Genomic DNA, 72,089 nt, shown 5'->3' with positions numbered 1-72,089 from the left:
CTTTTTACAGCTATGGTGTTTTTAATTAGACAGTATAATGATTAATGATATCCAGAAAATTTAACTGTTATAATAATGCTGAGAAAGTTAACAGTGTAACAGTGTAGAATGATGAGTAAGGTAACATTTAACAAAACAGAATGATCACAAAGTTTGACATAATAACAATGATGAGAAAGTTAATAGTAATTAACATAATAACAATGATGACAAAGTTGATGTTAAACATAACAGAATGAGAAAGATAATGTTTAACAATACAATGATGAGAAAGGTAACATCATTTAACATCCCAGAATAACGACAAAGTTAACAAAATTTAACATCATAACAATGATGAGAAAGTTAACAAAAATTAATATAATAGAATGATGAGAATAACTATTTCACATAATAAAACTGATGGCAAAGTTAACAATGTTTAACATAGGAGAATGATGAATAAGGAAATAATGTTAAACATAATAACAATGATGTGAAAGATAATATTTAACATAATAAATAAATAAGGAGAAAGTTAACAATATTTAAAATAACAGAATGATGAGAAAGTTAACAATACTTCACACAATAGAATAAGGAGAAAGTTAATATTTAACACAATATAATGACGAGAAAGTTAACAATATTTAACATAACAGAATGATGAGAAAATTAACAATAAATAACATAGTAGAATGATGTGAATGTCCAAATATATAACATGATAGAATGGTGAGAAAGTTAATAATTAACACAATAGAATGAAAAGAAAGTTAACAATATTTAAGGTAATAGATTAAAATGAAGTTAACAATATTTAACATATCAGAATAAAAAGAAAGCAATAGTTAACATAACACAATGATGAAAAATTAACAATTATTTAATATAACACAATTATAAGAAACTTAAGAATATTTAGCAAAACAATTATGAGAACGTTAACAATATTTCACTTAATAGAATAATGAGAAAGTTAACTATTTAATAAAAAACAGTGATTAGAATATTAACAATATGTAACATAATAGAATGGTAAGAAACTTAATAATATTTAACATAATACAATGATGAGAAAGTTAACAGTACTTGACACAATAGAATATGATGAAAGTTAATATTTAACATAATAAAATGAAAAGAAAGTTCACAATATTCAAGGTAACAGAATAATGAGAAAGTTAACAATATTTCAAATAATAGAATTATGAGAACGTTAACAGCATTTAACATGACAGAATGAAACGAAGGTTAACAGTATTTAATACAATACAATAATGAGACAGTTAACCATATTCAACTTGATAGAATGTTGACAAAGTAAAACGTTTAACATGATAGAATGATTAGAAAGTTATCAGTATTTAACATAATAGAATGATGAGAAAGTTAACAATATTTAACATAGCAGAATGAAGAGAAAGTTAAGAATATTTAACTTAACAGCATAATGAGAATGTTAACAATACTTAACGCAATACAATGAAGAAAAAATTAATAATATTTGACACAAGTGAATAATGAGAAAGTTAACACTATTTAATACTGATGAAAAAGTTCAATATTTAAAATAATAGAATAAAAAGAAAGTTATTAACATAACAGAATGATGAGAAAGTGAACAATATTTGACATAATAGAATGAAAAGAAAGTTAAGAATATAAAATATGATAGATTGATGAGAAAGTTAACAAAATTTAACATAGTACAGTTATCAGAAAGTCAAAAATTTAACATAATAGAACGATGAGAAAGATAAAACATAAAATATCAGAATTATAAGAAAGATGAAACATTTAATATAATAGAATGATCAAAAAGTTAGCAATATTTAAGTTACAAAATAATGAGAAAATAAACATTGTTTAACTTAAAAACAATAATGAGAAAGTTAACAATATTTAACATAATACGAGGGCTGTTCAAAAAATACGCGGACTGACGTCATAAAACAAAATATACTTTACTTAGAAGTTACAGGTCTGGGACCTCTTCAAAGTACTCTCCTCCCCAACGCACATACTTATCCCAACGGTGTTTCCACTTGTTGAAACAGTTCTGGTACGCTTCTTTTCTAATGTCCTTCAGCTCCTTCGTCGCATTTGCCTTAATCTCGGGAATCGTCTCAAATCTTCTTCCTTTTAAAGGTCTTTTGAGTTTGGGAAACAAGAAAAAATTGCAAGGAGCAAGGTCAGGTGAGTAGGGGGGTGGAGAAGAACAGTGATCGAGTGTTTGGCCAAAAACTCACGAGTTCTGAGGCACAAATTTCGCAGCAACGCGGTGCATCTTCAGTTTTTCAGTCAAACTCTCGTAACAAGATCCAACTGATATCCCACACTCTTCAGCAAGCTCCCGGACAGTCAGACGTCGATTTGCTCGCACCAGGGTGTTGATTTTGTCGACGTGTAAGTCGTCAGTTGCGTGGAAGGACGTCCAGGACGCTCATCATCTTCAATGGACTGTCGACCATCCTTAAAACGTTCATGCCACTTGAAATATGCCGTACGATTCATAGCAACATCACCGTAAGCCGTGTTAAGCATAGCAAAAGTTTCAGTCGCAGATTTTTCAAGTTTAACACAAAATTTCACAGCAAGTCGTTGCTCCTTTGGTCATTCATTCTGAAATCCGCCAAACGAAAAATCGCACTTCACTTAAAACCGCGTAGCTAATACACAAATGAAGATATCTGCAATCGGGAAATGGCGTCGTAATCAGCTGATCTGTGCGAACCTAGCGACACCAAGCGGATTCCCCTGGAACCAACTGGAGCCGCACAATTCAAACAGTCCGCGTATTTTTGAACAGACCTCATAGAATAAAAAAAAACTTAACAATATATCATATAACACAATAATGACAAGTATAACTAATAAACATAATGGAATGATGAGTAATTTAGCAATAAATAACATAACACAATGATGAGAAAGTTAACAATAACGTACAAAAAGAAAAAGAAGGTTAAGAATATTTAACGTAACAGAATAATTTAAAAGTTAACAATATTTCACAAAAAAAAATGATGAGAATGTTAAAAATATTTAACACAATAGAACAGTGAGAAAGTTAACAGTATTTAATATAACACTGATAGAATGATTAGAAAGTTAAAATAATCAATATAATAGAGTGATGAGAAAGGTAAGAATGTCACATAATACAATGATAAGAAAATTAACAATATTTAACATGACAGAATGATGAGAAAGTTAACAATATGAAACATAATAGATTGATGAGAAAGTTAACAATATTTAGTATAAAAGAGTGAAAAGAAAGTTAAAATATTTAATACAATAGAATGACGACAAAGTTAACAATATTTAAGATTACAAAATGATGAGAAAGTTAACAATACTTCACCTAAGAGAGTGGTGACAAAGTTAATATTTAACATAACATGATGATGAGAAAGTTAAGAATATTTAACATAACAGCATGATGAAAATGCTAACAATACTTAACGCAATAGAATGAAGAAAAAGTGAATAATATTTGACACAAGAGAATAATGAGAAAGTGAACACTATTTGATACTGATGAAAAATCTCAATATTTAAAATAAAAGAATAAAAAGAAAGTTATTAACATAACATGATGATGAGAAAGTTAAGAATATTTAACATAACAGCATGATGAAAATGCTAACAATACTTAACGCAATAGAATGAAGAAAAAGTGAATAATATTTGACACAAGAGAATAATGAGAAAGTGAACACTATTTAATACTGATGAAAAATCTCAATATTTAAAATAAAAGAATAAAAAGAAAGTTATTAACATAACAGAATGATGAGAAAGTGAACAATATTTGACATACCGTTTTTATTCGTTTATAAGACGATTCGCTTATAAGACGAGTCCCAACTTCACCTGAGAGATTGTCGATATTCTGTTTAGACTCGTTTATAAGACGAAGGAAGGAAAGCAGGTAACGAGAGAAAAGTGAAAAAAATGGAAATTAATAGAAACCTAATTTTGGGTTTCGTATACGATATTTCGATTTCAGATTAGAAGGAGAAAAATAGAAGAGATAGAAAAGTGAAAATAAATGAATAAATCCAAACTCGGTGTTCAAGCGTTTAATGGAATTTCATCAACTATTTTATTTACTGTATGATAAATATTCATATTTAAAACACATAACAAAGAACAATCTAACGCACAAAACTTATCACAACATATTTCAGTATCAAAGTACATTTATGCTAACTTTTAAACCACATTTCTTCAAAGTATTAAAAGAGTTTACGCAAACTGCACTTTAATAGAACACAGCAAATCAGTATGCAAGTTATGAAATTCAAAAGCCTTCAAATTATTCGTTGTCGCTATCTCCAAACAGTTCATAAAACTGCTCCTCGGACAATCCATCATCGTAGAGGTCACATTCCTCCGTGTTCTCCACAATCACAGATCTAATAATAACAAGATAGCTCACTTCCCCATTTTCACTGTCTGAAATATCTGCACAGTTCTGAGTGAACTAAATTTATTTTCTATGTCTGTAGACCTCGCCTATAAGACGGGCCCCCCCAATTTGAGCCCGAAATCTCGAGGAAAAATCCCCGTCTTATAAGCGAGTAAACACGGTAATAGAATGAAAAGAAAGTTAAAAATATAAAACATGATAAATTGATGAGAAAGTTAACAATATGTAATATAACGTAGTGATAGATTGATTAGAAAGTTAGCTATATTTAACATAACAGAATGAAGAAAAAGTCAGTAATATTTAATATAATAAAATAAAAAGAAATTTAACAATATTTAAGGTTACAGAATGATAAGAAAGTTAACAATATTGAAATAATAGAATTATGAGAATGTTAACAACATTTTACATGACAGAATGAAAACAAAGTTAACAGCAGTTAACATAACAGAGTGAAGCGAAAGTCAAAATATATAATATGTTAGAATGGTGAGAAAGTTAATATAGAACATAACATAATGATGAGAAAATTAACAATATTTGACACAAGAGAATAATGAGAAAGTTTCCAATACTTAAAATAGTAGAATAAAAAGAAAGTGCTCAATATTTAACATAATAAAATAAAAAGTAAGTTAACAATATTTAAGGTAATAGAACGAAAATGAAGTTAACAATACTTAACATAATACAATGATGAGAAATTTCACAAAACTTATAACAATAGAATGATAACAAAGTCAAAATATTTAACTGATAGAATGATGAGAAACGTAAAACATTTAATAGAGAATTATGAGTAAGTTAACAATATTTAAGATAACAGAATGATGAGAAAGTAAACAATATTTAACTTAATAATGAGAAAATCAACAATGTTTAACATATTAAAATGATGAGAAAGGTATCAAAGTCTAACGTAATAGAATGATGACAAAGCTAACAATATTTAGCATCATAATAATGATGAGAAAGTTATCAATGTTTAGCATGATAGAATGATGAGAAAGTTTACAATTTAACACAATAGAATGATGAGAAACTTAACAATATACAATACAAAATGATGATTAAGTTAACAATATTTAACATAATAGAAGAAAAAGAAAATAATGTTTAACATAATAGAATGAAAAGAAAGTTAACAATGATAAAGATAATAGAATGATTGATAATTTAATAATAAATAACAAAACACAATGATAATAATAAATAGCATACCAGAATGAAAAGAAAGTTAAGAATATTTAAAATAATAGAATAATTTGAAAGTTAACAATATTTGACAGAATACAACAATGAGAAAGTTAACAGTATTTAATGTAACAGATTGATCAGAGAGCTAACATTTAACATAACGGAATGAAGAGAAAGTCAATAATATTTAATATAATAAAATGATATAAAGTTAACAATATATAACAAACTTGAATGATGAAAAATTAACAATATCATTATGACAATGATAAGAACATAAGCAATGTTTAACATAATAAAATGATGAGAAGATTAACAATATTTTACATAATAACAATGATAAGAATGATAACTATTTAACATAACAGAATGATGAGAAAGTTAATAGAATAAAAAGGAAGTTAATAATGCCAAAATTAACAATATTTTTACATAATAGAATGATGAGAAAGTTAATATTGTTTAACATAATCAGTGATGACGAGAAAATCCACTTGTAGAGAAAAATATATATGTAAAAACGGCTGGTTTGGGCTGATAAAATTTTTACGTAGAGGAGCGAACAATGCCATCAACTTCATCACTGATTATTATTTCATCACAAGAAAAGAAATGGATAATATTTAAGGTAACAGAATGATGAGAAAAATAACAATAATAACAATATGTAAAATAATAGAATTATGGTAAAGTTAACTTTTATCATGACCGAATGAAAAGAAATTAATATTATTTAATACAATACAGTGATGAGAAACTTAGCACTATTTAACATGGTAGAATGATAAGAAATCAAAATATTTATCATGATGGAATGTAAGAACGTTAAAAAATTTAATATGATAGAATGATTAAAAAATTATTTATATTTCACATAATTGAATGATGAGAAAGTCAATAATATTTAACATAATAGATTGGTGACAAAGTCAATAATATGCGAAATTCCAAACAAACAAACCAGAATGATTAAAAATATAATAGAATGAATGATGAGAAAGAAAGTTAACAAATAGATTTGACAAACATAACATAATGATGAGTTAAAAATATTTAACATAACTTAAAAATATTTAACATAATACAAAGATGAGAAAGTTATCACAATTTAACATAACAGAATAATTGGAAAGTTAACAATTTTTTGCATGATATCAATAAAGAGAAAGTTAACAATATTTGACATAATAAAATGATGAGAAAGATAACAACGTTTAACATAATAGAATGATGAGAAAGATAACAATGTTGAACATAATAGAATGATAAGAAAGATAACAACGTTTAACATAATAGAATGATGAAAAAGATAACAATGTTTAACATAATAGAATGATAAGAAAGATAACAACGTTTAACATAATAGAATGATGAGAAAGTTAACGATATTTGCAGATGGAATTATGATGCTGACCATTGACCTAATTTTGACATTTACCACACCACGTCCAACTGCCACCCTCAAAGGACGTTATCTAAATTGCAAGGTATGGCCATAAATTTCGAACCCTCTCAAATGTTTTCAATGTCATCATTGGTTTGCTCACTCCAAGACATCCTGTCGCGGTTCCTTGATGTATGCTTCTTGCAGTGGCAAGGACCACGATGCCTATGAGTGCAAAATGGACCATTATTGTGTTAATTGTAGTTGATCACCTGTTACTTTCGTTCTTGACCTAGGTGGGTAGAGGAGAAAGAGATACAGTGTTTGAAAACGGTTTTCAACACTTATTACCCTAAGCCTTCTAAGTTACTATCCACCATTCACTCCTCTACACAGAATTTTCTCAACCCATACCAGCCGTTTTTACATATATATTTTCTCTACAAGTGGGTTTTCTAGACATCACGGATTATCTACCACTCCATTCCACTGTACATTGGGAGTGCAAACAAATTTCTCAGTGTCTCCAAAAGAGTCATTTTCAAATTACGTGAAGGTTATTTTCCCTCTGGGGTTAAGAAACATGACAAATTAACATCAGTATCTATCTTTATCCTCACCACTTGTTCCAGTGTCTTCCCGGATCCACTTCATTTGGCTCTGGCTTCTGGCATTTTCTCGTGTCCATCTTCTTCTTTGACCCCGAGTTCGAGAACGATTATTCGTTCATGCCCTCAGTCACTGGAATCTTCATCTACCAACAGCGACCTGTCCACTTGACCCAGGGCAGGATCTATGGATGTTGATAGACTTTCTAATAAAGAGAAATGACATGGTTGGAAACAGAAGGGGTCTTAGCCCAATTCTTCTTCACATAAGTAAAAATGGCCACTTTTAAACAGTGGAACTGTCGAGGTTTGCATTCTGATTTGAATAACATCAAAGTGCTGATTGATTCTTACCATCCTGTGTGTCTTCCTTACAGGAAACATTTCCATTACAGTCACATTTTAGTAGTTTTATTTGTAGAGAAACAATAGGTTGCGTGATGAATGAGTGCATGGAGGCGTGGCACTGATGGTTGACCAGCATATGCCTGCCCTGTCTTTGTTACTCAATATACCTTTGGAGCCATCTGTGTTTTCTTGGGTTATACCATCAGTTTTGTGGCCTGGAATGGCCAGGTGTTTAAGGCACTCGACTCGTTATATGAGAGTCTTGGGTTCGAATCCCCGTCACACCAAACATACTCGCCCTTTCAGCCGTGGAGAAATTATAATGTGACAGTCAGTCCCACTATTCATTGATAAAAAAGTAGCCCAAGAGTTGGCGTTGGGTGGTGATGACTAGCTGCCTTTCCTCTAGCTTACACTACTAAATTAAGGACGGCTAATGCAGATAGCCTTTGTTTAGCTATGCGCGAAACTCAAACCACCAGTTTGTTGTCTCTGTTTGTTTCCTGGATAGACCTATAATCAGACAGTTCTTGATGTCTCATTAAACTACTTCTGTCTTCATTTTCAATCCTGGGATACTTTAAAGGACATAATTCTCTTGGGATGGTACTGATACTGATGAGAGGGATCGTTCTGTAGAGCATATGCTCTCGGATCATAACCTTTCTCTCTTCAGTACTGGTACTTATACCTATTTTCATGCACCTAGTCAGTCTTTTACTGCTATTGATCTCTCTATTTGCTCTTCTTCATTTTTATCTTATTTATCTTGGGGGTTTAACAGTGACTCAAGGGGCAGTGATAATTTTCCTATCATATTCAAGGAAACTGGCAGTAGTTGATGCCACCTGAACTGCATGCCACAGTGGAAGCTGGACCAGACAAATTGACCCTCTTTCTCTGCTCTCTCATAACTTGATCCAGCTGTCGTCTGTAAGACGTTGACAGATGACTTTATGACAGCAGTAACTGCCTGTATTATCCAAGCAGTTGCTCAATCTATTCCTAAAACATTGACAGGCTTTATATGGTATCCTCGTTGGTGGTGGAATCCTGCCTACCATATGGCACATAAGGCTTCAAAACGGGCCTGGGATACCTTTTATAGGTATACCACACTTTCAAACTGCATCGATTTCCAGTGGGCCTATGCACATGCTGAGCAGATAAAACGTGAAAGCCAAAAGGAATTTTGGATTAAGTTCACAACTAGCATCTCTTCTACCACCAGTTCCATAGTCATAAAGAAAAGATTTGGAACGTTAGTGAGCATTATACTTCCATCCCATTTAGATCCTGTTCTCCAATGGCCAGGAAGTTGCTGATGCGTAGAGCATTTCTAGTACTCTCGGCAAAAGCTTTTCCCGTTCATCTAGCACTTTTTCCTCATTTCCCACCTTCTTAACCATCAAAATTTGAGCATCACTTCTTTCCTTTTAGGCTGATGGTCTCTATGAGTATAATCACCACTTTTCATTGGTTGAACTCAAGCTTGCTCCTTATCAGTATTGCAATACATCAAACGGACCTGATGATATTTATTATGAGTTATTTTTAACAATATGTGGCAAGAGAATGCTTTTACTAATTCTTGATGCCATGCTATTGTCCTCCTTTTTTTCTAAGCCTGGAAGGGTCGTAAGATTCCTTCCAACTACTGTCTAATTACTTTGATGAGCTGTCTCTGTAAGGTCTTAGATATGGTGGTTAATGCTCGTTTTATTTGGTTCCTCAAAACAACCAACCTCCTGTCACCCACCAAGTATGGGTTCTGACAACAGCGCTTTATCATGGACCACCTGATTCGATTTGAAACATCAATTATGAAAGCCTTTTTCAAGTGATAACATCTTTTTTCTGTATGTTTTACCTTAAAAAGCTTATGATATTATATGAAGGTAAAGCATCCTGCGAGACCGCCACTCATATGGGATGCATAGCCATTTGACAATTTTTATTTAGCATTTTTTTACTGGACCGGCGATTCCAAGTCCATATGGGTTCGACACTTTCCCGTTCTTTACCACAGAACTTGGAGTCTCTTAAGGCTATGTCTTGAGTGTCACACTTCTCATTATAAAGATTAATGTCATCAATGGATGACTTTCCCCTACAGTTGCAAATAGTCGCTATGTTGACGGCTTTCATATTTCGTGTCAATCATCAAGCATGAGGTTTATTGAATGGAAGCTACAAACTGCCTTCAATCCTTGATGACAAAATCCCCACAACAAACGGTTTTACCTTTTCTCGCTCTAAAACGACTTGTATGCACTTCTGCCGCCATCAGAGTATTCACTCCGATCCTGAGCTTCATCTTGGAGTAGTTGTACTTCCTAAGGTCCCTGAGTCAAATTTATTGGGGGTTATTTTTCACCATAAGCTAACTTTCATTACACACATCAAGCAACTGTGCGTCAGGTGTACAAGGACAATGAATATCCTCTGTGTCCTCTCTTCCACCTCTTGAGGAGTAGATCAATGTTGTATGCTAAAATCTATTGTGCCCCATTCGATCAAAACTGGACTATGGGTCTCTGGTCCATGGTTGTGTCAGGACTTCGGCCTTGAAGATGATGGATCCTGTTTTCCATCAGGAACTTCGGCTGTACAGGGACTTTCCACACTTCTCCAGTCCATAGTTTATACACTGTAAAATTTCAGTCCTTACCACAGGATCCTACCTGGGGTTGTGTTTTCCTTTCTCAGTAGGCCACGCTTTTTCAGAATAGATTGTCTGCCATTGATCCTTTTGGCCTTTGTGTCAAGGTGCATTTGGCTGAATTAGGTCTGTCCTTATATGACGTTGTTGTCTCCACTGATCAACCCATCTCACCATTACGGTGGATATTATTACGCTCCCCAAATATGACCTTTCTTTGAATCATCTGAAGAAAGTAGATTCTTCCGATTGCAAATATCGTCTTCTATCTGTCAAACATCTTTTGAACAATTCTTCGATTTCTGTTTATAGAGATAGTTCGGAATTAGGTGACTCTAAAGACTCTGCCATGGTTTGTTGTGGTTTAGTAGTTGCGCACAAGATCCACTGTACAGTTTCTGTGTTCACTACCATACTCTACACCATCTGTCTTGCCCTGGATTACGCAGAAGCTATGCATTACACGAACTGTATTATTTATACTGATTTCCTTAGCACTCTGCTATCACTTCATGTTAGTTCTCACCCTGTTATCGTCGATATTCAAAACTGACTGGCCCGTTTCTCTTTATCATCTATTTCTATCCAGTTCTTTTGGATACCGGGAACAAGCTTGCTGACACTACAGCTGAGTCTGTCTGCCCTTGTGCTATCACGGCTGTGCCTGTCCCAAATATAGTCTACAGATCTGTATTCAAGACTCGCCAGTTGGCAGTCAACTCGGAATGAGTCTGTCTGCCCTTGTGCTATCACGGCTGTGTCTGTCCCAAATATAGTCTACCGATCTGTATTCAAGACTCGCCAGTTGACAGTCAACTAGGAGTGAGTTTGTCTGCCTTTGTGCTATCACGGCTGTGTCTGTCCCAAATATAGTCTACAGATCTGTATTCAAGAAGTTGACAGTCAACTAGGAGTGAGCTGTCTGCCCTTGTGCTATCACGGCTGTGTCTGTATAGACATCTGTCAAGACTCACCAGTTGACAGGAGTGAGTCTGTGCTATCTGTCTGTCCCAAATATAGTCTACGGATCTGTATTCAAGACTCGCCTGACATCTAGGAGTGAGTCTGTCTGCCCTTGTGCTATGATGTGCCTGTCCCAAATATAGTCTACGGATCTGTATTCAAGACTCGCCAGTTGGCAGTCAACTAGGAGTGAGTCTGTCTGCCCTTGTACTATCACGGCTGTGCCTGTCCCAAATATAGTCTACAGATCTGTATTCAAGACTTGCCAGTTGACAGTCAACTAGGAGTGAACAACAAGTCTAGATCAAATTTATTCTACTCTTGCTTCTGTAATAATCGGAGAGGCTACACATTGATCACATGTTTTTAACTCCATGTTTTCTTTTATCTGGGACTGAAATCACAATAGCCCACATTTTACTGTCACGAGCGACAACACATTTTTAGACATATTTTTACCATGGGTTCACTATTGCCAATGACACCGTCAACCTCATTTGTGTTTTTTAAATTTTAAAGGGCCATTGGCCTTCTCAACTCCATTTAAGTTTTTAATTCAAAAATTGGACTTTGTTTTGTTTTAACATAATTCATTTTTATATATTTTAATAATTTTACGTTTATGTTTAATTTTTACCGGTTGTTTCGCTGAGATAGCCTAGTTGCTTTGTGCCAGTAAATTCTAAACAACTAACCACTTAACTCAACACATCCTAGATACTTCTGTTGAAAACATTCCAATAGTTACACTAACTAATAACACACTTACTCAACTGACCAAATCCTGGTTACCTCTGTTGAAGACATTTTATGAGTTACTTGGCTCGCACGTCCTAATGGAATGTGTAGATAGCACGCACACCAAAATTCCTGGCCACTATCACTTCAAATACAGTACTTGTCGGGACTTCCCTGATGGCAGATAATACAGTACTTGTCGGGACTTCCATGATGGCAGAAAATACAGTACTTGTCGGGACTTCCCTGATGGCAGATAATTCAGTACTTGTCGGTACTTCCCTGATGGCAGATAATACAGTACTTGTCGGGACTTCCCTGATGGCAGATAATGCAGTACTTGTCGGGACTTCCATGATGGCAGATAATACAGTACTTGTCGGGACTTCCCTGATGGCAGATAATACAGACAATACTTCATAAAAAATGGTAAGTTCTTAGTTATGAAATATATAATTGATAAATTAATTACTCTTATATTATCGATGACTAGGATGGAAGTTTCGTTTTAGTAACGTGTTTTGTCTCACATAATTAGGGTTTGTTTAGTTCTTTATAAATGTAGTTATTATTAAGTGGCACTATAATATTCAGATTAGTTGAAGACAATGTGAAATTTCTAACACGTTAGGCAACCTTTTGAAAACATTCAACAACAACAAAACAGATCAGTATAACACGTGAGGCAATCTCTTCGAAAAACTTCAGCAACAACAAAACAGATCAGTATGATACGGTTGGTAACCTGTCAAATATCCAATAACCTTCAACAAGAACAAGACACACCAGTATAACACGTTAGGTACCATGTTAAAAAACTTTCAACAACAATAAAACAGATCAGTCTAACATACGAGGTAATCTATTTAAAAACCTTCAACAACAAGAAAACAGGTCAGTATAATATGTCAAGTAATCTGTTTAAAAACCTTCAACAACAACAAAACAAATCAGTATAATACGTAAGTAACTTGTTCAATAACCTTCAACAACAAGAAAAGAGATCAGTAAAACACGTTAGGCAATCTTTTCCAAACACTTCGACAACAAAAAACATCAATATAACATGTAAGGTAATCTCTTCCAAAAACGTCAACAACAACAAAACAGATCAGAATAATACGTTATACAACATGTTCAACGGACAAAAAACAGATCAAAATAACAAGATAGGCTACTTTCCAATAACATTCAACAATAACAAAACAGACAAGTACAACACATATGGTAACCTGTTGAAAAATCTTCAAGAACAAGAAAACAGTTCAGTATAACATGTCAGGTAATCTGTTTTAAAAACTCCAACAACAACAAAACAAATCAGTATACCACGTAAGGCATCCTGTTCAAAAAACTTCCACAAAACAAAACAAATCAGTATAATATGTTAGGTAATCTGTTTAAAACCTTTAACAACAACAAAACAAATCAGTATACCACGTAAGGCATCCTATTCAAAAACTTCCACAAAAAAACAAAACAAATCAGTATAATATGTTAGGTAATCTGTTTAAAACCTTTAACAACAACAAAACAAATCAGTATACCACGTAAGGCATCCTATTCAAAAACTTCCACAAAAAAACAAAACAAATCAGTATAATATGTTAGGTAATCTGTTTAAAAACCTTTAACAACAACAAAACAAATCAGTATACCACGTAAGGCATCCTGTTAAAAAAACTTCCACAAAAACAAAACAAATCAGTATAATATGTTAGGTAAGCTGTTTAAAAACCTTTAACAACAACAAAACAAATCAGTATACCACGTAAGGCATCCTATTCAAAAAACTTCCACAAAAAACAAAACAAATCAGTATAATATGTTAGGTAATCTGTTTAAAAACCTTCAGCAACAACAAAACAAATCAGTATACCACGTAAGGCATTCTGTTCAAAAAATAAAACAAATCGGTATAATATGTTAGACTACATGTCCAAAAAATTTCAGTAATAACAAAACAGATCAGTATAAAATATTAGGTAACCTGTTCAATAACAATGAACAACAAGAAAACTGATCAGCATAAGATGCTAGGTAACCTGTTCGAAAACCTTCAACAACAAGAAAATTGATCAGTATAACACGTTATTCAATCTCTTCCAAACACTTCGACATGAACAAAACAGATCAAAATAATACGTTTGGCAACCTCTTTCAAAAACTTCAAAACAAAAAACAGAAAGTATAAAACGTTAAGCAACCTGTTTAAAAATCTTAAACATCAATAAAACAGATCAGTATAACATGTTCGGTAACCTGTTTAAAAACCTTAAACATCAATAAAACAGATCAGTATAACATGTTCGGTAACCTGTTTATAAACCTTAAACATCAATAAAACAGATCAGTATAACATGTTCGGTAACCTGTTTATAAACCTTAAACATCAATAAAACAGATCAGTATAACATGTTCGGTAACCTGTTTAAAAACCTTAAACATCAATAAAACAGATCAGTATAGCATGTTCGGTAACCTGTTTAAAAATCTTCAACAACAACAAAACGAATCAGTAAAACACGTTTGGTATCTGTTCAAAACCTTCAACAAAACAAAACATTATCAGTATAACATGTAAAGTAATCGGTTCAAAATCTTCAACAACTATAAAACTGATCACTCTAATATGTGAGGTAATCTGTTTAAAGATCTTCAACAACAAGAAAACAGATTAGTATAAACTGTCAAGGAATCTGTTTAAAACCTTCAACAACAACGAAACAAACCAGTATAATACGTCAGTTAACCTGTTCAGTAACCTTGACAACAAATAAACAGATGAGTATAATACGATAGGCAATCTTTTCCAAACACTTCGACAACAAAAAACATCAGTATAACACGTTAGGCTACTTGTCTAATAACCTTACACAATAATAAAATAGATCAGTATAACAACCTGTTCAAAAATTTTCAACATCAATAAAACAGATCAGTATAGCACATTAGGTAACGTGTTCAAAAACATTCAATAAGAAAAACAGATCAGAATAACATGTTAGGTAACCTGATCAAAAATATTCAACAACAATAAAATAAATAAGTAACTTTTTAGGCAGCCTTTTCAAAAAACTTCAACAGCAAAACAGATCAGAATAACACATTAGGCAACCTGTTCCAAAACATTCAACAAAAAGAAAACAGATCGGTATAACATGGCAACCTGTTCCAAAACACCTGTTCATGAGGCAACCTGTTCAAAAAACTTTAACAACAACAAAACAAATCAGTATAACACGTTAGGCAACCTCTTCAAGAAACCTCAAGAATAAGATAAATCAGATGAAGTGACTTCCATACTATTCAAATCTCCTTATATTCTTCTCCTCAAAGAGCGATTCCTCATATTAGCTACTCATTTTTCTGAATGAGTATCCAACTACAGCTTTCAAGGGCCCGGCATGGACAGGTTCAAGGCCCTCGAGTTGCATCTGGACAGGTTTGAATATGACACCAAAAAACGCTCGCCCTTTCAACCGTGGGGTATCATAATGATTGTAATCTATTTGTTGGTAAAAAAAGTAGTCGGTGTGGGTGACTTGAATTTCTATGACACCTAAAAACAGATTGTTCTCCTCAAAACAAACAACCGTCAAACTAAAAATATCTAAATTAGCCGCCACTCCACTCTTGTGGCAAAACCATAATGTCACTTGTGAATCTGAAAACAACAATATTTAAACCAATCCCTTTTCATTTGTTGGAAACATACAAATATCAAAGTATGTTTACTCAAGAGTTGGTTCTGGTCAATGGTGTATGGCTGATGAGTAACTGTCTTTCTTCTAGTCTCACACTGCTAAATTAGGGATAGCTAGCGCAGATTGTCCTCGTGTAGCTTTGCGCGAAATTTCAAAACAAACAACCGTCAAACTAAAAAATATCTAAATTAGCCGCCACTCCACTCTTGTGGCAAAACTATTTGTCACTTGTGAATCTGAAAACAACAATAATATTTAAACCAATCCCTTTTTCATTATACCACCTTTAAGTAGGAAACATACAAATATCACAAGTAATATGTTTACTAACCATTTTTGTTGTGCAGTTTGGGTTCTGGTCACTGATCAGGTAAAATTTTTCAGTGCCTGATCAGTGAAAGTGAATTTTCCCGGGTTACTGCCGTTACCCCCACATCTAATTAATGTACATTTCGTCCTCGGATTGCAACTTAGTGATTAGACTTGTATATTCCAGTAGGAATTTTTTGAATATGCCCATAAGGTCTGTTCATTTTTTCCTTGGAACTGATATGATGGTCACAGGTTAAGGATTGACCTGTATCTTCACGTTTTTCTCTTCTCGGTCAGTATTAAAAGTTATGAACTTAGCAGTCTGTCACTTTTAATTTTTAGTTTACAGATGTGTTAGTTTATGCTTCTGTTTTTGACTAACTTAAATCTCTCGTTTTCTCTAGAGAAAATTTTCCGGTTTTTCATAGTTTTGAAGTTATAATCAAGAGAATAGTCAAACTATCACATCCACCTTTAATGGATTTATTTATTTATTTTGGTTGACCCGACCATGGAATGTTTTCATTATCGGCAGGTAGGATCAGGTTCAAACCGATCACATTGTGGCAGGGTTCATTGGATGTTAGCAAGACCATGTCAGCCTCTCTGATGACCTGGTTGAGAATTACCATGTACAATACTTAAGAGGCCGCCACGGTATATTGTAAGTAAAACTGCTGGGAACTTTCATTCGATTTTGAAAATTAAGTATAATAGTAGTGTGAAATTTAGAAGTGAATACACATTTGCTAATTCATATACGTATGTATATGTTGAATGTATAAAGAAATATTTATATTTCTCTTTTTTCTTCAGGGGGGCAAGTGTACCCCCATGCTGTCACATTTAACTGAGCTGATTAATATAAAACCCTACGTACGTGGGATGAAAAGAAAGCAAACGTTTCTGAACATCACCAGCTATCTTTCTTTTTTGCCAAATTGATATAACAGTCAAGGCCAGAAAACATCACACAATACCACAAAGACGTCAATGGCTAATTTAAGATGGATGTGAGTGTGTAACAGAATGAATATTTGTTCCGTGTCAGTTGATAAACCTTTACCTTTTTTCTTTACATTTTTACTTGTTTACAGCCCCTACAGTGGTTCAGCAGTATATTTTAATAGTTATAACATTAAAAACTTGCTTTTGATACTTATGGTAGGCGCAGCACAGATATCAAGCTCATTGTATAGCTTTGCGCTCAACAACAAACAAACAAGTATTTGCTTATATAATAACAATTTATTGAGGAGAATATATATCAGGCCCGGCATGGCCTAGCGCGTAAGGCGTGCGACTCGTAATCCGAGGGTTGCGGGTTCGTGCCCGCGTCGCGCTAAAAATGCTCGCTCTCCCAGCCGTGGGGGTGTATAATGTGACGGTCAATCCCACTATTCGTTGGTAAAGAGTAGCCCAAGAGTTGGCGGTGGGTGGTGATGACTAGCTGCCTTCCTTCTAGTCTTACACTGCTAAATTAGGGACGGCTAGCACAGATAGCCCTCGAGTAGCTTTGTGCGAAATTTCCAAACAAACAATCCAAACAAAGAGGAGAATATAAATAAAACAATGCAGATATGAAAAGGATTGTATTCAAAGTAGGGAAAATACACGTTATTTTGTCAGAATAAAATTCTAGTAAATAAATAACTATCATTATTTTAAATTTAAAATTAGTGTTCACACTTTTTCACTTTCCTCTGGTTGCATGTGAAGTTAAAGAAGGAACAATAGCTTTAAAACGCGCTAGAATTGACTTACGTTTTGTTACAACAAATTTTATTCATAACAAATAAGTATTCCAATATTCCTGATATTTCAGTAATAATTCTGAGGACTTATAACACTAATAATCAGTTTTTGATACTTGCAATAGGCACAGCACAGATAGCATGTTATGTAGCTTTGCATTTAGTTATAAAATATATCTTTCTTGAGTTGTTATGTAGTATATGTTGCTTAAATGCTTGTCTTTATATGTGCCACATTTTATGTATAATACTGGGAATAAATGTCCAGTGTACGTTAACTTTAATATGACTATGGTTATGAACTTATGTATATATATTATGCATTAACCTTTTATCCCTTGTATACCAATGAACACTGTTTTTATGATTATATAATAAATGCGGAATTATATATACAATTTGCAATTGATTCTTATCACACCAATTAAGGCGTAATATAATTTATTCTGTTTCTCTCTCTGGTGATAAGTGCAGTAAACATTTAAGTTTTAAGCCTAACGTGTAACTGACTGAAATGAAAGGAGGAAGTATTAAAAGGTAGTTGAATTATGTAGATTGTAAATCTCTCTGTATGTATATAAGTAGTTATCAGTATATTGTTAATTTCTTTTTTACTATGTTTATTTAAACTGTCTATGTTATCAGTTATTAAAGAAAATTATAAACTCAACGTTTCAAGTTAAGTTTGTTCTACTAGTACGTTTTTGTATTTCGTGAAAATAATAGGACAAATGGAAAGAAATGTAAACTTTGGCAGTGTAGAAATCGTCTCCAGGTAAGAGAGCTAAATTTTTCTAACGAGTTGTTTTCAAAGTTCAAATGTGGTGGGTGCAGTTTAACAATTAATGGAATATAGAAATAATATTTGAATGATAAGGCTGGCTTTGGATTTGAGAGTTTTATTTTATTTTTAAATTTAATGTATCAAGTCATCCCTTAAGTAATGTTTGATTTTAGGTTCAGAAAAAGAGAAAGGGTTTGAAACGCCTTTAATGTTATTTAATCAATAATATATGTTTCATTATTATTAATTGCTTTCTGCCAACGATTTACAAGCTTTTAATACCACTTCTATAAAATTCTTGGTGTTTGAAGGAAAATAATGTAGCGAGGATAGTTTTAAAATCTTCATGTAGTCCAAGCTCTTTTCTATGAAGATAGTTCTGCAAACTTTGAAATAGATGATAATCAGATGGAGCAAATTCTGAAGAATAAGGACGATGTGGAAGATTTTCCCAGTCTAGCTCTTCAGTCTTTGCAGATGTGATCCTTGCTGTATGAGGCCATACATTATTTTGGTGTGACACGACACCTTTACGATTGATGAATGCAGGCCTCTTTTCTTTCAGTGTAACATTCAGCACTCTAACTGTTGACAATAGAAGTCTGATGTAAATGTTACATTGAGTGGCAGCAACCCAAAGTGGATCACACCAACAATATCCCACCAAATGCTTAACAAGACTTTCCTAGGGTTGAGGTCCAGTTTGGGCTGTGCTTTAGCCAGTTTTCCTGCACTGAGCCAAGGCCTGCAGCTCTTAACATTTCTATAATATATCCATTTTCTTCTCCAGTCACTAATCTGCCCAAAAAAGGTGAGTTATGTTTACATGAGTGCAAAGAAGTGTAAATGTCCACTCTTGCTCTAAGGTTGGCTTTTGTCAAATGATGGAGGACCCATTTTCCAGGTTTTGATAATGTTCCAAGCTGTTTCAGATGATGGTGAACTGTTGAATGGGTTGAATTAAGCTTCTGTTCTAGTTCTTCAACTGTTACAGCACAACCTTCATCAAGTGCAGCCAGCAGCAAGTCATCATTAAACTCAACAGGACAACCTGAACGTGACGCATCACTTAAGCTGTTGTCACCTGATCTGAACTTCTGAAACAACCTTCAACATTTTCTTTCATTGAAAGACTCCACACCATAAACACCTTGAATGTTTCGTGTAGTTTCTACTGCACTATTGCCTTTTTTAAACTCATATAGCATTAGATGCCTAATATGCTCATCAGACACATCCATCTTCATAATGGTTTATTTGATTTATCATCTGAAAAAATGGAGTTTCTTTTATTTGTCTGAACATTTTTATAAACATCCTACCACATATTTCAGTCAATAAAGTCTTATACAAAGACAGAAATGATGATGCACTTTCTGTATTAAGTTTTCGGACATTACTTATGGGATGACCTAATAGTTAATGAGAACCTATATCGTAGTTGTGCCAAACAGATTGTTTGTTGTATTTAAATTATATATATGCATGCATGTACTGTTATTAATACTAGTTATACTTATAAGTTAAATCATAAATTCAAATTTAGTTAAAAATTATATCTGCTGGCCAGCATCCTGTAAATTATAGAAGTTACACTACTAGTGATAAATTCTTAGCACTTAATACAACATGAAATGCAGTGAAGTATAGTGAAACTTGGATCAGTTAGGGTGTATTTTCTACTGCCAAACTTGTATGTAGAGAAAACATTTTTCTGTGTCCAACTCTGACTCAAAATTCTGTAAAATACATCCCAGTCTTATTTCAAAGTTAGTAAGAGCTTTTACTGTACTGTAAGTTTAACGTTAAAACAACCTATCCATTAGGGTAATCACCATATTAGAATAGTAGCAGTGAATTAGTAAATGAAGTTGTTTTTCGTGTTTAAATGTGTCTTTATTGTAAGGCTTACAGAACTTTATAAGAAGTTACAAACAAATTTAAATCTCTGCAGTCCTTCTTGGGTTACAAAAATGTTTATAAAAGAGATATTGAACATTTATCAGGTGTGACATTCCAGATCTGTTTAGTAACACATATTTATAAAGGTGATGCTGAACATCCTTGAGGTGTGATATTCCAGATATGTTTAATAAGACATGTTTATAAAACTGATACTAAACATTCTTCAGGTGTGACATTCTAGATCTGTTAAATAAGAGATGTTTATGTAGTTGATACTCGAAATCCTTCAGCTGTGACATTCAAAATCTGTTTAATAAGATACATTTATAAAGCTCATACTGAATGTTCTTCAGATGTGACATTTTGGCTCTGTTTAATAAGACATGTTTATAAAACTGATATGAAACATTCTTAAAATCTGATATTCCAGATCTGTTTAATAAGACATGTTTATAAATGTCATAGTGAACATCCTTCAGGTATAACACACCAGATATGTTTTCTAAGAAATGTTTTTAAAGCTGAACATCATTCAGGCATGATATTCCAGATGTGTTTATAAAGTTGATACTGAACATCCTTCAGGTGCAACATTCCAGACCTCTTTGATAAGACATGTTTATAAATCTCATAGTGTACATCTTCAGGTGTGACATTCCAGATCTGTTTAAGAAGACATGTTTTAAAAGGTGATACTGAACATCCTTCTGGTGTGAGAGTTTAATATATGTAACCAGGTTCAGCACTGTCAGTTTTATATATTTAACCAGATAGAGCACAGTCAGTTTTATATGTGTAACCAGATAGAGCACAGTCAGTTTTATATGTGTAACCAGATAGAGCACAGTCAGTTTTATATGTGTAACCAGATAGAGCACAGTCAGTTTTATGTGTAACCAGATAGAGCACAGTCAGTTTTATATGTGTAACCAGATAGAGCACAGTCAGTTTTATATGTGTAACCAGATAGAGCACAGTCAGTTTTATATGTCTAAACAGATAGAGCACAGTCAGTTTTATATGTCTAAACAGATAGAGCACAGTCAGTTTTATATGTGTAATCAGATAGAGCACAGTCAGTTTTATGTCTAAACAGATGAGCACAGTCAGTTTTATCTGTGTATCAGATAGAGCACAGTCAGATTTATATGTGTAAACAGATAGAGCACAGTCAGTTTTATATGTCTAAACAGATAGAGCAGTCAGTTTTATATGTCTAAACAGATAGAGCACAGTCAGTTTTATATGTGCAAACAGATAGAGCACAGTCAGTTTTATATGTCTAAACAGATAGAGCACAGTCAGTTTTATATGTCTAAACAGATAGAGCACAGTCAGTTTTATATGTGTAAACAGATAGAGCACAGTCAGTTTTATATGTGTAAACAGATAGAGCACAGTCAGTTTTATATGTGTAAACAGATAGAGCACAGTCAGTTTTATATGTCTAAACAGATAGAGCACAGTCAGTTTTATATGTCTAAACAGATAGAGCACAGTCAGTTTTATATGTCTAAACAGATAGAGCACAGTCAGTTTTATATGTCTAAACAGATAGAGCACAGTCAGTTTTATATGTCTAAACAGATAGAGCACAGTCAGTTTTATATGTGTAAACAGATAGAGCACAGTCAGTTTTATATGTGTAAACAGATAGAGCACAGTCAGTTTTATATGTGTAAACAGATAGAGCACAGTCAGTTTTATGTGTAAACAGATAGAGCGCAGTCAGTTTTATATGTGTAAACAGATAGAGCGCAGTCAGTTTTATATGTGTAAACAGATAGAGCAGTCAGTTTTATATGTCTAAACAGATAGAGCACAGTCAGTTTTATATGTCTAAACAGATAGAGCACAGTCAGTTTTATATGTCTAAACAGATAGAGCACAGTCAGTTTTATATGTCTAAACAGATAGAGCACAGTCAGTTTTATATGTCTAAACAGATAGAGCACAGTCAGTTTTATATGTCTAAACAGATAGAGCACAGTCAGTTTTATATGTCTAAACAGATAGAGCACAGTCAGTTTTATATGTCTAAACAGATAGAGCACAGTCAGTTTTATATGTCTAAACAGATAGAGCACAGTCAGTTTTATATGTCTAAACAGATAGAGCACAGTCAGTTTTATATGTCTAAACAGATAGAGCACAGTCAGTTTTATATGTCTAAACAGATAGAGCACAGTCAGTGTTATATGTGTACGTAGATAGAGCACAGTCAGTGCTATATGTGTAAACAGATAGAGCACAGTCAGTTTTATATGTCTAAACAGATAGAGCACAGTCAGTTTTATATGTCTAAACAGATAGAGCACAGTCAGTTTTATATGTCTAAACAGATAGAGCACAGTCAGTGTTATATGTGTACGTAGATAGAGCACAGTCAGTGTTATATGTGTAAGTAGATAGAGCACAGTCAGTGTTATATGTGTAAGTAGATAGAGCACAGTCAGTGTTATATGTGTAAGTAGATAGAGCACAGTCAGATTTATATGTGTAAACAGATAGAACACAGTCAGTGTTATACAGGGTGTTTAGGAAAGTCACTGTGCACTTACATATTTATTAACAGATATGTTTCAATATAGAATACAGGAGGTAAATATGAATGACAATTATAAACAATGTTGAAAGTGACCCTCGTTGGCATCAATACAGGCCTGGATCCTTCTTATTTTGTTTCTAAACACCGCTATCAGTTGCTGGCTTGAAATAGACTGAATAAAATATGATTACAAAACTGCACAGTGACTTTCTGAACACCCTGTATATATAGAGCAACTAGACTAGAGCACAGTCAGTTTTATGTATATAACTAGATAGAGCACAGTCAGTTTTATGTATATAACTAGATAGAGCACAGTCAATTTTATGTATATAACTAGATAGAGCACAGTCAGTTTTATGTATATAACTAGATAGAGCACAGTCAGTTTTATGTATATAACCAGATAGAGCACAGTCAGTTTTATGTATATAACCAGATAGAGCACAGTCAGTTTTATGTATATAACTAGATAGAGCACAGTCAGTTTTATGTATATAACTAGATAGAGCACAGTCAGTTTTATATATGTAACCAGATAGAGCACAGTCAGTTTTATTCTAAACTGTTTGTCCTGTCCTTTACAGATTGATCTAAGTTAACTTAATATTTGTAGTTCTTGAGTAAGTAACTAAATTCTGTCCTTTGTCCACTCCGTTAGGAGATAAGAGCTTAATTTAGTTTTATATATGTACATTTGGAATTATTTATGTGTGAAGTTGCTTACTGTCTCAGGTAATTAGTGTAAACAACCTAAAACACAGGTAACTGTTTTTTTTCGTGTTTTTTTTTCATTAGATGTTCTGAGAAAGTCAATTGTACTGGTTGGTTAGGAAGACAAACAGTTTCTGTGGTGCCAGATACATAGAGCGTCTGGATGTCCATGTGATCTACTATGAAAAACTCATTCTGACAAAATTTTGATTTAAGTGTTAAATGTCAACTGGAGTTGATGTGTTCAATTTAGTTCTTTCCCAGAATGTTTTCCTGTTTTACAATGGCATTCTTGTATTTTCTTCAAAGATGAATAAAGATATGTTTTAGATACTAGACAACTGTATATTGTCCTACATGTAGAAATTATCATACTTAACAGTGCTGATTGTATTAAATTTGAAATTATCATACTTAACAGTGCTGATTGTATTAAATTTTTATTCGTTGTGGTTAATTATGTTTAATTCTACAATATGACAAATAAAAATAAGTTGTTTTCAGTTTTTTCTGCAGAAAGCTTTGAACCTAAATATTTTCAAACTGTGTTTTATGAAGTATTTTCCGAATTCATTCAGTTCTCACTGTTGTTTTTGTGTAATTATAATTTCACCTCATTTGATATCTAATGCCTTTTCATTAAGCCTAAAATCTTATTTATTATTTTTATTTCTTCTTCAATAACCATTTAAATTGATTGATTTCCATTTTATTTCACTTTTGATGATTCTAAGTTTTTTCAAATAGGTCTGTGTTAGATAAACCATGACTACTGCACTTTGTCTTCACAGTTTTAATCATTGTGAGATTTAATAGCTGGTTAATAAAATGTAAATATTTTGGTGGACTTGAGGGTGTTTGTAATAATACTGTATAATTGTAATAATGAGTATCAGTGTTTCATCACATGCCTTCACTTGTGTTTCACTCTTTGTTTTGTAACAGTCAGTTTAAACAAGTCTTTCTCTAAATCAATACACTTATGTCTACAAATTGTTCTACAAGTCTTTTTCACTTAATGAAGTATAATTGTTTTTGTTATTTCCATGTAATAGCTAGCTGCATATTACCAGTTGCATTATTGTGTCCAGTCTTAATACAACTAAGAGCTTTTACCACTAGGAAAAATATTTTTGCACATGCCACAAATCTTAAATGTATTTACGTGGACTGTATGCCATCACTGAGTGGACAGCAATACGTACTTCAAGTACAATAAACCTCATGAGTTATAGTGTTTGAACAATGGCTCATTCGTTACCTTGTTACTGCTTTGTTTAGAATTATTTTCATAATAGTTATGGAATTTTTGTACTTATTGTTTTAAACTTGCATTGGCATTCATAATATAGTTCTTCTTGTCTTTCTTTTCACAATTATAAGAAGAGTATTATGACCAATTTCTGTTATGACTAAAGTTAGAACTGAAAAATGAGAATGGAATTTTAATTTAAAAATGATTTTAAGACTTAATTTGTGCCTATATATGTGGAAGTCAATTTAATCTTTTGTTGATGATGCTAGAGGGAAGGTATCAAGAGTTATATTAGTGTTACTTTAAGTCAACAGATATTTTCTAGGTGTTAATTTAAACCAAGAGTTTTTTTCTTGGTATTATTTTAAAGCAAGAATTATCTTCTTGGCATTATTTTAAATACATGAGTTATCTTGTTGGTGTTATTTTTAACCAAGAGTTACATTCTTGGCATTATTGGCATTAGTTTAAATCAAGAGTTTTCTTCTTGGTGTTAATTTAAATTTGGAAGTTATCTTGTTCATGTTATTGCAAATTCAAGAGTTATATTGTTGGTGTTATTTTAAACCAAGAGTTATCTTCTTGGCATAATTTTAAATTCAAGACTTATCTTCTTGGTACTGTTTTAAGTCAAGAGTTATATTGTTGGTGTTATTTTAAACTCAAGAATTATCTTTCTGGCTTTATTTTAAACCAAGAGTTATCTATTTGGTATTATTTTAAATCAGTAGTTGTGTTCTTTGCATTATTTTAAGTCAAGAGTTATCTTGTTGGTGTTACTTTAAACCAAGAGCTATCTTTTTGGTGTTATTTTAAATTCAAGAGCTATACTCTTGGTGTTATTTTAAATTCAAGAGTTATCTTCTTGATGTCATTTTAAATCATGTTATCCTCTTATCATTATTTTAAATCAAGAGCTCTGTTGTTGGCATTATTTTAAATGCAAGAGTTATCTTGTTGTTGTTATTTATAGTGTTGCATGAAATCCTACACAGATTTTTATAAGTTTTATTTCCTTTTTTGATGTTTGTTTCATTTCTTTTCTTCTAATTTATTTAGGTTGTAAGATTTTTCTGAAGGAAACAGTATTTGTTACAGCCACAATTTGATAACTTTTAAAAAAAAAATTGTATTAATGAAGGGATTGGAAAATAAACATTGATTTCTTTTAATAGTATTGATTTTTTTGTTCTTCATGTTGCAAAGTTTAATACCATGTATTTATCTGTATTGATTTGACTTGTAACACTTGAAATACAATAAGTCTTCACTAATCATAAAATATAAGTGTTTCTAGAACAATACCGTTACTTAACTATGCCACATTGTGTTCTGTCACACAGATAATATTGCATGTTTATGTGATAAAAAATACATATAAACTAGAACTCTACTCAGACTTAAAACAGATTGTTAACCTCTCTTAAAAATGATTTCTGTATTAACGTACATCAGTTTTGAAATGAGATGAACCTGCATGTTACCAGTTTAAATATTAAACACTTATTTGTGGCTCTGGGTGTGCTATAATGTGATGGTCAGTCACACTTTTTGTTTTTAAAGAATAACCCAAGAATAAGCAGTGGGTTGTGGTGACTAGTATACTGCTAGTATACAATTTCTAAATTAAAAACAGCAAGCCCTTGAGTATCTTTGTATGAAATTAAAAAATATATATTTTATTCAGGCTGTAGCATGCAAGATTACTGATGGTTTAGTGCCATTTTCTACAAGGATAAACAAATGTTTATTAAAAATTGAGAGAGATCATTTAATATAAATTTGATTAATATATTTATGATTATATTTACAAAAGTGTTTTTAGCATAATAGATATTCATGTGTAAAGTTCATTTTAATTATTTTTTATGCATATATTATGAATTAATTATCATTTTTAGTATGTTTATCTTCAGTGTTAGGCTTTGACTAAAGATACTGAATGTATGGTATAACGTTATCAAATTAGAGTTAACCTTCTGAACACCATCCATGTTGTTTTATACTGATTTGTAAGAGAGGATTGATATATGTATCAGTTAACATTAGTGTTTACATGTGACATTCACTTAGTTCTGGGAGGAAAGTACCAACTGAGAACATGATATAAATATTTAGAAGTATGTATAAGTTGTAATATATTTTTCTTTTATTGTGTGGTTAATTCAGGTATTTAATTGTTTGTCTTAACCTTTCATGTTTGATTGCTACACACTCTTTCAAGTAAAATGTTTCTTGAATGTTGTACTCTGTTCATGATGTAAGTTTGTATACTTTCAGCAGGTTACCAGCACTGGATGACGACAACTAAAGAGCCTTCTGATAGCTCTAAAGACTCTACCTTTCAGTTTCAGTGTAACATCTGTTTCAAGTCATTCAGAATGAAGGAACTTCTTAAACAACACATGACAAGTCATGGACAAAAGGTACACCAATGTCCCTTTTGTTCAGTAAAGTTTAAGTGGAAAAAGTGTATAGCTAGCCATCTTCGAAATGTCTGTACCGGGAGACGGAGGAAGGATGTAGGATGCTAATGACTATGTTTGTATTAAGAACCCTAACATTATGGTTTGTATATTCACTGTAATCTAGACAGAAGGGATCCTTGTTACTTTGCACATATTAAATGTCTTAAAAATTCAGTACTTCAAGTGTATAGTTTCTGTATGTGTATCTTGGAAAACAAATGTCACAATGAGCAACCTTTGGTATTTACTATGTTAAGATGTTAACTTATTTACAAGATGTAATGAGTTATGTATTTCTTAAAATCTGATTTTTACTACACATAGATATATCAAGGAATTGTAGTGTTCAAAAAATGTATCTCGTGATAAATCTTCCAACACAAGTTTATACACACTAAATATCTCAATGGCACATTTTATGTAAATATAAGTTTGAAGCAGTGTGTAACAAGAAGAGTTTTAATGTTTAAACTCAATGTCATATCAATAGTATTCATTAGAAAGTGAATAACATTTATGTCATATCAGTAGTATTCATTAGAAAGTGAATAACGTTCATGTCCTATCTGTGTCTAACAAGATTGTGTGAGATTTGTTTAAATGTCATATCAATAGTATTCATTAGAAAGTGAATAACGTTCATGTCCTATCTGTGTCTAACAAGATTGTGTGAGATTTGTTTAAATGTCATATCAATAGTATTCATTAGAAAGTGAATAATGTTCATGTCCTATCTGTGTCTAACAAGATTGTGTGAGATTTGTTTAAATGTCATATCAATAGTATTCATTAGAAAGTGAATAACGTTCATGTCCTATCTGTGTCTAACAAGATTGTGTGAGATTTGTTTAAATGTCATATCAATAGTATTCATTAGAAAGTGAATAACGTCATTCATGTCCTGTCTGTGTCTAACAAGATTGTGTGAGATTTGTTTAAATGTCATATCAATAGTATTCATTAGAAAGTGAATAATTTGTGTTCATGTCCTATCTGTGTCTAACAAGATTGTGTGAGATTTGTTTAAATGTCATATCAATAGTATTCATGAGAAAGTGAATAACATTCATGTCCTATCTGTGTCTAACAAGATTGTGTGAGATTTGTTTAAATGTCATATCAATAGTATTCATTAGAAAGTGAATAACATTCATGTCCTATCTGTGTCTAACAAGATTGTGTGAGTTTTGTTTAAATGTCATATCAGTAGAATTCATTAGAAAGTGAATAACATTCATGTCCTATCTGTGTCTAACAAGATTGTGTGAGATTTGTTTAAATGTCATATCAATAGTATTCATGAGAAAGTGAATAACATTCATGTCCTATCTGTGTCTAACAAGATTGTGTGAGATTTGTTTAAATGTCATATCAATAGTATTCATGAGAAAGTGAATAACATTCATGTCCTATCTGTGTCTAACAAGATTGTGTGAGATTTGTTTAAATGTCATATCAATAGTATTCATGAGAAAGTGAATAACATTCATGTCCTATCTGTGTCTAACAAGATTGTGTGAGATTTGTTTAAATGTCATATCAATAGTATTCATTAGAAAGTGAATAACATTCATGTCCTATCTGTGTCTAACAAGATTGTGTGAGTTTTGTTTAAATGTCATATCAGTAGAATTCATTAGAAAGTGAATAACATTCATGTCCTATCTGTGTCTAACAAGATTGTGTGAGATTTGTTTAAATGTCATATCAATAGTATTCATGAGAAAGTGAATAACATTCATGTCCTATCTGTGTCTAACAAGATTGTGTGAGATTTGTTTAAATGTCATATCAATAGTATTCATTAGAAAGTGAATAACATTCATGTCCTATCTGTGTCTAACAAGATTGTGTGAGATTTGTTTAAATGTCATATCAATAGTATTCATGAGAAAGTGAATAACATTCATGTCCTATCTGTGTCTAACAAGATTGTGTGAGATTTGTTTAAATGTCATATCAGTAGAATTCATTAGAAAGTGAATAACATTCATGTCCTATCTGTGTCTAACAAGATTGTGTGAGATTTGTTTAAATGCCATATCAGTAGAATTCATTAGAAAGTGAATAACATTCATGTCCTATCTGTGTCTAACAAGATTGTGTGAGATTTGTTTAAATGTCATATCAGTAGTATTCATGAGAAAGTGAATAACATTCATGTCCTATCTGTGTCTAACAAGATTGTGTGAGATTTGTTTAAATGTCATATCAGTAGAATTCATGAGAAAGTGAATAACATTCATGTCCTATCTGTGTCTAACAAGATTGTGTGAGATTTGTTTAAATGTCATATCAATAGTATTCAGAAGTTTCAGACTGTAATGCAATTATGTAATAACTTTTATAAGAAAATCTGCTAAAAGTCTTCAGTAACAATTACAATTAATAGTAATTATTGATAAGTAATAACAGGCAAAGTACAAAACCTTTCATCTCAAGTCATGACGAAGACCTCTCATAGATTCTATCTCAAGCCACAGTAATGGCTTTTTAAAAATCCAAATTGCAAGAGATTTATCAAATCTGATGAGTTTAATGTTATCATATATTTTTTTTGGAATGAAAATACTCTGTCTTATTTTCAACCTTGAAAAACATTTTTGATTAATAACATTGTTGAGGTTGAGCTGGTGTGTTTTGCTTAATAACACTAATGTTTAATTTGATCTGGTGTGTTTTATTTAATAACACTAATGTTTAATTTGATCTGGTGTGTTTTATTTAATAACACTAATGTTTAATTTGATCTGGTGTGTTTTATTTAATAACACTAATGTTTAATTTGATCTGGTGTGTTTTATTTAATAACACTAATGTTTAAGTACAGTTGGTGTGTTGGGTTGATGTGCCCAGCTATGTAGTCAGTGTATATATTCTATGTTCAATTGTATATTCAGTGTATATGTTCTGTGGTCAACTGTACAATGTATATGTTCTGTGTTCAAAGTGTATATGTTCTGTGTTTGTGTGTTCAGTGTAATGTTCTGTGTTCAATTGTATATTCAGTGTATATGTTCTGTGTTCAGCTATGTAGTCAGTGTATATGTTCTGTGGTCAACTGTGTGTTCAGTGTATATGTTCTGTGCTCACCTGTATCTTGAGTGTATATGTTCTGTTGTCTTTTAAATTTTTATGAGCACATTTGTTGATGTATTCATGTTGAAAAGAAATGAATTTACTGCTTACAGACTGAAGTTATCGTCCATTGGTCTGTTGTAAAGATATACAAGGCAAAGTAACAGTAGCTTCAAACAAGATATACTTCAATAAGGCAAGGTAAACTTATGGCTTGTATATTTATTGGTAAGATTTCAGTCTGTTGTTATGTTATGGCTTCAGTCTGTTGTAAATACATATACAAGGTAATGTGACTTTATGGCTTGTATAAATTTATTGGTGAGATAACTTCAGTCTGTTGTAAAGATATACAAGGCAAAGTAAATTATGTCTTGTATATATTTATTGTCATGTTAACTTCAGTCTGTTGTAAATACATATACAAGGTAATGTGACTTTTATGGCTTGTATATATTTATTGGTATGTTAACTTCAGTCTATTGTAAAGATATACAGGGCAAAGTAACAGTTATGGCTTGTATGAATTGTATAAAACAGTGATAGTTTAACAAGTTCTGTCAAAAAGTCTGTTGTGTACACATCATTATCAGTGGTGTCAAAATATATTTTGTAATTGCAAACTTAAGTTTTCCCCTGATGGTAAATCATAGCACCATTTCATTTCTTTGTAATTTTACCAAAATCAAGATATAGGCATGGATGGATCCAGGGTTTTTAAGGGGAGGTGTCCAAATGAATGGAGCAGCTGTCAATTTTTGTTACCAATTGCTTCCATTGACAAATTAACAATAGGAAATCAATATTTTCTGTCAAGAACATGTGAATCAAATTATATCGAGTGCTTTTCACAAATTTGATGGTCATACCATTAAGATAGACTTCTTGAAATATCTGTGATGGGTTTAAAATTAGTGATAATACTTTGCAACAAAAGCTTCCTTATGTTTATCTTACACAGTACAAACTGTCAACACCACCTTTCCTTACAAGAATATGAACATAAGTTATTCCAGAAAACAAACACGTGTATAATACTTTACCACATTTATCTGTGTTTTCTCCTAATTTCTGTTAAATGTTTTACTGTTTGCTTTAATTTTGATTTTTGGTTTGAAGAGTAATGGGGCTTATGGTTCTGATTTTAATGTGTATGATAACGTTAAAATATACTATTAACCTGAGTACTGAGCTTTAATGTTTCACATTATAACATGAAACTATAGTATTAACCTGAGTACTGAGCTTTAATGTTTCACATTATAACATGAAACTATAGTATTCAATTGAGTACTGAGTGTCCCTTGCTGGTACCAGTGGTAAATCTATGGATTTACAATGCTAAAATCATGGGTTACATTCTTCTCAGTGGACTCAGCAGATGGCCTGATGTGGCTTTGCTAAAAGAAAACATAACCTGAGTACTGAGCTTTAATGTTTCACATTATAACATGAAACTATAGTATTCAATTGAGTACTGATCTTTAATGTTTCACATTATAACGTGAAACTATAGTATTCATCTGAATACTGAATGCTAATGTGTCACATTATAACATAAAACTATAGTATTCACCTGAGTACTGAGATTCAATGTGTACATAAAATATTTTACATCATAACTTACAAATTTGTTTTTATCAATCATGTGTATAAAGTTATACCATTTAAAGAAAGCTAGCTGTATAAATTGTTTTTACTATGTAATATTTTTCAAATATGGCACTGGTTCTATATAAAATAATTAAAGAGGGTGAGTACAATTGGATGTGGAGAACTTGTTTCAGATTTTAAAGAACTACTGCTTGTAAAGATGTTTAGTGTTCAAGGTTCATATTCATTCTACTACTACAGTCCAAATGTCTACTGTCCTTGAAAATGACTTCACTTAGTTATAATTATGTAGCATATTTTGATGTTATTTCTTGCCGAACTGTTCTGTTGTAGGAAACATGTTTCTTACAGGAAATGTATACACTTGTACTTGAATAACTGATTTTGTGTTCACTTTTCTTCACAATACTACAACATTTATTAAACCATGCTATTCCTTCAATATTAGAGATATATATTGTTTTATTTTTCTAAAGTCATCTATAATGTCTTGCATCATAATTACAAGTGCACCAATAAGTGTAGATATAAGGTTAATAAAATACAGTTTTATAAGACAGTCATCTCTGTGTTATATTTCTTCTGAGAAGTAAATTTTATGAGAAGATTCTGGTTTTTAGACATGCACAAACGATCACTGGAATGGAATTAAAGGAAAACCAAGAAGATGGAAATAAACAACATAGTTCAGGTGTTGATTTGCACTAAGTGTTACTGTATCTAAATACGAACAACATTTTTCTATTAAACATAAATAATTTTTGAGTTGAAATAACAAAAGGTAAACGTTTCTATTTTGTGAGTAAATCACACACTTTTTATCTCCTTGTATGACATCATGCATATTTTTTAACATTTTAAACATAAAGTTGTTACGTCTTGCTCTCAGCGAGGTAGACTAGCGATTCTACTATGCACTGATGGGATGAACAGTATAAAATTATCTCTAACAGAGGGAAGAACTGTCTTGAAGACATTTCTTAACATTTTAGAAAACTATAAATATTTAAATCAATAGTTCCCAGATATTTGTTTCTCTAAGATATCCTCATTGAATATATGATAAGCTGCAATACCAAGTTTGAAACCAGTAGTTGATTTATGACTCAACTAGAGCTTATAATGTTTCCTTTGTTTTCATAGTTCTATACGTAGAACTGTTTTATTGTACTTCTACAACTTATGTTGTAAGGTGTATTTTGTAGTTTTGTACGTAGAACTGTTTTATTGTACTTGTACAACTTATGTTGTAAGGTGTATTTTGTAGTTCTGTACGTAGAACTGTTTTATTGTACTTGTACAACTTATGTTGTAAGGTGTATTTCGTAGTTCTGTACGTAGAACTGTTTTATTGTACTTGTACAACTTATGTGTAAGGTATATTTCGTAGTTCTGTACGTAGAACTGTTTTATTGTACTTGTACAACTTATGTTGTAAGGTGTATTTCGTAGTTCTGTACGTAGAACTGTTTTATTGTACTTGTACAACTTATGTTGTGAGGTGTATTTCATAGTTCTATATGTAGAACTGTTTTATTGTACTTGTACAACTTATGTTGTAAGGTGTATTTCATAGTTCTATATGTAAAACTGTTTCACTGTACTTGTACAACTTATGTTGTAAGGTGTATTCCATAGTTTTATATGTAAAACTGTTTTATTGTACTTGTACAACTTATGTTGTAAGGTGTATTCCATAGTTCTATATGTAGAACTGTTTTATTGTGCTTGTACAACTTATGTTGTAAGGTGTATTCCATAGTTCTATACGTAGAACTGTTTTATTGTACTTGTACAACTTTTGTAAGGTGTATTTCATAGCTATGTACTTAGAACTGTTTTATTGTACTTGTACAAATTATGTTGTAAGGTGTATTTCGTAGTTCTGTACGTAGAACTGTTTTATTGTACTTGTACAACTTATGTTGTAAGGTGTACTTCATAGTTATGTACATAGAACTGTTTTATTGTACTTATACAACTTATGTTGTAAGGTGTATTTCGTAGTTCTGTACGTAGAACTGTTTTATTGTACTTATACAACTTATGTTGTAAGGTGTATTTCGTAGTTCTGTACGTAGAACTGTTTTATTGTACTTATACAACTTATGTTGTAAGGTGTATTTCGTAGTTCTATATGTAGAACTGTTTTATTGTACTTATACAACTTATGTTGTAAGGTGTATTTCGTAGTTCTATATGTAGAACTGTTTTATTGTACTTATACAACTTATGTTGTAAGGTGTATTTCGTAGTTCTATATGTAGAACTGTTTTATTGTACTTGTACAACTTATGTTGTAAGGTGTATTTCGTAGTTCTATATGTAGAACTGTTTTATTGTACTTGTACAACTTATGTTGTAAGGTGTATTTCGTAGTTCTATATGTAAAACTGTTTCACTGTACTTGTACAACTTATATTGTAAGGTGTATTTCATAGTTCTATATGTAGAACTGTTTTATTGTGCTTGTACAACTTATGTTGTAAGGTGTATTTCATAGTTCTATATGTAGAACTGTTTTATTGTACTTGTACAACTTATGTTGTAAGGTGTATTTCCTAGTTCTATATGTAAAACTGTTTCACTGTACTTGTACAACTTATGTTGTAAGGTGTATTCCATAGTTCTATATGTAGAACTGTTTTATTGTACTTGTACAACTTATGTTATAAGGTGTATTTCATAGTTCTATATGTAGAACTGTTTTATTGTACTTGTACAACTTATGTTATAAGGTGTATTTCATAGTTCTATATGTAGAACTGTTTTATTGTGCTTGTACAACTTATGTTGTAAGGTGTATTTCGTAGTTCTATATGTAGAACTGTTTTATTGTACTTGTACAACTTATGTTGTAAGGTGTATTTCGTAGTTCTATATGTAAAACTGTTTCACTGTACTTGTACAACTTATATTGTAAGGTGTATTTCATAGTTCTATATGTAAAACTGTTTCACTGTACTTGTACAACTTATATTGTAAGGTGTATTTCATAGTTCTATATGTAGAACTGTTTTATTGTGCTTGTACAACTTATGTTGTAAGGTGTATTTCATAGTTCTATATGTAGAACTGTTTTATTGTACTTGTACAACTTATGTTGTAAGGTGTATTTCCTAGTTCTATATGTAAAACTGTTTCACTGTACTTGTACAACTTATGTTGTAAGGTGTATTCCATAGTTCTATATGTAGAACTGTTTTATTGTACTTGTACAACTTATGTTATAAGGTGTATTTCATAGTTCTATATGTAGAACTGTTTTATTGTACTTGTACAACTTATGTTATAAGGTGTATTTCATAGTTCTATATGTAGAACTGTTTTATTGTACTTGTACAACTTATGTTGTAAGGTGTATTTCGTAGTTCTATATGTAGAACTGTTTTATTGTACTTGTACAACTTATGTTGTAAGGTGTATTTCATAGTTCTATATGTAGAACTGTTTTGTTGTGCTTGTACAACTTATGTTGTAAGGTGTATTTCATAGTTCTATATGTAAAACTGTTTCACTGTACTTGTACAACTTATGTTGTAAGGTGTAAGGAACTGCTTTTTTTGTTTTCTCACTTTTTTATTTTGAGTTTTCTAGAGTTAACTTTTGTTGATGATTGAAATTTTATCATCAGGTGTGTGTGACACTAAATTTTATTTTTATTTCAGATTAATTGATTTGTTTGAAAGTGTATTACCTGTAAAGTCTTCAAAATAAACAGTTATAAGAAAATCTGTATAAAGATAATTTGAATTCCTAAACAACACTATTGGAAGTAGCACCAACATTCTAGTAGGTTAGTTATAATTTCCACAGACATTACTTTTATAGACTAGTACTTTAATTGTATTTTATAGTTCTGTACTGGCTGACATATTTAAGAAGTTACAGTAATTGTTGTTTTGTTTCAGATAAATGGATTTGTCCAAGACTCTCATCTCAGATGGCATATCCACAAGGAAGAATGAGTTTGGTAACTTTCTGTATGATATGCAACAGAAATTTTGCCAATCGATCAAACTATAACCGTCACATGTTGATCCACACAAGAGGCAAACAGAAATACAATTGTCCTTTGTGTGAAAAGTACTTCAGTTGGCCTGGCGATGTGAGGACGCATCTGAGGGTCCAGCATGGGCATGCTAAGAAACGTGTATAGCTGTTACAAAAGCTACAGATATGTATCTCAAGGTTGTGAAGGTTTGGTTTACCAGACTTAATCATCTGAAACTGTTAAATAGCAAAGATACCTGATGATAAACTAACCTTTGTAATATACTGTTGTTGTTTTTTTATTCTGTATTAAATTAATTTTTATTTTGTAGTTTGAACATTGTATAACTGATAGTTTTCGTTCTGCAATCAAATGTTGTACAACTGTTAATTTCATTTTTTTCAAATCCACCATTAATATATATAAACATATATTAATATATATAAACATGGTAAACCTAATGTGTTATTTCTTTCAGTATTATTTTGTATTTTATTACTTCTAAAACAGAAATATGTAAATGTTGTTCATAAATTATTTTCTGTATTATTGAATACAACTAGCAATAAATAAATAAAATTACCAAAATGGCTCCATGTCACTGCCTCTTTTTGTTTTATTGTATTACATTTGCCAGATGTAAGATCCTAAGGGAGTTATTTTAGAGATCAGAATAAGCAAAATTTAACTGTTAAATCTTATGACATTAATTATGATTGTAGAAGGTTAGATTTACCACTAAGTAAGGTACATTAAAACAGTTGTACATAAATCACTTTGCACACTTTGTTTTAAATGGATATTTTAATATTTGTCAGTTACTAAAAGTTTAGTGAAATCAAAAATATTCTAAACATTATGCAAGGATATGAATACATAAGTGCACAGTTGCTCATTTATATAAGAAATTTGTATGGTCTTCAAGACATATGTAATCATTATATAAATACATAAGTACACACTTGCTCATTCATATAAGAATTTTGTATGGTCTTCAAGACATATGTAATCATTATATGAATACATAAGTGCACACTTGCTCATTCATATAAGAATTTTTATGGTTTTCAAGACGTAATCATATTCATTAGTTCTAATATCTTGGACAAGTTTGTACTTTTTGAAATGGCTTACTGTGTGAAATGTCAATTCTGATTTACACTATATCAGTTACTTTTTAAAATAACTTACTTATGATGTTCACTTGTGATTTACACTATATCAGTTACTTTTTAAAATGACTTCTTGTATAATGCTCGGTTGTTATTTACACTATATCAGTTACTTTTTAAAAATGGCTTATCACACGATGTTCGGTTGTCATTTACAATATCAGTTACTTTTTAAAAATGGCTTATCACACGATGTTCGGTTGTCATTTACAATATCAGTTACTTTTTAAAATGACTTATCGTATGATGTTCAGTTGTATTTTACATGATATCAGTTACTTTTTAAAATGAGTTATTGTATGATCAGTTGTGATTTACAATATATATTACTTTTTAAAATGAGTTATTGTATGATCAGTTGTGATTTACAATATATATTACTTTTTAAAATGAGTTATTGTATGATCAGTTGTGATTTACAATATATATTACTTTTTAAAATGAGTTATTGTATAATCAGTTGTGATTTACAATATATATTACTTTTTAAAAAGCCTTAATGTTGATGTTCACTTGTCATTTACACTGTATCAGTTACCTTTTAGAATGGCTTAATGTATGGTGTTCACTTGTGATTTACACTATATCAGTTATTTTTCAAATGACTTATTGTATGTTGTTCACTTGTGATTTACACTATATCAGTTAATTTTTCAAATGACTTATTGTATGTTGTTCACTTGTGATTTACACTATATCAGTTATTTTTCAAATGACTTATTGTATGTTGTTCACTTGTGATTTACACTATATCAGTTATTTTTTCAAATGACTTATTGTATGATATTTAGTTTTCATTTATACTATATCAGTTACTTTTTAAAATCACTTACTGTATGATGTTCTGTTGTCATTTACACAGAATCAGTTACTTTTTAAAATCACTTACTGTATGATGTTCTGTTGTCATTTACACAGAATCAGTTACTTTTTAAAATCACTTACTGTATGATGTTCTGTTGTCATTTACACAGAATCAGTTACTTTTTAAAATCACTTACTGTATGATGTTCTGTTGTCATTTACACAGAATCAGTTACTTTTTAAAGTGACTTATTGTATGATGTTCTGTTGTCATTTACACAGAATCAGTTACTTTTTAAAATCACTTACTGTATGATGTTCTGTTGTCATTTACACAGAATCAGTTACTTTTTAAAGTGACTTATTGTATGATGTTCTGTTGTCATTTACACAGAATCAGTTACTTTTTAAAATCACTTACTGTATGATGTTCTGTTGTCATATACACAGAATCAGTTACTTTTTAAAGTGACTTATTGTATGATGTTCTGTTGTCATTTACAGAGAATCAGTTACTTTTTAAAATCACTTACTGTATGATGTTCTGTTGTCATTTACACAGAATCAGTTACTTTTTAGAATCACTTACTGTATGATGTTCTGTTGTCATTTACACAGAATCAGTTACTTTTTAAAGTGACTTATTGTATGATGTTCTGTTGTCATTTACACAGAATCAGTTACTTTTTAAAGTGACTTATTGTATGATGTTCTGTTGTCATTTACACAGAATCTGTTACTTTTTAAAGTGGCTTATTGTATGGTGTCCAGTTTTGATTTACATTATATCAGTGCTTTTTAAAATGAATTATTGTATGATGTCCACATGTGATTTACACAGTATCAGTTATTTCTTAAAATGGCTTATTGAATAATGTTCAGTTGTCATTTACATTATATAAGTTACTTTTAAAATTAAGTTATTGTATGATGTTCAGTTGTCATTTACACTATCAGTTACATTTTAAAATAGCTTCATATTTAATGTTTAGTTGTCATTTACAATATATCAGTTGTTTTTTTAAATGGCTTAATGAGTTCTCATTTACACTATCTCAGTTATGTTTTAAAGTGTCTTATTTTATGGTGTTCAGTTGTCATTTACACTACATCAGGTAAAATATATATGTAAAAATGACTGGTTTGGATTGAGAAAATTTTTATCTAGAGGAGCGAACAATGTTTCGACCTTCTTCGGTCATCGTCAGGTTCACAAAGAAAGATAGAGGTAACTGATCAGTAGTTGACCACATGTTTGAAGGGTTTCTATAACTGAGTATAGGAATGTAGAGGGCATGCTTAGACGTTTGATTATATTTACTAATATAGGTATAAAGGCGTTCCTTTGTATTGGTTTATTTTGGGTTTAATTTGTTGTATAAGTGAGGCTTCTTTAATTCTGCATTTGTTTATGTTTGTTTCATTACTTAGTATTTGGGTGTTTTTATGGTGATGTTGTGTTTATTTGATTTGCAGTGTTCAAGAATGTGTGAAGCTGACTTGACTTGTGTTTTTTTAATCTGGTTTCCATTTTTCTACTTGTTTCTCCAATACAGAAGTTGTGGCAGTTATCACATTGTATTTTATAAATAATGTTGGTGTTGTGTTTTTCAGTGTAGTTTTTACATAGTATAACCCTTAGTTTTGTGCATGATTTTGAATAAATTTCGTATTAACTGGAATGTTTTTTTTTTACCAGTTTTTGCCAAATGTTGGTTATTTTTCTGCTGATGTCAGGAATATATAGTGTGCAGCAGTATATGGTTTTGGAATTTTTAAATCGTAGGGTATATTTACTTTTATTGGTTGATTTTGCTTTCTGTCTAGGTGTGTACGTATAATGTTTTCTACGGTTTGTGGAGGAAACTTATTGATGTTGATGAAGTATTGTTTTATTTTGTCTAATTCATCGTTAATTTTATCTGGTGAGCATAGTTTTATGGCTGTGTTTATTTGGTTTCTTTGTATGTTGAGTTTTTTGTTTTTGTTTCATGTGCTGAGTCCCAAGGAATTTATAATCCAATATGGGTAATTTTTTGGTGGATTCAGAGATACATCTACTTAGCAAAGGACTCACTTTCACAATACCACCTAGGTACATTCCAACCTTAGAAATCAAAACATGTTTAGAAGATCTAGCCAGGAGGCTTGTGATACTTCCCACAGAAAACAAAAACAAGAAAACAACCAACAGAAAGAAGACAAATTTGACAATTGTATTGACATCCAACAGCCAAACTTCCCAGAAAAAATTAAAAATTTATATTTTCCAGAAACATCTAAACACAACATCTTAAACGATTTTTTCAAAGAATTTTCTCATAAAACTATCAACATAATTTTACAAAACAAAAAACTAAAAAACTATTACAAAAAGCAATATTAATTCCATTAAAAACCTAAAACAAGACAAAAACATAAAAATTCTAAAAGCAGATAAAGGAAACACTATAGTCATAACGAACATGAATGAATACATCCAATAAATGAAGAACGTCCGATCAGAAACAAATTTAAACCAATATACACAAATCTAACAAAGACACACGAAAAGCAACTAAACAAATTACTACTAAAAATGAAAAAAGCCAACACAATTTTACAAACACTTTATTCCTACCTACGTAAAACCGACTCACTCACACCACAACTATGCAGTGTTCCCAAACCTCATAAAACAGATTGTCCATTACAATCAATGATGTCCACATATGTAATCTTGGTAAATACATAGCATGGACATTCTCCAAATGTGTAACATCAGCCAGCTCATTCATCAAACACTCTTTTAATTTCAAGTCTAATCTTAATCAAATGAATCATAAAACCTTAATGGCCAGTTTCAATGTTATATCCCTCTTTACAGCATTCCCAACTACTGAAGCCTGCAAGATAACCTTAGAACTCTATATCCGAGGCCCTAACCCATCAATAGATATTCCCAGCAAACAATTAGCAACCCTCATAGAATTCACCACAATGAAGACAAACTTCATGTTCAACAACCACAACTATATACAAACAAATGGCCTAAGCATGAGCAACCCAGTATCACCAGTTCTAGCCAATATTGTTATGACACAAGTTGAAACACAAGCATTTAACACAGCATTACATCCACCACTATACTGGTACAGATATGTAGATGACACGGTTGTGGGATTCACATCTACAGAACACATACTTAATTTTTTCAATCACATTAACTCTATACATCCCAACATTAACTTCACATGTGAACAGGAAGAAAGCAATCAAATATCATTTCTTAACCTCAAAATTACAAGAACCGACACACAATTTAAAACAGAAATCCACCAAAAAATTACCTATACTGCACTATATTCCATTCCTTGGGACTCAGCACATGAAACAAAACAAAAACTCAACATACTAAGAAACCAAATAAACACAGCCACAAAACTATGCTCACCAGATAAAATTAACAATGAATTAGACAAAATAAAACAACATTTCATCAACATCAATAAGTTTCCTCCAAAAACCGTAGAAAACATTATATGCACACACCTAGACAGAAAGCAAAATCAACCAACAAAAGTAAACACATCTCACGAATCAAAAAACCACGAAACCATATACTGCTGTATACCATATATTCCTAACATCAGCAGAAAAATAACCAACATTTGGCAAAAACTAGTAACAAAATATGACATTCCAGTTAATACCAAATTTATTCAAAAACCAGGCACAAAACTAAAGTCTATACTATGTAAAAACTACACTGACAAACACCACACCAACATTATTTATAAAATACAATGTGATAACTGCCACAACTTCTATATTGGAGAAACAAGTAGAAAAATGGAAACCAGATTCAAAGAACATAAAAAGTCACCTTCACACGTTTTCGAACACTGCAAGTCAAATAAACACAACATAACCATGGAAAACACCCAAATACTAAAAGCAACAAACATAAACAAATGCGAAGTTAAAGAAGTTTTACTTATACAACAACTCAAGCTCAAAATAAACCAATACAAAGAAACACTTTTATACCTATATTAGTAAATATAATCAAACATCTAAGCACGCCCTCTACATTCCTACACTCAGTTACACAACCCCCTTCAAACATGTGGTCAGCTATTGGTCAGTTACCTCTTTTTTTCTTTCTTTGTGAACCTTACAATGACCGAAGAAGGTCGAAACGTTGATCGCTGCTCTACATAATTTTCTCACCCCAAACCAGTCGTTTTTACATACATATATTTCTCTACAAGTGTTTTCTCATCTTCACTGACAATATCAGGTACTTTTTAAAGTGACTTAATGATTGATGTTCAGTTGCCATTTACACTATCAGTTACTTCATAAAATGGCTTAATGTATGATGTTTAGTTGTCATTTACACAATATCTTTTACTTTTTAAATTACTTATTGTGTGATGTTCAGTTGTTATTACATTTATTTTAATTTTGGGCATATTTGAAAAATGTCCACACATTTTGTAAACTGGTAAATTTGTACTTAAACATTTTTACTGTTCTGTTTACAAAACCTTAACACTTCATATTTCCATGTACTTAAACATTGTTAGAAAACATTTTTACTGTTCTGTTTACAAAACCTTAACACTTCATATTTCCATGTACTTAAACATTGTTAGAAAACATTTTTACTGTTCTGTTTACAAAACCTTAACACTTCATATTTCCATGTACTTAAACATTGTTAGAAAACATTTTTTACTGTTCTGTTTACAAAACCTTAAGACTTCATATTTCCATGTACTTAAACATTGTTAGAAAACATTTTTACTGTTCTGTTTACAAAACCTTAAGACTTCATATTTCCATGTACTTAAACATTGTTAGAAAACATTTTTACTGTTCTGTTTACAAAACCTTAAGACTTCATATTTCCATGTACTTAAACATTGTTAGAAAACATTTTACTGTTCTGTTTACAAAACCTTAAGACTTCATATTTCCATGTACTTAAACATTGTTAGAAAACATTTTTACTGTTCTGTTTACAAAACCTTAAGACTTCATATTTCCATGTACTTAAACATTGTTAGAAAACATTTTTACTGTTCTGTTTACAAAACCTTAAGACTTCATATTTCCATGTACTTAAACATTGTTAGAAAACATTTTTTTTTACTGTTCTGTTTACAAAACCTTAAGACTTCATATTTCCATGTACTTAAACATTGTTAGAAAACATTTTTACTGTTCTGTTTACAAAACCTTAAGACTTCATATTTCCATGTACTTAAACATTGTTAGAAAACATTTTTTACTGTTCTGTTTACAAAACCTTAAGACTTCATATTTCCATGTACTTAAACATTGTTAGAAAACATTTTTACTGTTCTGTTTACAAAACCTTAAGACTTCATATTTCCATGTACTTAAACATTGTTAGAAAACATTTTTTACTGTTCTGTTTACAAAACCTTAAGACTTCATATTTCCATGTACTTAAACATTGTTAGAAAACATTTTTTACTGTTCTGTTTACAAAACCTTAAGACTTCATATTTCCATGTACTTAAACATTGTTAGAAAACATTTTTACTGTTCTGTTTACAAAACCTTAAGACTTCATATTTCCATGTACTTAAACATTGTTAGAAAACATTTTTACTGTTCTGTTTACAAAACCTTAACACTTCATATTTCCATGTACTTAAACATTGTTAGAAAACATTTTTACTGTTCTGTTTACAAAACCTTAAGACTTCATATTTCCATGTACTTAAACATTGTTAGAAAACATTTTTACTGTTCTGTTTACAAAACCTTAAGACTTCATATTTCCATGTACTTAAACATTGTTAGAAAACATTTTTACTGTTCTGTTTACAAAACCTTAAGACTTCATATTTCCATGTACTTAAACATTGTTAGAAAACATTTTTACTGTTCTGTTTACAAAACCTTAAGACTTCATATTTCCATGTACTTAAACATTGTTAGAAAACATTTTTACTGTTCTGTTTACAAAACCTTAAGACTTCATATTTCCATGTACTTAAACATTGTTAGAAAACATTTTTACTGTTCTGTTTACAAAACCTTAAGACTTCATATTTCCATGTACTTAAACATTGTTAGAAAACATTTTTACTGTTCTGTTTACAAAACCTTAAGACTTCATATTTCCATGTACTTAAACATTGTTAGAAAACATTTTTACTGTTCTGTTTACAAAACCTTAAGACTTCATATTTCCATGTACTTAAACATTGTTAGAAAACATTTTTACTGTTCTGTTTACAAAACCTTAAGACTTCATATTTCCATGTACTTAAACATTGTTAGAAAACATTTTTACTGTTCTGTTTACAAAACCTTAAGACTTCATATTTCCATGTACTTAAACATTGTTAGAAAACATTTTTACTGTTCTGTTTACAAAACCTTAAGACTTCATATTTCCATGTACTTAAACATTGTTAGAAAACATTTTACTGTTCTGTTTACAAAACCTTAAGACTTCATATTTCCATGTACTTAAACATTGTTAGAAAACATTTTTACTGTTCTGTTTACAAAACCTTAAGACTTCATATTTCCATGTACTTAAACATTGTTAGAAAACATTTTTACTGTTCTGTTTACAAAACCTTAAGACTTCATATTTCCATGTACTTAAACATTGTTAGAAAACATTTTTACTGTTCTGTTTACAAAACCTTAAGACTTCATATTTCCATGTACTTAAACATTGTTAGAAAACATTTTACTGTTCTGTTTACAAAACCTTAAGACTTCATATTTCCATGTACTTAAACATTGTTAGAAAACATTTTTACTGTTCTGTTTACAAAACCTTAAGACTTCATATTTCCATGTACTTAAACATTGTTAGAAAACATTTTACTGTTCTGTTTACAAAACCTTAAGACTTCATATTTCCATGTACTTAAACATTGTTAGAAAACATTTTTACTGTTCTGTTTACAAAACCTTAAGACTTCATATTTCCATGTACTTAAACATTGTTAGAAAACATTTTACTGTTCTGTTTACAAAACCTTAACACTTCATATTTCCATGTACTTAAACATTGTTAGAAAACATTTTTACTGTTCTGTTTACAAAACCTTAAGACTTCATATTTCCATGTACTTAAACATTGTTAGAAAACATTTTTACTGTTCTGTTTACAAAACCTTAAGACTTCATATTTCCATGTACTTAAACATTGTTAGAAAACATTTTTACTGTTCTGTTTACAAAACCTTAAGACTTCATATTTCCATGTACTTAAACATTGTTAGAAAACATTTTTACTGTTCTGTTTACAAAACCTTAAGGACTTCATATTTCCATGTACTTAAACATTGTTAGAAAACATTTTTACTGTTCTGTTTACAAAACCTTAAGACTTCATATTTCCATGTACTTAAACATTGTTAGAAAACATTTTTTACTGTTCTGTTTACAAAACCTTAACACTTCATATTTCCATGTACTTAAACATTGTTAGAAAACATTTTTACTGTTCTGTTTACAAAACCTTAAGACTTCATATTTCCATGTACTTAAACATTGTTAGAAAACATTTTTACTGTTCTGTTTACAAAACCTTAAGACTTCATATTTCCATGTACTTAAACATTGTTAGAAAACATTTTTACTGTTCTGTTTACAAAACCTTAAGACTTCATATTTCCATGTACTTAAACATTGTTAGAAAACATTTTTACTGTTCTGTTTACAAAACCTTAACACTTCATATTTCCATGTACTTAAACATTGTTAGAAAACATTTTTACTGTTCTGTTTACAAAACCTTAAGACTTCATATTTCCATGTACTTAAACATTGTTAGAAACACATTTTACTGTTCTGTTTACAAAACCTTAAGACTTCATATTTCCATGTACTTAAACATTGTTAGAAAACATTTTTACTGTTCTGTTTACAAAACCTTAAGACTTCATATTTCCATGTACTTAAACATTGTTAGAAAACATTTTTACTGTTCTGTTTACAAAACCTTAAGGACTTCATATTTCCATGTACTTAAACATTGTTAGAAAACATTTTTACTGTTCTGTTTACAAAACCTTAAGACTTCATATTTCCATGTACTTAAACATTGTTAGAAAACATTTTTTTTACTGTTCTGTTTACAAAACCTTAAGACTTCATATTTCCATGTACTTAAACATTGTTAGAAAACATTTTTACTGTTCTGTTTACAAAACCTTAAGACTTCATATTTCCATGTACTTAAACATTGTTAGAAAACATTTTTACTGTTCTGTTTACAAAACCTTAAGACTTCATATTTCCATGTACTTAAACATTGTTAGAAAACATTTTTACTGTTCTGTTTACAAAACCTTAAGACTTCATATTTCCATGTACTTAAACATTGTTAGAAAACATTTTTTTTACTGTTCTGTTTACAAAAAACCTTAAGACTTCATATTTCCATGTACTTAAACATTGTTAGAAAACATTTTTACTGTTCTGTTTACAAAACCTTAAGACTTCATATTTCCATGTACTTAAACATTGTTAGAAAACATTTTTACTGTTCTGTTTACAAAACCTTAAGACTTCATATTTCCATGTACTTAAACATTGTTAGAAAACATTTTTACTGTTCTGTTTACAAAACCTTAAGACTTCATATTTCCATGTACTTAAACATTGTTAGAAAACATTTTTACTGTTCTGTTTACAAAACCTTAAGACTTCATATTTCCATGTACTTAAACATTGTTAGAAAACATTTTTACTGTTCTGTTTACAAAACCTTAAGACTTCATATTTCCATGTACTTAAACATTGTTAGAAAACATTGTTTTTTACTGTTCTGTTTACAAAACCTTAACACTTCATATTTCCATGTACTTAAACATTGTTAGAAAACATTTTTACTGTTCTGTTTACAAAACCTTAAGACTTCATATTTCCATGTACTTAAACATTGTTAGAAAACATTTTTACTGTTCTGTTTACAAAACCTTAACACTTCATATTTCCATGTACTTAAACATTGTTAGAAAACATTTTTACTGTTCTGTTTACAAAACCTTAAGACTTCATATTTCCATGTACTTAAACATTGTTAGAAAACATTTTACTGTTCTGTTTACAAAACCTTAAGACTTCATATTTCCATGTACTTAAACATTGTTAGAAAACATTTTACTGTTCTGTTTACAAAACCTTAAGACTTCATATTTCCATGTACTTAAACATTGTTAGAAAACATTTTTTTACTGTTCTGTTTACAAAACCTTAAGACTTCATATTTCCATGTACTGTTTAAACATATTTTGTTAGAAAACATTTTACTGTTCTGTTTACAAAACCTTAAGACTTCATATTTCCATGTACTTAAACATTGTTAGAAAACATTTTTACTGTTCTGTTTACAAAACCTTAAGACTTCATATTTCCATGTACTTAAACATTGTTAGAAAACATTTTTACTGTTCTGTTTACAAAACCTTAAGACTTCATATTTCCATGTACTTAAACATTGTTAGAAAACATTTTACTGTTCTGTTTACAAAACCTTAAGACTTCATATTTCCATGTACTTAAACATTGTTAGAAAACATTTTACTGTTCTGTTTACAAAACCTTAAGACTTCATATTTCCATGTACTTAAACATTGTTAGAAAACATTTTTACTGTTCTGTTTACAAAACCTTAACACTTCATATTTCCATGTACTTAAACATTGTTAGAAAACATTTTACTGTTCTGTTTACAAAACCTTAAGACTTCATATTTCCATGTACTTAAACATTGTTAGTTAGAAAACACTTTTTGAGCATTTTACTGTTCTGTTTACAAAACCTTAAGACTTCATATTTCCATGTACTTAAACATTGTTAGAAAACATTTTTACTGTTCTGTTTACAAAACCTTAAGACTTCATATTTCCATGTACTTAAACATTGTTAGAAAACATTTTTACTGTTCTGTTTACAAAACCTTAAGACTTCATATTTCCATGTACTTAAACATTGTTAGAAAACATTTTTACTGTTCTGTTTACAAAACCTTAAGACTTCATATTTCCATGTACTTAAACATTGTTAGAAAACATTTTTTTTACTGTTCTGTTTACAAAACCTTAAGACTTCATATTTCCATGTACTTAAACATTGTTAGAAAACATTTTTACTGTTCTGTTTACAAAACCTTAAGACTTCATATTTCCATGTACTTAAACATTGTTAGAAAACATTTTTACTGTTCTGTTTACAAAACCTTAAGACTTCATATTTCCATGTACTTAAACATTGTTAGAAAACATTTTTACTGTTCTGTTTACAAAACCTTAAGACTTCATATTTCCATGTACTTAAACATTGTTAGAAAACATTTTTACTGTTCTGTTTACAAAACCTTAAGACTTCATATTTCCATGTACTTAAACATTGTTAGAAAACATTTTTACTGTTCTGTTTACAAAACCTTAAGACTTCATATTTCCATGTACTTAAACATTGTTAGAAAACATTTTTACTGTTCTGTTTACAAAACCTTAAGACTTCATATTTCCATGTACTTAAACATTGTTAGAAAACATTTTTACTGTTCTGTTTACAAAACCTTAAGACTTCATATTTCCATGTACTTAAACATTGTTAGAAAACATTTTTACTGTTCTGTTTACAAAACCTTAAGACTTCATATTTCCATGTACTGTTCTTAAACATTGTTAGAAAACATTTTTACTGTTCTGTTTACAAAACCTTAAGACTTCATATTTCCATGTACTTAAACATTGTTAGAAAACATTTTTACTGTTCTGTTTACAAAACCTTAAGACTTCATATTTCCATGTACTTAAACATTGTTAGAAAACATTTTTACTGTTCTGTTTACAAAACCTTAAGACTTCATATTTCCATGTACTTAAACATTGTTAGAAAACATTTTTACTGTTCTGTTTACAAAACCTTAAGACTTCATATTTCCATGTACTTAAACATTGTTAGAAAACATTTTTACTGTTCTGTTTACAAAACCTTAAGACTTCATATTTCCATGTACTTAAACATTGTTAGAAAACATTTTTACTGTTCTGTTTACAAAACCTTAAGACTTCATATTTCCATGTACTTAAACATTGTTAGAAAACATTTTACTGTTCTGTTTACAAAACCTTAAGACTTCATATTTCCATGTACTTAAACATTGTTAGAAAACATTTTTACTGTTCTGTTTACAAAACCTTAAGACTTCATATTTCCATGTACTTAAACATTGTTAGAAAACATTTTTACTGTTCTGTTTACAAAACCTTAAGACTTCATATTTCCATGTACTTAAACATTGTTAGAAAACATTTTTACTGTTCTGTTTACAAAACCTTAAGACTTCATATTTCCATGTACTTAAACATTGTTAGAAAACATTTTTACTGTTCTGTTTACAAAACCTTAAGACTTCATATTTCCATGTACTTAAACATTGTTAGAAAACATTTTTACTGTTCTGTTTACAAAACCTTAAGACTTCATATTTCCATGTACTTAAACATTGTTAGAAAACATTTTTACTGTTCTGTTTACAAAACCTTAAGACTTCATATTTCCATGTACTTAAACATTGTTAGAAAACATTTTTACTGTTCTGTTTACAAAACCTTAACACTTCATATTTCCATGTACTTAAACATTGTTAGAAAACATTTTTACTGTTCTGTTTACAAAACCTTAAGACTTCATATTTCCATGTACTTAAACATTGTTAGAAAACATTTTTACTGTTCTGTTTACAAAACCTTAAGACTTCATATTTCCATGTACTTAAACATTGTTAGAAAACATTTTTACTGTTCTGTTTACAAAACCTTAACACTTCATATTTCCATGTACTTAAACATTGTTAGAAAACATTTTTTACTGTTCTGTTTACAAAACCTTAAGACTTCATATTTCCATGTACTTAAACATTGTTAGAAAACATTTTTACTGTTCTGTTTACAAAACCTTAAGACTTCATATTTCCATGTACTTAAACATTGTTAGAAAACATTTTTACTGTTCTGTTTACAAAACCTTAAGACTTCATATTTCCATGTACTTAAACATTGTTAGAAAACATTTTTACTGTTCTGTTTACAAAACCTTAAGACTTCATATTTCCATGTACTTAAACATTGTTAGAAAACATTTTTTACTGTTCTGTTTACAAAACCTTAAGACTTCATATTTCCATGTACTTAAACATTGTTAGAAAACATTTTTACTGTTCTGTTTACAAAACCTTAAGACTTCATATTTCCATGTACTTAAACATTGTTAGAAAACATTTTTACTGTTCTGTTTACAAAACCTTAAGACTTCATATTTCCATGTACTTAAACATTGTTAGAAAACATTTTTACTGTTCTGTTTACAAAACCTTAAGACTTCATATTTCCATGTACTTAAACATTGTTAGAAAACATTTTTACTGTTCTGTTTACAAAACCTTAAGACTTCATATTTCCATGTACTTAAACATTGTTAGAAAACATTTTTACTGTTCTGTTTACAAAACCTTAAGACTTCATATTTCCATGTACTTAAACATTGTTAGAAAACATTTTTACTGTTCTGTTTACAAAACCTTAAGACTTCATATTTCCATGTACTTAAACATTGTTAGAAAACATTTTTACTGTTCTGTTTACAAAACCTTAAGACTTCATATTTCCATGTACTTAAACATTGTTAGAAAACATTTTACTGTTCTGTTTACAAAACCTTAAGACTTCATATTTCCATGTACTTAAACATTGTTAGAAAACATTTTTACTGTTCTGTTTACAAAACCTTAAGACTTCATATTTCCATGTACTTAAACATTGTTAGAAAACATTTTTACTGTTCTGTTTACAAAACCTTAAGACTTCATATTTCCATGTACTTAAACATTGTTAGAAAACATTTTTACTGTTCTGTTTACAAAACCTTAAGACTTCATATTTCCATGTACTTAAACATTGTTAGAAAACATTTTTACTGTTCTGTTTACAAAACCTTAAGACTTCATATTTCCATGTACTTAAACATTGTTAGAAAACATTTTTACTGTTCTGTTTACAAAACCTTAAGACTTCATATTTCCATGTACTTAAACATTGTTAGAAAACATTTTTACTGTTCTGTTTACAAAACCTTAAGACTTCATATTTCCATGTACTTAAACATTGTTAGAAAACATTTTTACTGTTCTGTTTACAAAACCTTAAGACTTCATATTTCCATGTACTTAAACATTGTTAGAAAACATTTTTACTGTTCTGTTTACAAAACCTTAACACTTCATATTTCCATGTACTTAAACATTGTTAGAAAACATTTTTACTGTTCTGTTTACAAAACCTTAAGACTTCATATTTCCATGTACTTAAACATTGTTAGAAAACATTTTTACTGTTCTGTTTACAAAACCTTAAGACTTCATATTTCCATGTACTTAAACATTGTTAGAAAACATTTTTACTGTTCTGTTTACAAAACCTTAACACTTCATATTTCCATGTACTTAAACATTGTTAGAAAACATTTTACTGTTCTGTTTACAAAACCTTAAGACTTCATATTTCCATGTACTTAAACATTGTTAGAAAACATTTTTACTGTTCTGTTTACAAAACCTTAAGACTTCATATTTCCATGTACTTAAACATTGTTAGAAAACATTTTTACTGTTCTGTTTACAAAACCTTAAGACTTCATATTTCCATGTACTTAAACATTGTTAGAAAACATTGTTTTTTACTGTTCTGTTTACAAAACCTTAAGACTTCATATTTCCATGTACTTAAACATTGTTAGAAAACATTTTACTGTTCTGTTTACAAAACCTTAAGACTTCATATTTCCATGTACTTAAACATTGTTAGAAAACATTTTTACTGTTCTGTTTACAAAACCTTAACACTTCATATTTCCATGTACTTAAACATTGTTAGAAAACATTTTTACTGTTCTGTTTACAAAACCTTAAGACTTCATATTTCCATGTACTTAAACATTGTTAGAAAACATTTTTACTGTTCTGTTTACAAAACCTTAACACTTCATATTTCCATGTACTTAAACATTGTTAGAAAACATTTTTTACTGTTCTGTTTACAAAACCTTAACACTTCATATTTCCATGTACTTAAACATTGTTAGAAAACATTTTTACTGTTCTGTTTACAAAACCTTAACACTTCATATTTCCATGTACTTAAACATTGTTAGAAAACATTTTGAGCATTTTTACTGTTCTGTTTACAAAACCTTAAGACTTCATATTTCCATGTACTTAAACATTGTTAGAAAACATTTTTACTGTTCTGTTTACAAAACCTTAAGACTTCATATTTCCATGTACTTAAACATTGTTAGAAAACATTTTTACTGTTCTGTTTACAAAACCTTAACACTTCATATTTCCATGTACTTAAACATTGTTAGAAAACATTTTTACTGTTCTGTTTACAAAACCTTAAGACTTCATATTTCCATGTACTTAAACATTGTTAGAAAACATTTTACTGTTCTGTTTACAAAACCTTAACACTTCATATTTCCATGTACTTAAACATTGTTAGAAAACATTTTTACTGTTCTGTTTACAAAACCTTAACACTTCATATTTCCATGTACTTAAACATTGTTAGAAAACATTTTTACTGTTCTGTTTACAAAACCTTAAGACTTCATATTTCCATGTACTTAAACATTGTTAGAAAACATTTTTACTGTTCTGTTTACAAAACCTTAAGACTTCATATTTCCATGTACTTAAACATTGTTAGAAAACATTTTTACTGTTCTGTTTACAAAACCTTAAGACTTCATATTTCCATGTACTTAAACATTGTTAGAAAACATTTTTACTGTTCTGTTTACAAAACCTTAAGACTTCATATTTCCATGTACTTAAACATTGTTAGAAAACATTTTTACTGTTCTGTTTACAAAACCTTAAGACTTCATATTTCCATGTACTTAAACATTGTTAGAAAACATTTTACTGTTCTGTTTACAAAACCTTAAGACTTCATATTTCCATGTACTTAAACATTGTTAGAAAACATTTTACTGTTCTGTTTACAAAACCTTAAGACTTCATATTTCCATGTACTTAAACATTGTTAGAAAACATTTTTACTGTTCTGTTTACAAAACCTTAACACTTCATATTTCCATGTACTTAAACATTGTTAGAAAACATTTTTACTGTTCTGTTTACAAAACCTTAACACTTCATATTTCCATGTACTTAAACATTGTTAGAAAACATTTTTACTGTTCTGTTTACAAAACCTTAAGACTTCATATTTTCCATGTATTTAAACATTGTTAGAAAACATTTTTTACTGTTCTGTTTACAAAACCTTAAGACTTCATATTTCCATGTACTTAAACATTGTTAGAAAACATTTTTACTGTTCTGTTTACAAAACCTTATCACTTCATATTTCCATGTACTTAAACATTGTTAGAAAACATTTTACTGTTCTGTTTACAAAACCTTAACACTTCATATTTCCATGTACATAAACATTGTTAGAAAACATTTTTACTGTTCTGTTTACAAAACCTTAAGACTTCATATTTCCATGTACTTAAACATTGTTAGAAAACATTTTACTGTTCTGTTTACAAAACCTTAACACTTCATATTTCCATGTACTTAAACATTGTTAGAAAACATTTTTTACTGTTCTGTTTACAAAACCTTAAGACTTCATATTTCCATGTACTTAAACATTGTTAGAAAACATTTTTACTGTTCTGTTTACAAAACCTTAACACTTCATATTTCCATGTACTTAAACATTGTTAGAAAACATTTTTACTGTTCTGTTTACAAAACCTTAAGATTTCATATTTCCATGTACTTTAAACATTGTTAGAAAACATTTTTACTGTTCTGTTTACAAAACCTTAACACTTCATATTTCCATGTACTTAAACATTGTTAGAAAACATTTTTACTGTTCTGTTTACAAAACCTTAAGACTTCATATTTCCATGTGTACTTAAACATTGTTAGAAAACATTTTTACTGTTCTGTTTACAAAACCTTAACACTTCATATTTCCATGTACTTAAACATTGTTAGAAAACATTTTTACTGTTCTGTTTACAAAACCTTAACACTTCATATTTCCATGTACTTAAACATTGTTAGAAAACATTTTTACTGTTCTGTTTACAAAACCTTAAGACTTCATATTTCCATGTACTTAAACATTGTTAGAAAACATTTTACTGTTCTGTTTACAAACCTTAAGACTTCATATTTCCATGTACTTAAACATTGTTAGAAAACATTTTACTGTTCTGTTTACAAAACCTTAACACTTCATATTTCCATGTACTTAAACATTGTTAGAAAACATTTTACTGTTCTGTTTACAAAACCTTAAGACTTCATATTTCCATGTACTTAAACATTGTTAGAAAACATTTTTACTGTTCTGTTTACAAAACCTTAAGACTTCATATTTCCATGTACTTAAACATTGTTAGAAAACATTTTACTGTTCTGTTTACAAAACCTTAACACTTCATATTTCCATGTACTTAAACATTGTTAGAAAACATTTTTACTGTTCTGTTTACAAAACCTTAAGACTTCATATTTCCATGTACTTAAACATTGTTAGAAAACATTTTTACTGTTCTGTTTACAAAACCTTAAGACTTCATATTTCCATGTACTTAAACATTGTTAGAAAACATTTTACTGTTCTGTTTACAAAACCTTAACACTTCATATTTCCATGTACTTAAACATTGTTAGAAAACATTTTTACTGTTCTGTTTACAAAACCTTAAGACTTCATATTTCCATGTACTTAAACATTGTTAGAAAACATTTTTACTGTTCTGTTTACAAAACCTTAAGACTTCATATTTCCATGTACTTAAACATTGTTAGAAAACATTTTTACTGTTCTGTTTACAAACCTTAACACTTCATATTTCCATGTACTTAAACATTGTTAGAAAACATTTTTACTGTTCTGTTTACAAAACCTTAAGACTTCATATTTCCATGTACTTAAACATTGTTAGAAAACATTTTTACTGTTCTGTTTACAAAACCTTAAGACTTCATATTTCCATGTACTTAAACATTGTTAGAAAACATTTTTACTGTTCTGTTTACAAAACCTTAAGACTTCATATTTCCATGTACTTAAACATTGTTAGAAAACATTTTTTACTGTTCTGTTTACAAAACCTTAACACTTCATATTTCCATGTACTTAAACATTGTTAGAAAACATTTTTACTGTTCTGTTTACAAAACCTTAAGACTTCATATTTCCATGTAATTAAACATTGTTAGAAAACATTTTTACTGTTCTGTTTACAAAACCTTGACACTTCATATTTCCATAATTATTGCTGTTGAAGATTACTAAATCAAGAGCTTTATAAAAACTTTCATCCTGTAGATACCAAACATGGTTTTCTGGATATATAAGTGATAGAAGATTACTAAACCGTCAGCTTTACAAAACCTTCTTCCTGTAAATAGGAACATGACTTGTGTCATCCTTCACAAGTCACAAACTGTGATATCTGATTATATTTTAATATTAGCATTGTAATACTAATGATCTTCAAATCTCAGTAGTGTGATTTCTGATGTTGTTCAAACTTTGGTGGTGTGATATATCATGATATTGTAACTTTGGCAGTGTGATTTGTGATGATTTTCTAATATTAGTAGTGTGATATCTCATGATCTCCTAACTTTAATAGTTTCATATCTGATGATATTCTAATATCAGTAGTGTGATATCTAATGATTTTCTAACTTTAGTAGTTTGATATCTGATGATCTCGTAATTTTAGTAGTGTCATATATGACGATATTCTAACTTTATCAGTGTAATACATGAACTTCAAACTTAAGTGGTGTAATATCTGATGATATTCTTAATTTTGTATTGTAATATCTGATGACATTCTAACTTTATCATTGTGATATCTGATGATCTTCTAACTCTAATATTGTGATATGTGATAACCTTCTCAATTCAGCTGTGTGATATCTGATGATATTCTTACCTTAGCAGTGTCATATCGAATTATCTTCAAACTTTAATAGTGTGATATCTGATGATCATCTCATTTTAGTAGTCTAATATCTGATGATATTCTAACTTAACAGTGTGATACCTGATGATGATCTAGGTTTAGTGGTGTGATATCTGATGAGTTTGTAACTTTAGTAGAGTGATATCTTATGATCCCCTAACATTAGTAGTGTAATATCAGATGATTTTGTAACTGTAGTAGAGTGATATCTAATGATATTCTCACTTTATCAGTGTGATATTTGATGATCTTATAAGGTTAGTAGTGTTACATCTGATGATCTAACTTAAATAGTGTAATATCTCATGATATTCTAACTTTTGCAATGTGATATCTGATGATCTAACATTAGTAGTATCATATCTTATGATATTCTATCTTTAATAGTGTGGTATCTGATGATATTCTAAATTTAGTAGTGTGATATCTGTGATATTCTGATTTTTGCAGTGTGATATCTTATGATGATCTAACTTTAGTATTGTGATATCCAATGATATTCTAACTTTACCAGCGTGATACCTCATGATATGTGATCTTCAATAGTGTGATATCTGATGATATTCTAACTTAACAGTGTGATACCTGATGTCGATCTAGGTTTAGTAGTGCGATACCTGATGATCTTCTAAATTTAGTTGTATGATATCAGATGATGATCTAACTTTAGAAGTGGTATATCTGATGATCTCCTAACATTAGTAGTGTGATATCTCATGATCTTTTAACTTTAGTAGTTTCATATCTGATGGTTTTCTAACTATAGTAGAGTGATACCTGGTGATATTTTAACTTTAGTAGTATCATATCTGATGATCTAATATCAGTAGTGTGTTATCTGATTATCTTCAAACTTTAATAATATGATATTTCATGATATCTGATTATCTTCTAACTTAAGTAGTGCAATATATCATTAAGTTCTAACTTTAGTAATATCATATCTGATGAACTTCAAACTTTATTAGTGTAATATCTGACAATCTTCTAACTTTAGTTGTGTGATGTGTGATGATATTTTAAATATTGCAATGTAATATTTAATGATGTTGTAACTTTAGCAGTATGATATGATATTCTAATTTTATCAGTATATCTGATGATATTCTAACTTTAGTAGTATATCTGATGACCTAACTTCTGTAGTGTGATATCTGATGATCTTTTAACTATAATAGTGTGATATGTGATGATATTCTAACCTTAGTAGTGTGATATTCAGTGATATTCTAACATTGGTAGTGTGACATTTGATGATGTTCTAATTTTAGCAGTATGATATATGTTATTCTAACCATAGTAGTGTGCTCTCTTGTGATATTCTAACTTTAGTAATGTGATATCCAGTGATCTTCTAACATTGGTAGTGTGACATTTGATGATGTTCTAATTTTAGCAGTATGATATATGTTATTCTAACCATAGTAGTGTGCTCTCTTGTGATATTCTAACTTTAGTAGTGTGATATCCAGTGATCTTCTAACCTTAGTAGTGTGCTCTCTTGTGTTATTCTAACTTTAGTAGTGTGCTCTCTTGTGATATTCTAACCTTAGTAGTGTGCTCTCTTGTGTTATTCTAACTTTAGTAGTGTGCTCTCTTGTGATATTCTAACCATAGTAGTGTGCTCTCTTGTGATATTCTAACCATAGTAGTGTGCTCTCTTGTGATATTCTAACTTTAGTAGTGTGCTCTCTTGTGATATTCTAACCATAGTAGTGTGCTCTCTTGTGATATTCTAACTTTAGTAGTGTGATATCCAGTGATCTTCTAACATTGGTAGTGTGCTCTCTTGTGATATTCTAACTTTAGTAGTGTGATATCCAGTGATCTTCTAACATTGGTAGTGTGACATTTGATGATGTTCTAATTTTATCAGTATGATATATGTTATTCTAACCATAGTAGTGTGCTCTCTTGTGATATTCTAACCATAGTAGTGTGCTCTCTTGTGATATTCTAACTTTAGTAATGTGATATCCAGTGATCTTCTAACATTGGTAGTGTGACATTTGATGATGTTCTAATTTTATCAGTATGATATATGTTATTCTAACCATAGTAGTGTGCTCTCTTGTGATATTCTAACCATAGTAGTGTGCTCTCTTGTGATATTCTAACCATAGTAGTGTGCTCTCTTGTGATATTCTAACCTTAGTAGTGTGCTCTCTTGTGATATTCTAACCTTAGTAATGTGATATCTGATTATGTATCTCAGAACTGCAGTGTGTCTGGATTAGTTTGTAAACTTACATATTGTTGGTCAGCTCTAAACTGTATTAGTGTTTGTTAGTAGACTAGTATACTGTTGGTCAACTGTAGGCTTTATTCATATTTGTGAGTAAACAAGTATAATGCTGGTCACACATGGGTTGTATTAGTATTTGTTTGTGAACTGGTATAATGTTAGTCAATTCTGGGCTGCTTCAGTGTTTGTTAGTAAATTTGTGTACTCTTGGTTAACTGGGGGCTGTGTGTGTATTTGTATTTCAGATCTGCTGGTACGGGTATTAACACTTTTATTGATAAGGAGAGAACAAAGTTTTCACCTTTCTAGGTTATCTTCTGGTAAAGAAAGAGATTGTTTGAATGTAAATGTAAATTTTGTAAATGTGTTTGCATGTGAATAATAATTATTTATGTAATTTTTTATTGGTTTCACCCCAGCTACACTTCTGGTTTACTGTCAATGTAGTGTTCTAGACTAAAAATGTATTTACTAAAGGGCACAGCTTTTATTAATTATTTTTTTATTGTTTGCCAAGCGGAACATGAAAATGAGTGAGTAATATAGAATATGTTCTCCATTTTAATATAATAAATTATATTAAAATTATAATTAATATTTTATTGTTTAAAATTATCATACTAGAGATTAGTATGTTTTCAGTTATCTTCTCAAACATCCTCCACACTTGGTGCTCACCAAGAAACCTGTGTTATGATAGTTCCACACTTTGATGATAATCTTTTCTCACCAAGAAACCTGTGTTATGATAGTTCCACACTTTGATGATAATCTTTTCTCACCAAGAAACCTGTGTTATGATAGTTCCACACTTTGATAATAATCTTTTCTCACCAAGAAACCTGTGTTATGATAGTTCCACACTTTGATAATAATCTTTTCTCACCAAGAAACCTGTTATGATAGTTCCACACTTTGATAATAATCTTTTCTCACCAAGAAACCTGTGTTATGATGGTTCCACACTTTGATAATAATCTTTTCTCACCAAGAAACCTGTGTTATGATAGTTCCACACTTTGATAATAATCTTTTCTCACCAAGAAACCTGTGTTATGATAGTTCCACACTTTGATAATAATCTTTTCTCACCAAGAAACCTGTGTTATGATAGTTCCACACTTTGATGATAATCTTTTCTCACCGAGAAACCTGTGTTATGATAGTTCCACACTTTGATAATAATCTTTTCTCACCGAGAAACCTGTGTTATGATAGTTCCACACTTTGATAATAATCTTTTCTCACCAAGAAACCTGTGTTATGATAGTTCCACACTTTGATGATAATCTTTTCAGATGCTGAACTTGGTGAAAATGCCCCCATTCGGAAATATTGCCATTTGTGCAAGTTGAACTTTAATCAGAAGAATTTTAGAAGACACATGGAGTGTCACAATCCTCAAAGATCTACGTTCACCTGTGACATCTGTTTTCGAGAATATTCCAGAAAGGATAATCTAAAGACCCACCGCAGCAGTGTCCACAATATCTGATCAAACTTCCTGTGAATAAGTTCCACTCTAGCTTTTACCAAGTCACCAGACTTCAAGTTGGCGATGGATAGTACAGAGTCATGAGGTTAACATTTACTACATCACAGGACTTCAAGTTGATGATAGATAGTACAGAGTCATGGGGTTAACTTTAACTACATCAACAGACTTCAAGTTGATGAGGGATAGTTTAAAATCATGTTACTACACTTATGCATGAGGTTCTCTGTTTAAGTTTTACAATTCTATACCAATAATGCTGTGATACCCCAAATACTCATGGGTCTTATTATAATAGTGAAAACAAATAAATGGATAAATTATTTGTATATATTATTGGACAGTTATTGTATTACAGAAGAAACTGTTTTAGTACTTCATCCATTTATGGTTTGTTAGTAAAAAATCAGTTTAACAAAAGTTGTACAGAATTACACCACAGGTGGCAATCTCTTTAGACAGTTTCATCAGAAATATTCTAAGCAATTTAAATAAAAATCTCAACATCTATTAACTGGTAACTTTAAAATCTGTAATACTCCTGTTTTATTTCACTGTCATCAAAACTTTAACTTTTCAAACATAACCAAGTATGTTTTGCTACTTTATTATTGTGGTATAAACGTTTTAAAAGTCACTTCAAGTGATAACTTATTTTCGTACAATCCCTAGAACACTTCCTGATGATTATGTCAAAATAAATCCTGTAAATTTCATAAAGAATGAAGATATAATTCATAACATCTTGAGCTACACTTTAAAAACCTAAACTCACAGATAAAAAATATAAGAATACCCATTGTTTGGCATTTCTATATGTCACCTTCAGGATACAAACTGGTCAATAACTGGTAACTCTTATCATTCTTATAATTTCAGAAACAACTACAACTTTATACAAGCCATTCATTGCTTTCAGTCAACATAAATGTAGTTTATATCTGGTATTTTTAATACAAAGAAAGATACTGCCCTTGCTCTGAATCATCTATTATTTATGGCAAAAACAGAGTGAAGTCAAACAACACTTATGTTGCATATTCTGTACTCTTACAACTCACTACAGCAAGGTAAGGGTATGTATCTAGTAATATACTCTGTTCTCCTACAACTCAATACAGCAAGGTAGGAGTATGTATCTTACAGTATATTCTCTACTCCTACAACTCAATAACAAGCAGACAAGGATATCTTACTTCACATTAGTGTTAGTGTTCTACTGAAATATGTTTGTGTTAGTGTTCTACAGAAATATGTATATGTTAGTGGTAGTGTTCTACAGAGAGACTTGTATGTGTTAGTGTACTACTGGGAAACATGTTTGTGTTAGTGGTAGTATTCTACAGAAACATATTTGTTATTGGTAGTGTTCTAAAGAGAGACATTAAGTGTTGTAGTGAGCTATAGAAAAAAGAAGTACGTGTTAGTGATAGTATTCTACAGAGAATTATGTATGTGTTAGTGGTGGTGTTCTACAGAGAAACATGTATGTGTTAGTGGTGGTGTTCTACAGAAATATGTACCTGCTAATAGTAGTGTTCTGTAGAGAAACATCTAAGTGTTATTGGTTTTATTCTGCTGGTAAACTTATGTGTTAGTGATTGTGCTCTACAGAAACACATGTTTTAGTTGTAGTGTTTTATAGAGACATGTATACGTTATTGGTAATGTTATACAGGAAACGTATGTATAACCTTGCAGTGTTCTACAGAGAGACATGTATGCATTAGTGGTAGAGTTCTACAGGAACATGTATGTGTTAGTGGTATTTTCTGCTGGGAAATATGTATGTGTTAGTGGTAGTGTTCTACAGAGATACATACATTTTAATGGTAATTTTCTACACAGTAACATGTATGTGTTAGTGATAATGTTTTACAGAGACATGCATATGTTAGTAGTAGTGTTCTACAGGGAAACATGTATGTGTTAGTGATAATGTTTTACAGACATACATATGTTAGTAGTAGTGTTCTACAGGGAAACATGTATGTATAAGTTCTTGTGCTTTACAGAGAGACGTGTGTTTTTGTGGAAGTGTGTTACAGGGAAATGTATGTGTCAGTGATAGTGTTATACAGAGAGACGTGTGTAATAGTAGTAGTGTTCTATGGGTAAACATGTTTGTTTTAGTGGTAATGTCACGCAGACATGTATGTGATAGTGTTCTAAAGAGACATGTATGTGATAGTGTTCTAAAGAGACATGTATGTGTTAGTGGTAATGTTCTACCGAGAAACATGTATGTCTTAGTGGTAGTGTTATACATAGAGACATATGTGTTAGTGGTAGTGTTCTCTGGGGAAATGTAAGTGTTAGTGTTAATGTTCTGCAGAGATAAGTATGTGTTAGTGGTAGTGTTCTCTGGGGAAATGTAAGTGTTAGTGTTAATGTTCTGCAGAGATAAGTATGTGTTAGTTGTAGTGTTCTACAGAGACATGCATATGTTAGTTGTAGTGTTCTACAGTGAAACATGTATGTGTTGTAGTGTTCTGCAGAGAGACCTGTATCGTTAGTGGTAGTTTTCTACAGAAAACGAGTATTTTTAGTGGTAGTATCCTCTGGGAAACATGTATGTGTTAGTGCTAGTGTTTACAGAAACATGCCTGTGTTAGTGCTAGTGGTCGTGTTCTACATAGGTACGTGTGTGTTAGTGGCAGTATTCTACAGAGATAAGTATCATGTATGTGTTCGTTTTAGTGTTCTACAAAGACATGTATATGTTAGGTGTAGTGTTCTACAGAGAGACCTGTTTGTGTTAGTATTACGGTTCTACAGAAGACATGTCTGCATTAGTGGTAGTGTTCTGCCAAGACATGTATGTATTAGTGGTATTTTTCTACTGTGAAATATATATGTGTTAGTGGTAGTGTTCTACAGAGACACATGTAGGTGTTTGTGGTAGTGTTGTAGAGAGAGACTATGTGTCAGTGGATATTTTTACAGAGAGACATGTGTAAGTGGTATTTTTCTGCTGGGAAAGTATGTATTAGTGGTAATGTTCTACATTGACATGTGTTATATACTGTGATGATCTGTGTTTAAATATTATGTTTTTACAGCTTGATGTGTTGTATTCCAACATGGGCTGTGTTCATGTATAATGCTTTAACATGATAGTGTATTATATACCATCATGATGTGTTTATGTATCATGCTTTAACAGCATCATGTATTTTATACCATCGTGATATGTGTTCACATATGATTCTTTAAAAGCATTATGTATTATATGCCATCATCTTCCGTGCTTATATATCATGCTTTAACAGCATCATGTATAATATAACATAATGATGTGTGTTCATATATCATGCTTTAAGAGTTTGAGGTGTTATATACAATAATGATCAGTGTTTATATATAATGTTTTAACCTAATCATGTAATATATACCCTCGTGATATGTGTAAATATATTATGTTTTATCAGGTTGAGGTGTTATATACCAACATGATCTATGTTCATATATCATCCTTTATTAGCATCAGTATTATCAATCATGACGATCTGTGTTCATATATCCTACTTTTACATCATAATGTATTATAAAATTTATGATCTGTTTATGTCTTGTGTTTTAACAGCATCATATATTATATACCATCATGAAGTGCATTCACATATCATGCTTTTACACCTTTATATGTTATATTCCATCATTATCTGTGTTTATAAACCATGCTTTAACAGCATCATGTATTATTTACCATCATGATCTGTCTATATATCATATTTCAACAGCATCGTGTGTAATATACCATAATGATGTATGTTCATATATCATGCTTTAAGAGCTTAAGGTGCTATGTACCATCATGATCTGTTTATATATAATACTTTAGCATCATCATGTATTACATACCCTCATGATGAGTGTACATATATTATGCTTGTAATAGCTTGAGGTGTCATATACCAACATGATCTGTGTACATATATCATGCTTTAACAGCACTATCTACCATCATGATCGGTGTTCCTGTATTATGCTTTAATAGCATCTTGTATTACATACCATCATGAACTGTGTCCATATATTATGGTTTGAGAGCATCATGCATTATTTATTATCATAATCTGTATTCCTCTATAGTGCTTTAACAGCCTTATGTATTACATACCAATATGATTTGTGCTTACAAGTGATGCTTTAACAGGTTGAGGTGTTATATACAATCATGCTCTGTATTTATATATAATATTTCAACAGCATCATGTATAATATACCATCATGATCTGTTTGGATATATCATGCTTTAACAGCATCATGTATTATATACCAATATGATCTGATTTTATATATCATGCTTTAACAGCAGTGTGTTATATACATTCATAATGAGTGTTACTATATGATATTTTAACACCTTGAGGTGTTATATACTATCATAATCTCTTTTTATATATCATGCTCGAACAGCATATTATATACCATCATGATGAGTGTTCATATATCATGCTTTTACACCTTTATGTGTTATATACCATTACGATCTATGTTCACATATCATGCTTTAACAGCATCATGTGTTATATACCATCATGATTTTTGTTCATATATCATTTCTTCAAAAACATCATATATTATATACCATCAAAATCTGTTTATATATCATGCTTTAACAGTGTCATGTATTATATACCATCATTATCAGTGTCCATATATCACGCTTTAACAACTGGTGGTGTTGTATACCATCATTATCTGTGTATATATATAATGTTTTTAAAGTGTTATGTATTAGATACCATCATAATCTGAGTTCATATATTATGCTTTAACAGCATCATTTATTATATACCATCATTATCAGTGTTCATATATCATGCTTTTACAGCTTGAAGTGTTATACACTATGATGATCTGTGTTTTAATATCATGTTTTTACAACATTTTGTATTGTATACCATCATGGTCTGGATTCATATATTATGCTTTAAAAGCATCATTTGTTATATACCATCAAGTTCTATGTTCATATATAATGCTTGAACAGCTTCATCTGTTAGATACAATCATTATCTTGTTTATATAGATGCTTTAATAGCATAATGTATTATATACCATGATGATCTGTATTCGTATACCATGCTTTAACAACGTGAGATGTCATATACCATCATCATCTCTGCTCAGATGTCATGCTTTAACAGCATCATGTGTTACATACCTTCATGATGAGTGTTACTATATCATACTTGAACAGCCTTAGGTGTTATATACTATCATAATCTCTTCTTATATATCACGCTCTAACAGCATCATTATCATATACCGTTATGGTCTGTGTTCATATATCGTGCTTTAACAGCATCATGTATTATTTACCATTATGATCTGTGTTTATGAATTATGCTTTGTCAGCATCACGTATTATATACCATCATTATTCCTTCATGAATCATGATTTAACGGCATCATGTATTATATACGATCATGATGTATGTTCATATATGGCTCTTTATCAGCTTAAGGGGTTTTATATCATCATGATCTGTGTTCATATATCATGCTTCAAGAGCATAAGTTTCATATACTATCATGAACCGTGTTCATACTCGTATATCATGCTTCAAGAGCATTACATATTATATACCCTCATATATCATGCTTTAGCAGCTTGAGGTGTTATACACCATCATGATCTGTGTTTACATATCATAATTTAAGAGCATCATGAATTATTTACAATTATGATCTGTGTTCATATATATATCATGCATTAACAGCTTTAGGTGTTATATACCTTCACGATCTGCGTTTATATATCATGCTTTAAGAGCATCATGTATTATCTACCATCATTATCTGTGATAATATATCATACATTATTAACTTTAGGTGTTACATACCATAATTATCAGTGTTCATATATCATGCTTGAACAGTTTGGGGTGTTATAAACCATCATAATGTGTCTTCATATATCATGCTTTAACAGCACAATATGTTATACACCCTCATTATGTGTGTTCGTATATCACTCTTTAACAGCTTGAGGTATTATATATCATCATGATCTGTGTTTATATGATACTTCAACGGTATAACGTGTTATATGCTCTCCAGCGGTACAACAGTATATCTACTGAATCACACCACTAGAAACCTGGTTTCTATACATATAGTGGGCAGAGCACAAATAGCCCATCGTGTAGCCTTGTGCCTAATTTCAAAAACAAACAAACATGTTATATACCACACGAATATAAATGTTGGCATATGATACTTCGATGCTGTGATGTTATATATGATTATAACATCACTGTTGTTGTATCACGTTTTGACACTTGATAGTGATATTCAAACCTCTCACTAGTACAACGGTAAATCTACGGATTTACAACGCTAAAATCAGCATTTCAATTCCTGTCGGAGTTCTCAGCAGATAGGCTGATGTGACTTTTCTTTAAAAACGCACACACTGATATTCAAGATTAATTTGACCATACCAATCACTTTATCATTTTACATAAAACAATGTTATTACGTACGAATAAACAAAACATGAATATAAGAACTACTTTCTTGTTGTTTACACTTTCAAATAAAACTTGAACAGATATGTGACATGCAACTGTATGTGCAACAGATATGTGACATGCAACTGTATGTGCTACTTTGTTTTGTTGTTTAACTTTTAACATAAAAGAAGGATATCGAAACAAACAGAGGTTACAGTTTTTCTGGCCTGAAAACGTATTTCCAGTAGGAACTCACTTCCTCTCACATAAATAACTTATTATTCAGCGTTGCCTTCTGTATGTAGAAAAAAGAAGCCACAAACCTTCTATCTCCCATTCGAATTGACTGATTCCAATGTGTCTCATGCAAATCATCATACGACAACCCTCCACCAATGAAAATTCCACAGTCTAATGACACATGTGGCTTTCTCTGTTCAATTCTATCGAATTATCACTTCAAGTTTTGGCAGATGGAAACACTGGTTTTCGGTGGGGAGAAAATGTAAGAGGAAGTGAGTAGCTATTGGAGATACATTTCTAGTTTAGAAAAAAACTATTGATCCGGTACATTTCTTACTTTCATATAAATAGCTTGAATCCCACACTAAATTGGTGGAAGGAAAAGGAAGAAGTACCTGAAAGACAATCCCTAGAATGAGAGAGTGAGATTTATTGTGGGGAACTGCACCACTTCTAAAATAGGTATACTCCACTTGTAGAAAGATTATGGCATACATGGACAGAAAACAGAGGAGCACATCCAACTGTGAAAGAACTACGGCTAGAAAGTAATCTGAATGATGCAATATTTATGAAACTCAATCCAACAAATTATAATATAAGTGGGTGAAATGAAAAGGATGTACCCATAGGTAGTGTCTAGAACGAGACGGACCATACAAAGTAACCAGCCATCTGACAGAGGGAGGAAAGATCATATTGTCTTCACCTCAAGATTAATAGACCAGAGGAAATATAGTACCATTCATTAATGGGGCACAATGAATTTCATAGATTGTTACATTAATCCTGGAATCGACAGCACTGACGGAGTATAAATGAGAGAGGAATATAGACACGTGTGAGAACTTGCAAGTTAATTGGTTCTACTATAAATCCAAAATCTAGCCACAGGGAAATGACATCCACAGGATGAGGGATCCCAGTTAAAAGGTTGAACTGCAATTTTGACAGATTACTCCCATTTGTTGTTCTGTTTCGTATTGGATAACACCACGTCATTTACACCAGCAGAACACCACTGCCATACTCTCATTCACCACGTCATTTACAGCAGCAGAACACCACTGCCGTACTGTCCCCCCGTCATTTACACCAACAGAACACCACTGCCGTACTCGCATTTCCCTCCTGCTTTTGTTTTGACTTTCTCACAAAGCTACACAAGGACTATCTGCACTAGTCATCCTTAATTTAGCAGTGAAAGTCTAAAGGAAAGGCAACTAGTCATCACCACGCACTGCCAACTCTTGGGCTAATCCTTTACCAATGAATAGTGGAATTGACCATAACATTATAACACCATCACGGTTGAAAGAGCAAGCATATTTAGTGGGACGGGAATTCGAACCCGAGATCCTCAGGTTGCCAGTCGAGTGCCCTATCTGTCCATACTGCCTCCTGTGCAGCCTGTAAAAATAGTTCTAAAGTTAGAACACCCAGAATGGGAGCATAATCCTTAGAAATAATTGTGGAAATTTGCAAATCGAACAAGAGTGTTTGATGTAAAATATGCGAGAGTGAAAACAAAAGTTTAAAGAATATAATAATGAAGAAATTAAATTAAACTAACAAAATAACGATACAGAAAAATTACACACGTCCGAGCACAAGTACCACCGTGATAGTTTGGTCATGGGTGTATGGTGTTCTCTTACTGGTGGAGTGTTCTTGCTTGATGATTGTACGGGGAATACATTGGAATTGGTCAGTTCCGAAGGAGAGGAAATCGAAAGCTTGTAGCATGCGTAAAAAATGTTTTTGCATATAGAGAGCAGCACTCAAGGATAAGAGCTATTTATATGCATAAAGGTAAATGTTTAATATTCAAGCAATGAATGAAAGACTAACATCCCTTGCACTTCAATACTATGATAAATACGAAATCTCCTAACTGCTGCTCTCCATAAGATGACAAGTGCATCCTACAAAGCAATATCGCCATACAATGAGTATCTAGCCACGAAACGAACACACGTGAAAGGCATTACTAATATATTTAAGTCGTTTCTTTTCCAGCTCTGGGAGTAGGAGTATACAGCTTCCATCCTTTAATCTTTCACTGCTAAATTAAGGATGACTCATCCTTTTCTGGGATCTCCCGTTTTCCCCCACATTAAATTTTCAAGCACTTTTGGACTCTAGATCCCAGTCACCAGCGAAATTCAAACCAAACCAAATTCTGTCTCTGCCAGACGTTCCCTCAATTAACAACTATCAAGAATCATTAAAATTATAATTACTAATCACCTTGATCGTAACACTAGCACGTGTATGGTGAAGTGGTACAACCCAGGTTTAAAAAATGTAAAATCTTTCAAAATTAAATACCTACCATGATCTTTTGGTGGGGGGAGTAATGTTTATTTGTGTTTTTTAAAGCAAAGCCACAGTTGGGTATCTGGTGTGTCCACCAAAAGAAATCGAACCCATGATTGTAGCATTGTAAATACGAAGATTTACCACTGTCCCACCAGAGACTACAGGTAATGTACCGTATCGGAAATATGACATTATACCAATGTCATCTCATTATGTTTAAATATCTTCATAAAATATTGACATCCCAAATAAACAGAAATATAATAACCTATTTTGTTTTGTTACTTAAATGTTTACGACATCAAGACAAACAGAAATATAACAAGTTACAATATAAAATATTATTTTTAATGTTTATATTTTTACACTAAACCAAGATATTACAAACAAAATACTACGTGACTCTACCAGCTTATATATCATGTCTACAATATTACATAAAACCATCGTATTCCAGACAAATATAAATACAGGATGAATATTTAGTATCAACCCACTTTCCTACACTTGCAAAAAACTATATCTAATGGTTCTCATATGACATTCGGATATAGCTCAAGTAAGCATATGATGTACTGAAAATTATATCATTACAAGAGCATTTATTCACTTATTTATTTCAGGTCAAAATACAATGTACCAGATGTTGTTTGTTGGTACAGCAGTGTTTATTTAGTTATACGAGGGCTGTTCAAAAAATACGCGGACTGACGTCATAAAACAAAATGTACTTTATTTAGAAGTTACAGGTCTGGGACTCCTTCAAAGTACTCTCCTCCCCAACGCACACACTTATCCCAACGGTGTTTCCACTTGTTGAAACAGTCCTGGTACGCTTCTTTTGTAATGTCCTCCAGCTCCTTCGTCGCATTTGCCTTAATCTCGGGAATCGTCTCAAATCTTCCTTTCAAGGGTCTTTTGAGTTTGGGGAACAGGAAAAAATTGCAAGGAGCAAGGTCAGGTGAGTAGGGGGTGGGGTGGGGTGGGGAAGAACAGCGATCGAGTGTTTGGCCAAAAACTCACGAGTTCTGAGGCACAAATTTCGCAGCAACGCGGTGTATCTTCAATGTTTCGGTCAAAATCTCGTAACAAGATCCAACTGATATCCCACACTCTTCAGCAAGCTCCCCTGACAGTCAGACGTCGACTTGCCCGCACCAGGGTGTTGATTTTGTCGACGTGTGGGTCGTCAGTTGACGTGAAGGACGTCTAGGACGCTCATCATCTTCAATGGACTGTCGACAATCCTTAAAACGTTCATGTTACTTGAAACATGCCGTACGCTTCATAGCAACATCACCGTAAACCGTGTTAAGCATAGCAAAAGTTTCAGTCGCAGATTTTCCAAGTTTAACACAAAATTTCACAGCAAGTCGTTACTCCTTCAGGTCATTCATTCTGAAATCCGCCAAACGAAAAAATCGCACTTCACTTAAAACCGCGTAGCTAATACACAAATGAAGATATCTGCAATCGGGAAATGGCGTCGTAATCAGCTGATCTGTGCAAACCTAGCGACACCAAGCGGATTCCCCTGGAACCAACTGGAGCCGCGCAATTCAAACAGTCCGCGTATTTTTTGAACAGCCCTCGTATACTTCAGGTCAACATACGATGGATGTACCAGAATTTGTTTCCTTGTACAACAGTCCGTGATGACGAGAAAACCCATTTGTAAAGAATTGTATATTTAAAAACGGCTGGTATAGTTAGAGAAAGCACTGTGTAGTAGAGCGGACAACGTTTCGACCTTTTTCGGTCATCGTCAGGTTCACAAAGAAAGAAAAGGTTACTGACCGGTAGCTGACCACACGTTTGAAGGAGGTTGTACAATTGAGTGTAGGAATGTAGAGGATATGCTTAGATGTTGGATATATTTATTAATATAGGTATAAAAAGTGTTCCTTTGTATTGATATATTTTGGGCTTGAGTTGTTGTACAAGTAAGGCTTCTGTAATTCTGCGTTTGTTTAGTATTTGGGCGTTTTCTATGGTTATGCTGTATTTATTTGACTTCCAGTGTTCGAAAACTTGAGAAGGTGGCTTTTTGTGTTTTTTGAATCTGGTTTCCATTTTCTACTTGTTTCTCCAATACAGAAGTCGTGGCAGTTATCACATTGTATTTTATAAATAATGTTGGTGTTGTGTTTGTTAGTGTAGTTTTACATAGTATAACCCTTAGTTTTGTGCCTGGTTTTGAATAAATTTCATATTAACTGGAATGTTATTTTTTTTACCAGTTTTTGCCAAATGTTGGTTATTTTTCTGCTGATGTCGGGAATATATGGTGTGCAGCAGTATATGGTTTTATGATTTTTAAATCGTGGGATATATTTACTTTTGTTGGTTGATTTTTGCTTTCTGTCTTGGTGTGTGCATATAATGTTTTCTACGGTTTGTGGAGGAAATTTATTGATGTTGATGATGTATTGTTTTATTTTGTCTAATTCGTCGTTAATTTTATCTGGTAAGCATAGTTTTATGGCTGTGTTTATTTGGTTTCTTAGTGTGCTGAGTCCCAAGGAATGTATAGTCCAGTATGGGTTATTTTTCGGTAGATTTTTGTTTTAAATTGTGTATCGGTTCTTGTAATTTTGGGCTTAAGAAATGATATTTGATTGCTTTCTTCCTGTTCACATGTGAAGTTAATCTTGGGATGTATAGAGCAAATGTGATTAAAAAAATAAGTGGTGTGTGTTCTGTAGATGTGAATCCCGTAATCGTGACGTCTACATATCTGTACCAGTATAGTGGTGGATGTAATGCTGTGTTAATTGCTTGTATTTCAACTTGTGTCATAAAAATATTGG

General features: G+C 31.0%; 1 long non-coding RNA gene across 10 annotated transcripts; it reads left to right on the top strand.

Moving 5' to 3' along the window:
* Positions 1-18,193: 18,193 nt before the first annotated feature.
* LOC143256356 (uncharacterized) lies at positions 18,194-37,044 on the top strand. 10 transcript variants are annotated; one of them, XR_013031292.1, is made up of 4 exons: positions 18,294-18,633; positions 18,823-18,871; positions 27,583-27,728; positions 36,374-37,044. It is a non-coding gene; the product is annotated as an uncharacterized LOC143256356 (long non-coding RNA). The 10 variants fall into 10 exon arrangements; XR_013031296.1 differs by lacking the exons at positions 27,583-27,728; positions 36,374-37,044 and adding exons at positions 21,371-21,474; positions 24,132-26,474 and having other exon boundaries at positions 18,347-18,633; XR_013031293.1 differs by lacking the exon at positions 18,823-18,871 and having other exon boundaries at positions 18,292-18,633; positions 27,586-27,728.
* Positions 37,045-72,089: the final 35,045 nt, after the last annotated feature.

Source organism: Tachypleus tridentatus, chromosome 7 (assembly GCF_004210375.1).
Source record: "Tachypleus tridentatus isolate NWPU-2018 chromosome 7, ASM421037v1, whole genome shotgun sequence".
In the NCBI taxonomy this organism is placed as follows: Eukaryota; Metazoa; Arthropoda; class Merostomata; order Xiphosura; family Limulidae; genus Tachypleus; species Tachypleus tridentatus.
This window is presented reverse-complemented; position numbering and strand designations above follow the sequence as displayed.